Below are 72089 nucleotides of genomic sequence, written 5' to 3'. Positions count from 1 at the left end.
CTGGCTGAGATTGTGTCTCTATTGAGCAGGAAGTGAAGGTAAACAGAGAATTAATAAATATCTGCCTGAGTGTTGAAGATATACCCCTCAGGCAGAACTGATTGCATTTTTGCCAAAATTCAATTGCTCATATACACTGGGTATCTGCTTCTGGACTCTCTGTCATGTTCCATTGGTTGACAACACCATGCTCTTATGATTGCTATAGATTTATAATCTTTCTTCTTTTTCAAGGACTGTTTGTTGTTGCTGGTATATGGGTACACTTTATATTTGTATAAATTTAGAATCAGCTTTATTTTATAAAATAATTCTTTTTTATTTTTTTCAAAAGGACTGTATTGAAAATATAATTCAAATTGGAAAACTGGTAACAGTGTTTGGCATTCTGACCAATGAACAAAAAATAATCTCCATTTATACAGGTTTTAACATTTTCTTCAGCAGTGTTTTCCATTTTTCAGTGTCTAAATTATTCAAATATTTTGTCAGATTTATTAAGTATTTTAAACTTTATGCTAATTTAAATGATATTTTAAAATTTTCAGTCTCCTATTGTGCATATGTATAATTGGTTTGTGCATAGTGATCTTACACTATGCAAGTTTTTTTGTCTGTTTGTTTAGATTTTATTTATTTATTGTTTAGAGAGAGAGTTGAGAGAGAGAGAGAGACAGAAGATGGGAAGAACAGGAAGCGTCCACTCCCATTTGTGCCTTGCCCAGGCAAGCTTGCGGTATTCAACTGGCAACATCAGCGTTCCAGGTTGACACTACCACTGCACCACCACAGCTCAGGCTACACTATGCAAGTCTTGCTATATTTATATATTACTTCTAGTAGCTGTTTTTGTACATTCTATCTAGGATTTTCTACCTAGATAACGTGCCATCAAAGAATCAAAACAGTCAAACTTCTTCCTTTCCAGACTAAATGTATTTTATTTCTTTATTTTTCTTCTTTGTTTGTGCCAGCTAGAACATTCACTACAATGTCTAATAGCAGTGCTAAAGCTGGATTTCCTTGGCATTTTACTGTCTTATTGGAGAAAGTTTTAATCTTCCACCAATATACATGATGCTACTTTTTAAAAAGATTTTCTTTTCTAGGTTGAGAAAGTACAGTTTTTGTCCTAGTTTTGTTTGCTTTAGTCAAGCATCACTATTTAGTTTTGTTAAATGGATTTCTGTTTCTATGAAGAGATTCATATTTATATTTCTATACATATTTATTTATGCATTTATTATTTGTAGTCTTTTAATATGGTGAATTACATTGATTAATTTTTGAATGTTGACCCAGCTTTGCATTCTTGAAGGAAACTTGATGAGGTATAATCTTTTAGTATGTATCTGAATTTAATTTTTTAATATTTTGATGAGAATTTTGTTATCTATGTTTATGAGGAATAATTTCTATAGTTTTCTTTTCAGGTTTTGATGGTTTTGGTTATGTATAACACTAGCTGAAAAGATAAATTAGGAAGTATTATTGTACTTTCAATTTTCTGGAAAAGTTGTATAGAATTGGTATAATTTCTTCTCTCAATATTTGGTAGAATTTATTAGTAAAGTTATCTCGACCTAATGGTTTCCCTTGAGGAAGATTTATATTATCAATACAAAGACATAGGCTATGTTTGTAATTTATTATTTTTATGTGAGCTTTGGTAGTTTGGATCTTTTAAAAATTTATTTCATTTAGGTTGCTGAATTTATTTATGTAAAGTTGTTTATAATGTCCCACTTTTATCCTTATGACATTTCTCAAACAATGTTCCTCAACTTTATTTGAATCATTTTCTTAGGTAGTCATTTTAGAAAATTTTTTTTTGCTAATTGCCCCCATAAAATTTTAATTTCACTGATATACAATACATATGTTTATATATTATATATAAGCTGTGCTTTATACACAAAGAACAGTATATTTTAGCTTTCTCAAACTAAAATGATCTCCATGGAGGAACCACCCCCCTTACTGAAAATGCATGCTGTGTAGAATCTGTAGTGATTTTACTTCTTTCATTCTTGATGTGTCTTTTGCAACCTATCTCTTTCCCTTTCTCCTTATCTTCATTAGTTTGTCCAGAGATTTATCTAATTTCTCTTTGTTGTTAACAGGTACTTTTTTGTAACATTAAACTTGGGGAAACTTAATCACAAACAAATTACTTTGGTTTTCCAAGAGTAATAATAGTAATGTACATTTGCTCTTTTTAGTGCTTTATATTTAGTTTTCTCTTCTTTCCTCATATCTTAAATTTTTACTTGTCTTATTTGCAGAAAACATTCACAATTCATCAGAAAATATAAATTTAATCCCCAAAAAGAAACTATTGGAATTTTAGGGTCCCAGGACTAGAGATCTGTATATCACTATCAGAGTACTCCCAACTTCTGAATTTATTTTTCTTAATAGCATATCAATTATGGAGGTCAGACTCATGGAAAACTATACTGTTTAATAAATAAAAAATAGAGTATATTTTAAGAGATATCCACTGAAATGAGTATCATGTCTGTTAAGTATAAAAATTCTCATTTACTTAGGTGGGAAGGTATTAGTGTTATTCATTAAGAAGAAAATAAACATTTGTGTGTTGAGGATATAGTTTTGGTAAGGAAGGGACTGTAAATAAGACCAATAGAAAATTTTGCTGGTTAGAAAATCTTAGGCAAGTAACATGATTTTGGTACCCCAAATTTTTCATTCACAAAAATATGAGGCTTAAGTGAGTAAATACTACATTCACAAAATATGAGGCTTAAGTGAGTAATAATTTGCTAACAATAGTGCCTGGCCTATAGTGTTTGTAAATCAATAATTACATATTCTTTCTTAAAGCTTAGCATTTTTACAATTTGTGCATATCCTAGAAAACAAGAATTATGCATTTATCTGAAACAACTTATAAATTCATAGGTTACTAGAGGAATAATGGTTATATTCCTCTCTGGAGATAGTTTGATGGAGCTCTCTCTAAACATATGACAGGTACTGTTACAGACTAGCATAGGCCAGTTGTATTGGTAAAAATAGGCTATATATATGATGATATCAAACAACCTTCAAAGCTTTGTGCTGAAAACCACAAAGGATAATTTCTGATTTACAGTTCTTCTCTGTCATAAGTTTCCAAGGGGGATTTGCCATCATAATCACTCAGGGACCAGGTCTAATGAAGCAGCCATTTTCTCGAATATTTTTCATTGATGTACTAGAGGTAAAGAAAGCTCTAGAAAGTTTTACCCAGTCATTTAGCCAATTCATTGGCTAAAATTAGAATATCTAGGAATTCAGTCATTCATGATCCCCAAGTGAATGAGAACCAAATATTTCTGAAGAGTATTAATAAATATAATGAGTGACTGGTGGGCAAAGTGTGGGATCTGGATGAGAATAAGAAAAAGAGACACCAGTATGATTAAGTGGAAGGGCTGCTTTACTTCTGGATTTGTGCAGCATTTCTTTTCCCACTATTATACTTCTCATCTCTCCTGCCAACACACACACTAACCCAGTGGTTCTCAAAATTTTTGAAGTCAGGGTGCATTTAAAATCTTACAAATATATAGTTGTAGGCACTATATACAAATTTCTGAGAAATATGTTATAATAATTAAGTAAAATATTAAAGAAAAAAAATATAAAGTCCAAGTGTGTTTTTATGGTAATTAAATGAAATAAATACAACAGAATTAAATTTATTCTAACATTAAAAAACATTTTTATGTTACTTTTTTTGTAAAAAGGAGGGGTTAAAAATAAAAGGATGACAAAAATGTTATCTTTATATATATAAATATATTCTTAGTAAGATTTAGTAAATTCAGCACGTCCCGGCATGAATATATTATTTTCTCATTTTTGTGTTTATGAGAAACATGAGCCTGATGTGCCCTAGCAATTTCTTCAATGTTTGGGCATATACTTGAAAGGCAAACTTGTATTTCCTCATCAATACATTGAAGAATTCTTCTCTTTTTACTCTTAATTGTGTTGAGGGTAGAAAATGCTAATTCACATAAATAGGATGTTAAAAATCATACTAAAATGTTCAAAGCTTTTTTAGATATTGCCACATATTCTTCTTTTATAGAAATCCAAAAGGCTTTAAGAGACTATTCCTTAAGTTTAATCATCAATCCAAAACCCCCACCATACATATCATCTTAACTTTACACCAAACAAAGGATAGAAAAAATTTGCCTCCAGTTTTTCTGGGGAACATGGGGTGTAGTGTAAACAATCCAGCACCACATCTTAACAGCCTTTTGCAACCTAATCAGGCAAATGAGGTGGGGGGTTGGGCAAACTGTCAGCTCATAGCCAATTCTTCACACCTCTGTCCCCCCAAAAAATCTAAACTTCAAAACCCTGGTTGGTTTTTGGTCCCCAACAGGCACATATTTCTCTGGAATATCATATGGCTCACCTGGAAATCTAGGGTGCACCAGTGCACCCTGGGGCACACCTTGAGAACCACTAACCTATACTTAATGCAAGACAAGTATTCCCATTCAATTTTCTGTTGAGAGACAGAAAAAAGAAAAACGTAAGTTTTAATCTGGCATTTATTTGTGTCCCAAGATTAGCCAAAGTTTGCAGCTCTGTGGACTGGAAATGTCACAGCACTTGACATTATGGCATCATCAACTCCTTATTGATTTATCTTAAACATAAAACCTATAGTATCTTTAATTCCTAATGGGCCAAGGTGGTACTACTGGAGTGTCAAATTGCTTTTGCATTCAAGAATTCTAACATAGAAGGAGAAAAGGAGTATTATCATTAAACTGAGATTAAAACAAAAGTGTTCTATGTGTGTATCAGTCTTCATCTCCCTTGTCTTGTTCTAGCATGAGACCTCATACTTCCTCAGGACCACTGAGCACCCTGCTCACGATGTATATGGCCCTCTGCTGAAGTTGTACCTGATTCAGACAATTCTTCATACTTCATTTTGTTTTAATCTGCAAAATACTTTAAAAAGAGAGGAAGAATTTCTTGCTTGTTTAGGATTCTGAATCTACATAAGGCCAGGACCCAATTACTAACACACTTTGGGGACATAAAACAATGGATTGGTCACTATCACATAGGCACAGATGTGCTGCTTTATCTCAAATGTTGCCCTTAGTAACAAAGACATTTTCCCAAGCATCTTTCATGAAAACAGCAGAATTGGTCCTTTTTAATTAACTTTTTACTTTCAACCCTCAGGCACAAAAGAAAATAATGAAAAATCACCATGAAAGGGCTGATCTTTTTTTTTGCAATATTTCTAAACGTTTTGTTTCTATGTACAAACACTTTTTTCCTTAGCATTTTGGTTATCAGAGAAATTCAATTATATGAAAATAAAGAAAAATTGTAGAAAAGTGTTATTTCTTTATTGAATTGTCTATTGGTGTTTACATTTATGCTTCCCATTCATTCTAATTTTATTTCATTCCATTGCATATGTTTCCTATTTTTTATAACACTCAGCATTTCAAGTATTTATCAATTTTCAAGCATTTATCTTTCCTCTCTAAATAGTCATATTGTCTAATTAACATAAGGCAGCATAGTGAAGAAACTTGATGTTTTTACCTCTCTTCTTTTTTTTTAAAATAATTTTTTATTGATTTTATTTATTCATTTTTATTAGAGAGAGAGGAGAGAGAGAGGAAAGAGAGAGAGAGAACAGAGGGAGGAGCAGGAAGCATCAACTCCCATATGTGCCTTGACCAGGCAAGCCCGGGGTTTCAAACCAGTAACCTCAGCATTCCAGGTCAATGTTTTACCCAGTGCGCCACCACAGGTCAGGCTTTTACCTCTCTTCTTAACGTTACCATGGAACTTGTATCCAGTTTATTTATACTTGGCCATTTTTCATTTTATCCAATGTAATTTGAACAGAACACTGATATTCAATGAGCTGATAATGGTTTTTGAATATGCGCACATTGAAATAATATGTAATGCTTAAATTGTGTAACAATATTGACATATCAATATATAATATTACTATTAGATTTTACTTGTTTGTTAATTACACTGATACATTAATAAATTGTACAATGGTGCTGACAAAGTCCTTCTTTTTTATTTTATCTCTGCAGACTGTTTTGTGTGTTCACACTTGCTTTTTTTTGCCCTTTCTCTCTTCCCTACAGAAATTGTTATAAATAATAAGAAATGTGTATTAACACCTTGAAAAAATAAAAGCAGTTAGCCTTCTGTTGGTGTTATTATTCATTTTGAATTTGTAATTTTTGTAAAATAGAAACATTTCATAATAAGAATTTCACAGAAAACTCAAAAACTTGATGATAAATATTCCCCACATAATCTTTTGTTTGGAATTTCAAATTAGTGTCTACAAACAAGAAAACAAACTACACTTCCACTTGTTATGTTAAAGTCAAAAGACAAGAGTGATATAAAAATAAACCAATTCTTGAAAGTAAGAAGGTTGTCATGGATGTCCTGTATATCAGTGGTCCCCAACCCCCGAGCCGTGGACTGGTATCAGTCCGTGGGCCATTTGGTACTGGTCCGCAGAGAAAGAATAAATAACTTACATTATTTCCATTTTATTTATATTTAAGTCTGAATGATGTTTTATTTTTAATAAATGACCAAATTCCCTCTGTTACATCTGTCTAAGACTCACTCTTGACGCTTGTCTCGGTCATGTGATATATTGCCTCTAAAATTAAACCCATAAACTAGCAAAATGAGAAAAACAAAATCCCATCAAAAGTTTTTTTGCGAAGTGGAAAAGGGCCAGTGAGGAGACAGAAGAAGAACCTACAACCTCAAAGAAAAAGAAGGCTTCATTTAACAGATAATACCAGGAGTCCTCCTTGAAGTATGGATTTATCGCAACTGGTGATTCTCAGGTACCAAGACCGCTCTGCATAATATGTGGTGACTGACTAAGTAATGAGGCAATGAAGCCTTCAAAACTGCTTCACCCCTTGGAGACCAAGCATTCTACTTTAAAAGACAAGCCTGCTGAGTATTTCGAAAGAAAAAAGAATGAACAAGAAGGACAGAAACAATTACTGGTGGCCACTACATCAATAAATGCAAGTGCACTGAGAGCATCATACTTGGTGACTAATCATATTGCTAAGGCTAAAAAGCCATTCACCATTGGTGAAGAATTGATCCTTCCAGCCACTAAAGACATTTGTCATGAACTTCTAGGAGAGGCTGCGGTTAAAAAGATAGCACAGATGCCTCTTTCAGCTATCACCATCACATAGTGCATTGAGGAAATAGCAGAGGACATTGAATCACAATTGTTGGAAAGGATTAATAAATCACCATGGTACGCCCTCTAGGTTGAAGAATCTACAGATATTGACAACAAGGCAATGCTACTTGTTTACATGCGTTATCTTTATCAAGAGAATGTGCATGAGGATATGTTATGTGCACTATCATTGCCAACCAAAACCAAAGCCGCAGAACTATTTAAATCACTGGATGACTATATATCAGGAAAACTGAAATGGTCTTTTTGTGTCGCCATATGCACAGATGGAGCTGCTGCCATGACCGGAAGGATGTCTGGTTTAACTACTCAGATTAAGGAGGTTGCACCTGAATGCGAGTCTACGCATTGTGTCATTCACAGGGAAATGCTGGCTAGCTGAAATATACCACCAGAACTTAACAGCGTATTGAATGATGTTGTTAAAGTTATTAACCACCTCAAAGCACACGCCCTTCACTCGCACCTGTTTGAGCAGCTTTGTGAGGAAATGAACGCGGAGCACAGACACCTTCTCTTATACACAGAAATAAGATGGTTATCCCGAGGGAGGTCCCTGGCCAGAGTATTTGAATTATGAGAGCCACTGCAGAGATTTCTCTCAGAAAAAAAATCACAGCTAGCAGCACATTTCAGTGACAAAAAATGGGTCACAAAACTTGCTTATTTTGCGACATATTTAATCTCCTGAATAAACTCAATGGGTCACTTCAGGGGAAAATGACAACTATCTTCAATTTGGCAGATAAAGTAGCTACATTTAAAGCCAAATTGGATTTGTGGGGATGACACATGAACAGGGGTATTTGACATGTTTCAAACATTTGCGGGAATTTTGGAAGAGACTGAGCCCAAGCTTTCATTGTCCCAGCTGGTGCACGATCACCTGTATTTGCTTTTAAAAGAGTTTGAATGCTACTTCCCAACCACAAAAGACCCATGAATTGCCAAGGAATGGATCCACAATCCATTTGTCAACAAACCAGGTGAATCCAGTGTGTCTATGCAAGAAGAGGATCAACTACTGAAGATCGCAAATGACGGCAGCCTTAAAAATATGTTTGAGACCACAACTCTGTTGGTGTTCTGGATTAAAGTCATGGCAGAATACCCTGAGATCACCACAAAAGCACTAAAAGCCCTGTTGCCATTTCCGACATCCTATTTGTGTGAAGCGGGATTTTCTGCAGCGACAGCAACCAAAACAAAATAGGAATAGACTGGACATAAGCAACACACTTCGGGTGTCATTGTCTCCCTTTACCCCTGGATGGAACCATCTCATTGCAGAGAAACAAGCTCAGGGCTTCCACTGGTTTAGTATTATGGTTGTTAGAGATAGGCTACTATCTCTCATTCTATATAAATGTTATAATAAATAACCCTTAACTTACAATATTCATAACAATGGTCAGTTGTATTTCTCACGCATTTTATATTTGTTTTTGTGTTGTATATTATTTTTAAGGCATGTTTAAACATTACCATAGCAACTGGAAAGTATTTGGAGGCAGAGAGGATGTTACAAATGTTATGTTGTTGTTGCGATGTTAAGAGGACACTTCTAATAAAGTTGCATATGAGTACACAGTGGATTCATGTTTATTTTTATTGTTGTACGTTCATGATTGGTAGCAAGCCTGAACCTATCATATTACATATTGATGTCAAACATGAAACATTGTCAGAATAACAAATTTAAATACAGCCTGAATAATGAGGATATGCTCGTTCCTCCTTTAACTTAGCCCAATAAATATTGTAAGTTCAACAATTATATTTAAAAATACCACAGTTCTTATGCCAGTTGCACAATTTTATTTTGTGCATTTATCCATTCCACCCTAAAGGCCTGTCCATGAAAATATTTTCTGATATTAAACCGGTCTGTGGCCCAAAAACGGTTGGGGACCACTGCTGTATATGGTGACAAACTTCCACAGTTTTCCATAGATGAGAACTAAGTAATTATTTTCTTGTGTGTGTAAAAATTGGAGCAATAAGCAAGTCATTTAAGATAAGTGCACAAAGTTCCCCATAATGGCAATATAAACTGAGGGAAGAAAAATGGGGATAAAATTAAGGTGGCCACAAAGAAATCATATTAAAAGGTTCACTTAAGGCAAAAGTGGTTATTTTAGACTGGAAATATGACTTTAAGAATTGAAGTGTCAGGAGATAGGGTCAATAGTTTAGAGGGACAGTATGCATATGAAGATAATACTACCAACTATAGATACAGAATACAATTGTAATCATGATAGTAAAGAGAATATATTTTTATTACTTGAACTGAAATTGGTCTTTCTGTTTAATGTCTGCATAACCTTTTATATGCTATCCTTCTCAATAGGTTATCTTCCCTGATTTATCTATATAGGGAACTTATATTCAACCTTCAACACCAGTTTAAATTTTAACACTTTTTTGGACCTTTTCTGAACCCAGGTTAAAGTAGATTTCTTTCTACACCCTTATATCACTAAAGTACACTTACTTGTTTATATTTCTTACTTGCAAACAGTGAACTAATTGAGAGAAAGAAAATTTTCCATTTTCTTTGACTATATTACTGGTCCTGGCATATATTAGGTATGATGTAAATGTGTGCTGAGAGAATGATTCACAAAATTTAATCATGATAACTATTTTCTGGTAGGAAATAGATATCAGGACCAAATGTCTTCTTTTGTTGTTCTTGATTTTAAGATGCTAAAAGCCATTTTTAACTCTATAGATTGCTTTGGGTAGTACAGATATGCTAACAATGAAAATTATTCTTATCCATGAGCATAGTGCATGTTGCCATTTATTGAAATCCTCAATTTACTTCTTCAGTGTATAATAATTTAATGAGTATAGGTTCTTTACTTCCAATGTTAAATTGTTTTTGAGAATTTTTATAAAAATTTATTTAAACCAATCAGAGATATGCCTGAAAGCAAGATCTTAATAGACTGAGAAAAGTTCTACCCCTCCTTTGTTGAATTTATTCCTAGGTATTTTATTTTGATGCAACTGCAAATGGGATTGTTTGATCAGGTTCCTTTTCTGAGAGTTGATTATTGATATATAAAAATGCAACTGATTTCTAATAATTTCTTTTGTATCTTGCTAGTTCATTCCCCCCCCAAAGTTAGACATGGGGAGGCAGTCAGACAGACTCCCATATGAGCCCCACCGAGATCCACTCAGCATGCACACCAGGAAGCAATGCTCTTCCCATCTGAGGTGTTGCTTCATTGTGGCCAGAGCCATTCTAGTGCCTGAGGCAGAGGCCTTGGAGCCGTCCTCAGTGCCCAGGCCAATTTTTGCTCCAATGAAGCTTTGGCTGTGGGAAGGGAAGAGAGAGACAGAGAGGAACGAGAAGGGAAAGGGTGGAGAAGCAGATGGGCAATTTTTCTGAGTGCCCTGATTGGGAATTGAACCTGGGACTTCCACATGCCAGACTGATGTTCTACCGCTGAGCCAACCTGCCAGGGCCACTACTTTATTTTTTTATCAGTTGAAGCTATTGGGTTCTCTACATATACTGTCATATAATCTGAAAATAATGAGTTTCATTCTTCCTTTCCAATTTGAATGCATTTTATTTCTTATACTGGTCTGATTACTGTGCCTAGAACATTTAGTGATTTGTTGAATATGAGTGGTGAAAGCAGATATCCCTGTCTTATCTAAAGGGAAATGCTTGATGTATTGAGTATGATATTGGCTGTGGACTTTTGATATGGACTTTATTATGTTGAGGTATGTTCCCTTTATACACACTTTGCAAAGAGTTTTGATCATGAATGAAAGCTATATTTTATCAAAAGCTTTTTCTGTATCTATTTATATCATCATGTGATTTTTATACTTCATTTTGTTTAAGTGATATATCAGATCTATTGATTTGCAGATATTGTACTAACCATGTATCTCCAGAATAAATCCCACTTGACTGTGGTGTGTGCATGATCTTTTCAATGTATTGTACAATTTGAGTAGACAGTATTTTGTTGAGTATTTGAGTATCTATAAACATAGATATCAGAGATATCAAACTAAAATTTTTTTCTTTGTAGAGTCTTTATCTGGTTTTGAAAGGAGGATAAAGATAATGCTGGCTTTGCAAAGTGAGCTTTGAAGTCTTCCCTCCTCTTTAATCTTTTGGAATAGTTTGAGAAAGATAACTTTTAGTTTTTTAAATATTTGGTAAAATTCATCTGTTAAACCATCTGATACAGAATTTTTGTTTGTTCAGAGTCTTTTTTATAACTACCTTAATATCATTATTTGTAGTCAGTGTGGTTTTTATTCAGTTCTGGAAGATTTAGAGCAGGGGTCTCAAACTCGCGGCCCGCGGGCTGCATGCGGCCCGCTGAACAATTTTGTGTGGCCTGCAGACTAATCCATGAAGTTCAAAATAATTTGGATAAAATTAAGTAAGCCTAGGGGCCTACTTGTATTTTTCATTTCTCTAGCATCCTAGCTAGATATTAGCTTAGTTAACAGCAGTTGTGATGCGAACTACAGTTTCTGGTCGTTTTTTGACACTGAGTAAACTGCATGTACGATTGTGCTTGTTGTACTGATTTTTTTTTGTTTTCAACTGCAGTGAGTAAAGTGTTGCGTAACAGTTGCCTTTTGTAGACCTAGTGCGGCCCGCCGAACGGCTGTGATCTTGCTCTGCGGCCCACATGCTGAGTTGAGTTTGAGACCCCTGATTTAGAGGCAATTGTCCACCTTTTTAGATTGTCCAGCTTGTTGGTATTAGATGTTTGTAATACCTTCTTACAATCCTTTGGATTTCTGTGGTGTCAGTTGTTACTTAACCTCTTTCATTTCTGATTTTATTTACTTGAGTTGTCTTTCTTTTTCTCCTAATGGGTTTGGTTAAAAGTTTATTAATATTATGGATATTTTCAGAGAACTAGTTCTTCTTCATTTCATTGAACTTTTGTTATCTTTTTTAGACTTTATTTTATTTAATTTTGCTTTAATCTTAATTTTTTCTTCCTGCAACTCACTTTGGGCTTGTTGAATGTCCTTTTCTAAAACCTTAAGTTTAAAGTTACATTATTTATTAGAGATTTTTTAAAAATAACCCTGTAATGCTAAGAAATTATGACTCTGGACTGCCTCCACTATGTTCCATAGAATTTGAGGTGTTGCATTTTCACTTTTGTTTGTCTCAAGGCATCTTTTAGCTGATTCTTTGATCTCATTGTTTCTCCATTCATTGTTTAGTAACATGATAATTAGATGCATTGTTTCTATGTATTTTATTTGTTGTTTGTTTGTTTTCTCTAACTAACTTCTAGTTTCATACCATCATGGTCAAAGTCAATGTTTCATATGACTTCAGTCTTCTTAATTTATTGAATAAGTTCATGTCCCAACATGTGGTTACACTTATACTCCTAAATTATTAGACACTGAAGAAAGATTTTGAGAAATATATAAATAAGTGGTAGCATATACCTTGTTCATGGATAGGAAGAATTAACATCATTTAATGGTCCATATTGCTGAAAGAAATCTGTACATTCAATGTGTTTCTTATTAAAATACCAATGGTGTGTTTCACATAAGTAAAGGATATATTTCAAAAATTTATATGGAACCACAAAATATCCCAAATAACCACAACAATCAAAAGAAAAAAAATAATGTTAGAAGAATCACACTTTCTGCTATCAGATTATATTACAAAATTATAGTAATCAAAAGAACATGGTACTGGCATAAAAATAGACATAAAATCAATGGAACAGAATAGAGAACCCAGAAATAAACCCACTTGTCTTTGTTCTACTAATATTTGGCAGACATGTAAGAACATACAATAAAGTAAAGATAGTAAATTCAATAGATGGTGTTGTTAAACCTAAACAGATGCACATATAAAAAAGAAATTAGAACATCTTCTTATTTTATATACAATAATAAACTCAAATGGATTAAAGACTTAAAAGTAAGATTTAATATAATAAAAATACTAAAAGAAGCATAGGTAGTAATATCTCAAACATTTCTTGTAGTAACATTGTTTTTGATGTATCTTATTTGGAAAGGGAAGCAAAATAAAAAAATAAAAAACAGAAAAATGGGACTGCATCAAATTAAATGCTTTGCACACCATGGGTATCCATCAACAAAATGGAAAAGCAACCCACTGAATGGATAATCATATTCACTAATGATACATCTGATATAGGGTTACTGTCCAAAATTTATAAAGTACTTATATAACTCAACACTAGAAAAACAAACAATCCAATTAAAAAGGACAGAGGACCTGAATAATCACTTCTCTAAAAAAGACTTGCTGATATCCAATAGACAGAAATGCTCAACATGACTAATTATAACAAAAATGCAAATTAAGACTGCAATGAGATGTCACCTCAAGCCTGTCATAATGGCTATCATCAATAAACTAACAAACTACAAGTATCAGACAGGAGGTGGAGAAAAGCGTATCATTGTTTTCTGTTGACAGGAGGGCATATAGGTTCAGCCACTGTGAAAATCAGTTTTGAGTTTCCTCCAAAAGTTAACACAGAACTGCTTTATGCTCAGTGAATTCACTTCTGGGAATATATCCAAGGAACCTGAAACACTCATTCAAAAGAATATATGCATTCTTATGTTCATTGCAGTACTATTTACAATATTCAAGATTTGGATGCTGTTCAAGTCCCCATCAGTAGACGAGTGGATAAAAAAAGTATGGTATGGTTATATAATAAAATATTACTTGGACATAAAAAAGAAGAAAATTTTACATTTTGTGACTGCATGAATGGGCCCGGAGGATTTTATGCTAAATGAAATAAGCCAGTTAGAGAAAGACAAATATCTTATGATTTCACTTATATGTGAAATCTAGTGAACAAAGTAAACAAATGAAATAGAAACAGATACATAGATACAGAAGATAGACGGGCAGATGTCAGAGGAGAAAGTACTTGGAAGGTGGGTGAAAAAGGTGAAGGGATTAAACAAGAAACCAAAACAAAACAAAAACTCATAGACATGGACAAGAGTATGATGATTGCCAAAGGGAAAGTGGTATGCAGTAGGTAGAAGAATGTAAATGGGGGATAACTGGTGACAGATGGAGACTTGACTAAGGTATGAACACACAATACAGTATACAAATAGAATTGTACATTTTAAACCTATATAATATTATTTACCCATGTCACCCCAATATACTCAATATAGAGAAATATAAAATGAAATAAAATAAAACAATATAAATGCTATGTTTTGCATATTGTGTTGGCAGGAGGACACATATACCAGTTACTTATCAAACTTTGAACACACATGGAATAAGAAGATTGATAGTGGAGAACATATTACATGAAGTTAATAAAAGAAAGTAATGAGGAAAGAAAAAAAACCAAACAACAAAAAACAGAGCACAAACCTTTAATTGGAGATCTTCAGTTCCACATGGAAATAGTCAGGAGAATAAATTAAGAAAACAGCAGGCTTAGTAAAGTTTTGGACATCAAAGAGAAACTATTATTTTTGAAAGACCAAAGGGAACTATTATTTATCTGCTTTCTATCTTAATTCTGCAATTACTGACAAAATTGGAAAGTCTTTCTTAGAGACTTTTTCTTAGTGTTTACAAACTCTACTGACTCACCCACTATCATCACTACTCTATAGTCATCTCTCCCAGGAGACTGAGTTACTTGAAGTCAGTAACCTGGCATTTTTTATATTTCTTTTTTTCTTACTAGAGAATCATAATTTATTTGAATAAATATGTAGAATTGTGATCATTTTTAGATAAATACCTTTTTTGTATTAGCTAAGTGGAGCTTGGAACAATTTATATAAAAATCTATATAGAATATTATACTGCTAAAAAATTTTATTAGCTTCATGTTAAGGGTAACCAGTGATAACACAATAACTCGAAAAAAAACAAAAGATCTACTCACAAGCTATAACTGGGAAAGGTCTAGAAATATTAATAAAACTAATAAAACTTATTTTTGTAATCTTACAAGAACTCATCTTTGGAAATAAGTCAAATGAGAAATAAGGAACAAAGCTATGTTCTTAAAGATAATTATTAAAAATTATCTTTAATAGTGACAGTTGTAAACAAACTAAATTTCAACAAAAGGATAAACTGATCAATTATTCCAAATTAACTCAATGAGCTAGTTATATAGTCATTTGCACAATACTTATAATGATTTCACAGACACCTAGGAAAAAAATTGGTATAAAATTTAAAAGAAGAAAAGTGAATAAATAAATACAAATGCTATATAATTGCAATTATGCTAAATATATATCTATGCATTAAATTCATAAATGTATAAAATAAAATCGTGTTATAGTCATGCTTTTAGGGTGGTAAGATTATGACTGTTTTTAATTTTTTAGAATTATAGTATTTAGGACCTGAAAATGGCAGCAGAGTAGGCAGATGTACAGACTCCCAGCTCACACCACCAAACTAAATTACAAATTAATTTAGGAACAATCAGCATGAAAAACCAACTCTGGACTACAAGAACAGCTCTCAAAAACCAAGGAGCAAAGAAGAAGCCACATTGAGCCTGGTAGGGAGAGTCATAGAGCGGTGGGTATCTCCTGCTTACAGGAACAGAGCGGGGTGAGGCTGAGAGCACAGAAGGGTTCTCACTCCAAAGAAAAGAGCAGAAAATATTACTCACAGCCACTTGCCTGGGGACCTGGGAACGAGATGTGTTGAAAGGGCTGGCTAGTCTTCCAAAAGGAAAGGAGAGAGAGAGAGAGACAGATGGTAAAGGGAAGAGGAATACATGGGATGACATAAGAAGCTGACTCATCCACTGCTTGAGGCGGCCATAGCTGGGAGAGGGGTTGATTCTTCCACACAATACAAGACAAAAGTGGCTCCAGGTGACCCATCTCCAGACATTTCTCTAGCTCCAATCAGCGCAACAAGACAGAGCTGAAAACAAAGAGTGGGGAGGAGGGGCAGTAACTCAGGTCTCCATGGAGATCTAAGATACACCCTCCCCTACAGAAACTGAGAAAACACCCCAACCCCAGAAAGAGTAACTGGCAGATCAGGCCTTCATAATCTCCGGTTACACACATGGCATTCCTGGAAACAGTTTCAAATAAGCCCCCTGCTAAGATCAGTAAACAAGACTACCACTGTGTTAAGAAAACTGAGAAGAAAACAAAGAAATCAAGACTTCAGTGCAGCTCTACTAGAAAAGCCAAATCCCACAGTGGATTACAAATAACAGCTGATGCCAACCCAAGAAAACCTAGAAATAACACAACTGAAAATTGAAGGCAGACAACACCTAGCCTAGACTCAACCAGCTCTACAAATAATACACCCAAACACACAGATATAATGAGAAGACAGAGAAGTGAAATTCAAATGAAACCACAAGAGAAACCACCAGGAAATAAACTGAGTGATATAGAAATAACCAAACTTCTGGATGCAGAGTTTATTTTATTTTATTTTTTCTTTTCTTTTCTTTTTTTTCTGAAGTTGGAAATGAGGAGGCAGTCAGACAGATTCCCACATGCGCTCAATAAGGATACACCCAGCATGCCCACCAGGGGCGATGCTCTGCCCATCAGGGGCATTGCCCTGCTGTGACTGGAGTCATTCTAGCACCTGAGGCAGAGGCCACAAAGCCATCATCAGCACCCGGGCAAACTTTGCTCCAATGGAGCCTCGGCTGCAGGAGGGGAAGAGAGAGACAGAGAGGAAGGAGAGGGGGAGGGGTGGAGAAGCAGATGGGTGCTTCTCCTGTGTGCCCTGGCTGGGAATCAAACCGGGGACTCCTGCACGCCAGGCCAACACTCTACCGCTGAGCCAACCAGCCAGGGCCTGGATGCAGAGTTTAAAATAATGATTGTTAGGATGCTTACAGATCTTAGAACAAAAATGGATGGTCATTACAAACACCTAAATAAAGAAATAGCAAGTATAAAGAAGGACATTAAAATATTTAAAAAGTATCAGTCTGGGATGACAAATACAATATCAGAAATGAAGAGCCTGAACAGGCAGTGGCACAGTGGACAGAGCATCAGACTGGAATGCCGAAACCCCAGGTTCAAGATGCTGACGTCGCCAGCTTGAGCATGGGCTCATCTGATTTGAGAAAAAAGCTCACCAGTTTGAGTCCAAGCTTGCTGGCTCAAGCAAGGTGTTACTTGGTCTGCTGAAGGCCCACGGTCAAGGCATGTATGAGAAAGCAATCAATGAACAATTAAGGTGTTGCAACGTGCAACGAAAAATTAATGATTGATGCTTCTCATCTCTCCATTCCTGTCTGTCTGTCCCTGTCTATTCCTCTCTCTGACTCTCTCTCTGTAAAAAGAAAGAAAGAAAGAAAGACCACAATGGAAGGAATTTAAAACAGGATGAACGAAGCTGAGCATAGAATCACCGAGTTGGAAAACAAGTTGAACAAAGGCATGGAAGCAGAGCAGAAAAAAGAAAAGACACTCAAAAAGTCTGAGGAAACACTTAGAGAGCTCTGTGACAACATGAAGAGGAATAACATCCGTATCATAGGGGTTCCTGAAGAAGAAGAGAAAGAACAAGGGATAGAGACTTTGTTCAATCATATCATAGCTGAAAACTTCCATAAATTAATGCAGAAAAAACTCACACAAGTTCAAGAAGCACAGAGAACTCCATTAAAAAGAAACATAAAGAAATCTACATCAAGACACATCATAATTAAAATACCAAAGCTAAGTGATAAAGAGAAAATATTAAAAGCTGCTAGAGAAAAAAGGCTATCACCTACAAAGAAGCTCCCATAAGGATGACATTAGCCTTCTCAACAGAAACACTTGAAGCCAGAAGGAATTGGCAAGAAATATTCAAAGTAATTCAGAACAAGAACCTACAACCAAGACTACTTTATCCAGCAAGGCTATCATTTAAAATTAAAGGAGAAATAAAAAGCTTCCCAGACAAAAAAATAAACTCAAGAATTCATTACAACCAAACCAATGTTGCAGGAAATATTAAGGGGCCTATTGTAAACAGATCAAAGTGGGTAAAAATATAGCAAAAGAGGAATACAGCTTTAAAGAATAAAATGGCAAGGAACAACCACATATCAATAATAAACTTAAATGTAAATGGATTAAATGATCCAATCAAAAGACAAAGGTAGCTGCATGGTTAAGAAAACAGGACATGTACATATGGTATCTACAAGAGACACACCTTAAAACAAAAGATGCACATAGACTGAAGGTAAAAGGACAGAAAAAAATATTTTATGCAAATGGAAATGAAAAAAAAGCTGGGGTAGCAATATTTATATCAGACAAAATAAACTTTAAAACAAAGGCTATATAGTAAGAAATAAAGAAAGTCACTACAGGATAATAAAATGACAAATCCAACAGAAAGATAACCATTTTAAATATTTACACACCTAATATAGGAGCACTTAAATATATAAAGGAGCACTTAAATATATAAAGCATACTTTGATGGATATAAAGGTGAGATCAACAGCAATACTATAATAGTAGGGGATTCCAATACCCCAATAACTTCACTACATTGACCCTCAAGAAAGAAAATTAACAAAGAAACAGCAGACTTAAAGGACACACTAGATCAACTCGACTTAACAGATACCTTCAGAACCTTTCACCTTAAAGCAACAGAATATACATTCTTTTCAAGTGCTTATGGTACATTCTCTAGGATAGACTGCATGTTATGGCACAAAAGCAGTCTCAACAAATTTAGGAAGATTGAAATCATATCAAACATTTTCTCTGATCACAATGGCATGAAACTAGAAATCAACCAAAACAGAAAAACTCAAAAATTCTCAAACACATGGAAACTAAATAGCAGGTTGTTAAATAACAAATGGATTAAGAATGAGATCAAAGAAGAAATAAAAAAAATTCTAGAAACGAATGATAATGAGCTTACAAGAACTCAATATTTATGGGACACAGTAAAACTAGTACTGAGAGGGATGTTCATAGCACTACAGGCATACTTTAAGAAGCTAAAAAAGCTCCAATAAACAATTAACTCTGCATCTAAAAGAACTAGAGAAAGAACAGCAAGTAAAGCCCCGATGTAGTAGAAGGAAGGAAATAATAAAGATCAGAGGAGAAATAAATGACATAGCGGCTAACAAAACAATACAGAGGATCAATGAAACCAGGAGCTGGTTCTTTTTTTTTTTTTTTTTGTATTTTTCCGAAGCTGGAAACAGGGAGAGACAGTCAGACAGACTCCTGCATGCGCCTGACCGGGATCCACCCGGCACGCCCAACAGGGGCAATGCTCTGTCCACCAGGGGGCAATGCTCTGCCCCTCCGGGGCATCGCTCTGTCACGACCAGAGCCATTCTAGCACTTGGGGCAGAGGCCAAAAAGCCATCCCCAGCGCCCGGGGCATCTTTGCTCCAATGGAGCCTCGCTGTGGGAAGGGAAGAGAGAGACAGAGAGGAAGGAGAGGGGGAGGGGTGGAGAAGCAGATGGGCGCCTCTCCTGTGTGCCCTGGCCAGGAATTGAACCCATGACCCCTGCACACCAGGCCGACGCGCTACCACTGAGCCAACGGGCCAGGGCCCAGGAGCTGGTTCTTTAAAAAAGTAAACAAGATTGATGAACCTTTAACAAGACGCATCAAGAAAAAAAGAGAGAAAACTCAAATAAATAAAATTAGAAATGACAGTTGAAAAATAACAACTGTATTTCTGATACAACAGAAATACAAAATATTGTAAGAAAATACTATGAAAAACTGTATGCCACAATACTAGACAATCTAGATGAAATGGACAAATTCCTTGAAACATACAATCTTCCAAAACTCAATCTGGAAGAATGAGAAAACCTAAACAGACCAATTACAACAAATGAGATCGAAACAGTTATCAAAAAACTCCCAACAAAGAAAAGTCTTGGGCCTGATGGTTTCACAAGTTAATTCTACCAAATATTCAAAGAAGAACTAACTCCTATCCTTCTCAAGCTATTTCAAAAACTTCAAGAAGAAGAAAGACTTCCAAGCTCCTTTTGTGAGGTGAGCATAATTCTGATTTCAAAACTAGGCAAAAACAACAATAAAAAGAAAATTATAGGCCAATATCCCTTATGAATATCAATGCTGAAATTCTCAACAAAATATTAGCAAACCGGATCCAGCAATATATGAAAAAAAATCATACACCATGATCAAGTGGGACTTATTCTAGGGAGGCAAGGCTGGTACAATATTCACTAATCAATCAATGTGATTTATCACATAAACAAAGGAAGGAGAAAACCTCATGATAATTTCAATAGATCAGAAAAAATCATTTGATAAAACCTAGCACCCATTCATGATCAAAACACTCAGCAAAGTGGGAATACAGGGAAAATACCTCAGCATGATAAAGGCCATCTATGCAAACCCACAGCCAACATCATACTCAATAGGCAAAAATTAAAAGCAATCCCCTGAAGATCAGGAACAAGGCAGGGGTGCTCCATTTCACCAATCTTATTCAACATAGTTCTGGAAGTCCTAGTCACGGCAATCAGAGAAGAAGAAGAAAGAAAAGGCATCCAAATTGGAAAAGAAGAAGTAAAACTATCATTATTTTCAGATGATATGATATTGCATATAGAAAACCCTAAAGTCTCAGTCAAAAAACTACTGGACCTGATAAATGAATTCAGCAAGGTGGCAGAATACAAAATTAATACTCAGCAATCAGAGGTTTTTTATACACCAACAATGAACTGTCAGAAAGAGAAATTAAGGAAACAATCACCTTCACTATTGCAACCAAAATAATAAAGTACCTAGGAGTAAATTTAACCAAGGAAATTAAAGACCTATAATTAGAAAATAATAAAATATTGATAAAAAAAATCAAGGATGATGCAAAGAAGTGGAAGCATATACCATGTTCATGGTTAGGAATAGTAAACATCATTAAAATGTCTATATTACCTAAAGCAATTTATAAATTCAATGCAATACCAATTAAAATACCAATGACATACTTCAAAGATACAGGACACATTCCAAAAATTTATATGAAACCAAAAAAGGACACAAATAGCCTCAGCAATCTTGAAAAGAAAGAATAAAATGGGAGGTATTACACTTTCCAATATGAACTTATACTACAAGGCCATTGTACTCAAAACAGCCTGGTACTGGCATAAGAACAGGCATATAGATCAATGGAACAGAACAGAGAACCCGGAAATAAACCCATGCCTTTATGGATAACTGATATTTGAAAAAGGGGGTAAGAGCATACAATGGAGTAAAGACAGCCTCGTTAATAAATGGTGTTGGAAAAATTGGACACCTTTATGCAAAAAAAATGATACTAGACTACCAACTTACACCATTCACAAAAATAAACTCAAAATGGATAAAAGATTTAAATGTAAGCCGTGAAACCATAAGCATCTCAGAAGAAAACATAGGCAGTAAGCTCTCCGACATCTTTCGCAGCAATATATTTGCCGATTTATCTTCATGGACAAATGAAATATAAGACAGGATAAACAAATGAGACTATATCAAACTAAAAGGCTTTTGTTCAGCTAAAGACAATAAGAACAGAACGAAAAGACAAACTACACAATGGGAGAACATATTTGACAATACGTTTGATAAGGGGTTAATAACCAAAATTTATAAAGAACTTGTAAAAGTCAACACCAGGAAGACAAACAATCCAATCAAAAAATAGGCAGCCTGACCAGGCGGTGGTACAGGCAATAGAGCATCAGACTGGGATGCGGAGGACCCAGATTCAAGACCCTGAGGTCGCCAGCATGAGCACTGGCTCATCTGGTTTGAGCAAAGCTCACCAGCTTGGACCCAAGGTCGCTGGCTTGATCAAGGGGTTACTTGGTCTGCTGAAGGCCCACATGAGAAAGTCACATATGAGAAAGCAGTCAATGAACAACTAAGGTGTCGCAAAGAAAAACTGATGATTGATGCTTCTCATCTCTCTCTGTTCCTGTCTGTCTGTTCCTGTCTGTCCCTCTCTCTAACTCTCTCTCTCTCTCTGTCTCTATATAAAAAAAAATGGGAAAAACAAATGAATAGACACTTCTCCAAAGAGGACATACAGATGGCCAATAGACATATGAAAAAATGCTCAACATCACTAATCATTAGAGAAATGCAAATTAAAACCACAATGAGATATCACCTCACACCAGTCAGAATGGCACTCATCAACAAAACAACACAGAATAAGTGCTGGCGAGGATGTGGAGAAAAGGAAACCCTCCTGCTCTGTTGGTGGCAATGCAGAGTTGTGCAGCCACTGTGGAAAACAGTATGAAGATTCCTCAAAAAATTAAAAATCAAACTGCCTTTTGATCGAGGTAACCCACTTTTAGGAATATACCCTAAGAACACCATAGCATTGTTCCAAAAGGAGAAATGCACCCCATGTTTATAGCAGCATTGTTCACAATAGCAAAGATCTGGAAACAGCCCAAGTGTCCATCAGTGGATAAGTTGATTAAAAAACTTTGGTACATATATACTATGGAATACTACTCAGCCATAAGAAATAATGATATAGGATTATTTACCATAACATGGATGGACCTTGATAACATTATACTGAGTGAAAAAACTAAGAACTATATGATTCCATACATAGATGGGACATAAAAATGAGACTCAGAGACATGGACAAGAATGTGATCGTAATGGGGGGGGGTGGAGAAGAGGGAAGGGGGTAGGGGGAGGGGAGGGGCACAAAGAAAACCAGATAGAAGGTGATGGAAGACAATTTGACTTTGGGTGTGGGGTATGCAATATAATCAAATGTCAAAATAATCTGGAGATGTTTTCTCTGAACATGTGTACCCTGATTTATCAATGTCACCCCATTAGAATTAACAAAGTTAAATCAACTACTTCGGTGGGTAAATATAAATAAATAAATAAATAAATAAATAAATAAATAAATAAATATGTATACTGTGGTAGATCCAAACAAATTAAATGTAATAATGGTAATGTGTCAGAAGGTGCTTTCTCAGCATGTGATGTTCAGACCTTTTGAGGTCACCAATATCCTTTTAGGGTTTTTAAATGTTAAGATTATTTTCATAATGAATGTTACTTGTACTTTTCATATGTTGACTTTTGTACTGATTGTACTAAAGTGATGATGAATGTTTTAGCTACTGTGTAACAAATCATCCCAAAACTTAGTGGCTTAATACAATTGTTTTAGCTCTTATAATTCCATGGATCAGGAATGTAGGAGTAATCTGGCTGAGTGGTTCTGGTTACTGTCTCATAAAACCTGGTCAGATATTGGTCAGGGTTAAGTACTGTAAGGGCTTCATTATGACAGGAGGATCTTGTTTAAAAAGTGTCTCATTCATTTAGTTAACAAGATGGTGCTGGCTCTTGGAAGAGGACCCCAATTTCTTCCCACTTGGGTCTCTCCACAAGGCTGTTTCATTGTCTTTACTACATGATAGCTAGCTTTTGTCCAAGAGTACCAGCTAGAAATGTCAATGCCTTTTATAATCTAGCTCCTGAAGATGCACACCATCACTTTCACAGCACTCTATTGGTCACACACTTGAGCCCTGTTCAGTATGGAAAGGAAAGAAAATATTCAAGGTTGTAAATAGAAGTAAATGAGAAGCATGGAGGGTCATTTTGGAGGCTGGCTATCACCTTGGGCTAATCTGTTAGTCCTTAGCACAAATCCAGGCAGTGGCATCAGATAGTACTTCACCATCTCTGTGTATGTTCTTAAAATATATACTTTAGATTTGGTTGCTTTGAATATTAAATAAATGGAACATTGTAAAAAATATATATATAGTATTTAGGCCCTGGCCGGTTGGCTCAGTGGTAGAGCATTGGCCTGGTGTGCAGGAGTCCCGGGTTTGATTCCCAGTCAGGGCACACAGGAGAAGTGCCCATCTGCTTCTTCACTCTTCCCTCTCTCCTTCCTCTCTATCTCTCTCTTCCCCTCCCACAGCCAAAGCTCCATTGGAGCTAAGTTGGCCCAGGTACTGAGGATGGCTCCATGGCCTCCACCTCAGGTGCTAGAATGGCTTTGGTTGCAACATAGCAATATCTCAGATGGGCAGAGCATTGCCCCCTAGTGGGCATACCAGTTGGATCCTGGTCTGGCTCATGCAGGAGTCTGTCTCTCTGCCTCCTCGCTTCTAACTTCAGAAAAATACAATATATATATATATATATATATATATATATATATATATATATATATATATATATATATATATATATATTTTAAAATAAAGGCAGAAAAAAATGTGAAGTGGTTTTTTTTTAACATCATGAACTTAAGTGTGATGACTTTATAGGACAAAAAGCAGTTCTCTATACAAAAGAGGTTATTTTATAATTTATGTGTTCACCATTTCTTAAATATTTACTATCACTCACTGTGTCCCTTGACACATTATAATTATGTATTTTAGAATTCTAATACCTCAGCACCTCAGCTCAACATTATTCTGGGTTTCAGAATATCAGTGATATATGTAAATTGTCAATGTCCAATTGAAATAGGTTGTGGTGGCAGTCACCACATCAGGTAGTTGCTGTCATCACTGCTGATATTTTTAGCAGACGTGCAAATGATTGAAACAGCTTGGAAGATTTCAGTGCATTGGTGTCTGAATAGAGTATTGCTTAAATGATGGCTTATGGCAGGGTCAGGATTAAGTAGCAAGTTCTTGGCAGTTATAAATAGTGAACACTGACTGAGGCAATACTTAATGGATTTGTAACATTCAAAGCCAGTGAGCCTGATTGGTGGAAACACAGTGGATAGAACGTCCGCCTGGAACGCTGAGGTCCCTGTTCAAAACCCGGAGATCGCCAGCTAGAGTGTGGGCGTGCCAGCTTGAGCAATGGGTCAGGATCCCAACGTCACTGGTTAGAGCCCAAAGGTCATTGGCTAGAAGTCCAAGGTAGCTGGTTTGAGTAAGAGGTCACTGGCTTAGATTGAATCTCCCATTAAGGCATGTATGAGAGGCAACCAGTAAACAACTAAAGTGAAGCAACTACAAGTTGATACTTCTCATCTCTCTCCTCCCCTCTCTCCCTTCTTGTCTCTTCCATTCTCAAGAAAAAGAAAAAAAAATGCCAATGAAAATGACAATTTGGAATTTGGTAGAGCAGAGACTCTTGAAAACGCAGTTAAAGGACACTCACTCATCGAATAGCAGCCCCCTGGCACCAAAGACATACCTCACTTTTAAAGCCATTACAACACTAGCACTTATTCCCTGAAAAGTATCTTTTAGAAATGTCGAGAAATCTGCCAATTCTGTAAGCCAGTCAAAACTCCAAGCAAAACCCAAACTGTCTTATGTTTAAAGAATTTTAGAATCATGAAAAAATAAACGTTTAGAATATTGTATAAGGCAAAAGGAAAAGATAATTAAATGTGAAAAATTAGGTACAGTGTTTGAACTCTACCTGTAAATTGGACTCAGAGGTATTGGGAATGAGTAATTTAGTGGTCCCTATTTTATAACTCTCTGTTAAATGTACAGAAACAAGGCACGATGTGTTGTTTGGTGGTGGTGATGGTGGTGATATGTGTGTCTATCTCTGCTTTTGTGAGTGTGCCTCTAGGTCTTACCTTCAGGCTTCTGCTTTAACAGAAGAATCTGGACCTATCTAAATGGGAAAGGAGCCAGCACTACTATGTTTGCTCTTATTTTTATTTTTTATTTATTTATTTTGTATTTTTCCGAACCTGGAAACTGGGAGGCATTCAGACAGACTCCCACATGTACCCAACCGGGGTCCACCCGGCATGCCCACCAGGGGGCGATGCTCTGCCCATCTTGGGGAGTCACTCTGCTGCAATCAGAGCCATTCTAGCACCTGAGGCAGAGGCCACAGAGCCATCCTCAGCGCCCGGGCAAACTTTGCTCCAGTGGAGCCTTGGCTACAGAAGGGGAAGAGGGAGACAGAGAGGAAGGAGAGGGGGAGGGGTGGAGCAGCAGATGGGCGTGTCTCCTGTGTGCCCTGGCCAGGAATAGAACCCGGGACTCCTGCATGCCAGGCCAACACTCTACCACTGAGCTAACCAGTCAGGGCTACTATGTTTGCTTTTAAAAGCTCCAGATTCAATTTCTTAGCTGCCATGATCACATTTCTGTATATCAAATGGTCAACAATTTGGCCCCTTGTCAAACCAACCCCTCCCTTTGTAGTAATTGCTGGCACTGCCATGCCTTCCTTTACTAGATGGAAACCTGGTGTTGTGTCCAGAGAGAGGAAATAGTAAGCAATGTGGAAAAAAAGATGGAAAGATTGGAATCCTTCATGTGTCCTGGAAAGTAAGTCATTTGGAGTAACAATGTCCCTAAATCATTGTGGACATCACCTAACTGAGAAGACACTGAGGACTGGGGGCCATGGTGGTTCACCTTCTCAAGAGCAGCAGGAGCCTTTGCCTGCAAGCAGCCCTGTGTGGTCTTGCAGTTCAAAAACAAAGATGCAAAAAACCACATGTGGGAATCTGTGGAAAGATTGGGTTTAGTACTTTGACTTTGAACACTTAGAGTAAGGACAAGGACTCACGTGGCAGCCACATGTATTTCTCCTGCCTAGCTACCTCTTTGCAGCCTGACCCGAGTCTACTGTCTTAATTAGACACCTCACTCCACACAGAAAAGATGGCACAGCAGTGATGCTTCAGGTTTATATATTCTGCTCAGTTCTCTTTGTGCAGTAAGAACTGTTTTTGATACTAAAGCTGATTTGTATCTTCTTCTTTGTCTTAATCTTGATTCTACCGTTGCCTAGATGCCTGCAGCACAGTACTCCCCACACAGGAGGGACCATACCTCACTAGCCAGAGGACTCTTTACATTTACTCTACCAGAATAAAAACAATTGGGATTTAGCTCTCTCACCATAACCCTATAAAACATGACAGCCAGATAGTCAAGCATATTCATATGACTGCAGCTCAACACAAAAGGGAGAAAAGTGTATATATATGTAAAAGTGTGAGGGATACTTCCATTCAAATTTAAAATTTAGCTGGCAAAACCTCTCAAACCTGTGAAAACATTGCATGGCAAATTTTCCCCCCTTTTACAATGAGATCAACATTCATGGATACTTCTTATGTAAGAAAGTAAGGCAGTAAACTTGTTTTTGATTCATCCTTGTTCTGATCTGTAATATCTTGACAAGTACTTGACAGGTCTGGCTATCTTTGGCTTTTGGGTCACACTCTTATCTTAACCCCTATACTATTCTGTGTTTTGCAAGGAAAAGCATTTATAATTTTAGACTGCACTAGAGAATGTCAGAAAAAGCTGGTATATATACAAAGTAACATATTCCCTTTTAAGGTTTGAAGATTGCATTACTTTTTAGAGTGGAGATTGGGTTTCATGCTATTAAAGAACAAATTGTGTCAGTTTAAAGTTTTCCAAATGCTTTAATAGTGAGCCATCCTCCTTCCCGACTGGTGTTAGACATGTCATCAAGAGAAAGCTGGGAGGGCTGTAACAGCAAGTTAAGCCTCAATCATTTCTGCAAAAGCTAAATTATAATGACAGAAAACAAAAGTGCTAAATATAATGGCAGACAATGTTATATTGTATCTCTATGTGTTTCAAAACTTCATTCATCCAAAGTAATTTAGGGGGGTTGCAAGCTTTTAGAGAAAGCATAGTGCAATCCATTTCAGGTTTTGATAAAGGAGAAGAAAGCCAGTTTTTATAATAAATTTCATAGGTATTTTAAATAAATGTTTTAAAAAATGACTTGAATGTTTTAAAGTACTACATGGTGATTAGGTGTTGTGATTATGTGTTTTTTAGAGGGCTATATTTATACATTTATATCTGGTATGATGAGCTAAGAGCAAAAATAAATCAGCCCAGGTGGGAGTACTGAGATAAAAATAAATAGTTCTAGTGGGAGAGAGGAAATAGAATAGTAAATTGGTTCAATGGAAGTCCCAATGAATGAGTAGAACCACTTATCATCCTTGGCAAGGGCTGGCTATTTCAGATGCCCTGCTTTCTTTGAACTGATTTGAAGAAAGCTTCCTGCTTATGTGGGTACTCATTTATACACATGCACTGAAATAAGTTTCTATGAAACCAGGAAAAGGCCAATTTGTCTCTGGTTTTGATGGTGGTGACTCACTGACCATTAAGCTATCATATAGCTCTCTGGACCTGCCATGGTGTCATGGTGGCCAACATTCTCTAGCCTTGTTTCCAATTTGGTTTATATAAGGTGACATCATGAATGCTGGCTGTTAAAGAGAATAAAGTACAGAGGTTAAGAGTGCAAATTTGGAGCCAGACTTTTTGGTTCCAATTCTAACTCTACTAATTACTAGCTGTGTGACCTTAGGAAAATTATTTAAACTCCATTTGTCTCAGGTTTCCTCTCTTCAGAAGATTATGGTAATTGTACTCATTCAGGATTGTCAGGAGAATTAAGTGATAATTTATAAAATTAGCATATAGTAATAACCATATACCTGTTACTTTTTATTTTTCTTCAGATGACCTGGCAGACTCGAATTCCAAATTGCTGTTGGAATATATCTTGAGATCTAGGAAAGAAGCAAGATCTTGAGACAATGAATAAAGAAAGAAAAGTTGGGGTGGAGTCATGACTTCCTAGACCAAGGAAATTATTCCATTTAACTTTGTATCATGCCAACTTCATTGCAATATCGCTTTCTTCTTCAAATCATAATACATATTAATGACTGTTCTTTTTAGAAATTAAATTAAAGTCTTGAAATATAGTGTTTATTTTACTTATAGAAAGGGAAAGATCAAATTTTGTATGCCTAAATAAAATTTATATTTCAATTTAAATAAGGTATTAGTACGTATGTTTACACATCAAAACCAGATTTGACATTTTTAATCTGTGTCCAAAAATTATTTGGAAAGTTAGGTGGGTATAAGTGAGGAGCAAAGATAGTAAGTCATATTTTTTTACACCAGAAATCTAATTTTTTTTGTAGAAAATATTTCAGAGCTTTGAAAATATCTCTTGAGGTACACTTACTGCAAGATTTTTAAAAGTTCAGTGCTAGCAGTAAATGTCTTAGAACCATAACCAAATTAATTTTTCAAGCAACGGAGCACATACAGATATGTGGGAAGTCTACTATCTCTTAAAAGAAAGAAGTTGGAATAATTTTAAGTAGTAAGACAATCAATCAAAGCAACTGGCCATTTGCTGTGACATCTGATGCCTATGGTGAAAACTTAGTTAAAAATATTAAATAAAATTATATGAAAGTAGAAAGTGGAAATCTGAGACTTGGCAAGAAAAGAACAAAACAACAACAACAAACCATGAGGAAGCAAAAGAAAATTGAAAAACTAAAACACCTGTGATAATCCAGGATCCCACTTTAAGGTGTTTTAGTCCACAGGTAAGCTTCAAGTTTTGCTCACATTCAGAAATGAAGCTTTCAAATAGAGAATCTCATGTTCAATGCACATTCTACAATTACATAGATTGTTAACTGAGATAATAGCTAATGTGACCAAAATGAATATAAACAAATGCCTTGGGGAAAAATATTGTTGACTTTGCATTATGGAAACAATGTATATGGATATTGGTTGAGTCTTGACCATTATTTCAAAATACAAGTATAAAATACAGAGTGTGCCCATCACTTGTGGGTTTGCTTTCAAACCCACTCTTCACCTTTCCAGTGCTCTTCTTTGTATTGCAGGGGCTGGAATTTCTCCTCCCCTTCATGTGTCCTCTAGTTTCCCAATGAAGATCTGCAGGAGCAGGAGCAGGAGCAGGAGCAGGAGCAGGAGCAGGTGCAGGAGCAGGAGCAGGAGCAGGAGCAGGAGCAGGAGCAGGAATGAATAGCTTTCCATTTTTCTTTCTCCAGCTCTCTTTTCAGAAAACAGTAGCTTCTTTACTCTTCAATGATTTCAGTAGGTGTACCACAAATATTTGAGAAAGAGAAAAGGGGGAAAATATGCAATATAAATGTTCTAAAAGGAGAAACATCAAATTTTGTCTGGAAATATTCTTTCTAAAAATGGGAATTCACAGACAAAAGATAGTTAATTTTCTATTCATTATCTAATAATCCAAACTAACTACAGATTCCCTCCTAAAAGATAAAATTTATGGCAGCAAAATTAAACTTTAAGCTTGTTAGTCACTGATTTGCCAGTTAAGGCATGTGAGAACCTTCCTTTCTTTCTTCCCTCCCTCCCTCCCTCCCTCCCTCCCTCCCTCCCTCCCTCCCTCCCTCCCTCTCTCCCTCCCTCTCTCCCTCCTTCCCCTCCTCTCTCCTTTCCTTCCTCCCTTCCTCCTTCCCTTCCTTCTTTCCTTCCTCCTTCTCTTTTCTTCTTTCAAAGCGTGGAAGAAAATATTTCATAAAAAAACCCCAACATTATTAGGTAGCCTGTGAGTTTTCAGAACCTACAACAACTGGAAGTTCCACAAGAGCAGATGCCAAGTTTGCTTTGGCACTTTTTTTCAGGTGCAAGTTCTTAAGACTCTGAAGAAGACTAAAAATAGGTTTTTGGGGGAATTACACAGTAGGAAGCATACTTTTTTAACAACTAAAAAAATAAATGTGAAAACATAGTAGGAAATCTCAAGTCAGTTTTCTGGTTCATAAACAGTGATGTTGAATGTCAAAGTTTAAAATGGTATTCAGTTTTGTCAATCCTAAATCATTTGAAAAAATTAAAATATGAATAAAAACCTGTGCTTGAGATTCTTTGTATTGCAGTTCTCTCAGTCTAGTATACTATCCACCTCAGACTTTCCTAAGGCTGCTTATTTATTTCATTCAGGTTTCAATTGAATATTATCTCTCCCACAATCTGTTTTGACCTCACAATCTAAGGATGTATATGTACCTCATCCATTCCAAGCTCAAAGACACAGAAATTCTAATTTTCCCTGGATTTTTCTTTTTAATATTGCTCCTTAAATAATAGAATAAAGATTTTAAAAATTAGATTGGACAAAGTCACCTAATTATCTTTTATTTCACTGTAGAGATTAAGTGGGCTTGTTTTACTTTTTAATGGGCCTAAATATTTCAGAAAGGCAAAGATAAAACCAAGTAAAGAATATTAATTTCACATCACTCCTAAGTTAAAAATGAGAAATATTTGACAGAATGTAATTCCATAATATCCTGAAAAATTGCCCCTTCTTAATGTCACATCAAATAAAGGTACAAACTGAAAACCAAAATGGGAATCTGTTGACTTCATTTTGGGTGGAATGCCAAAATGTAATATATATACATGTAATATATATATTACATATTCTATGCATTGTATTTAAGAAACTCTACTATTAATAAAACTCTGCTTTAGTTATAAATGACCTGCTGTCATTTAAATATATCAGAGATAATTGTCCCTTTGCAAAGTAAATTTTTATATATTTTTATGTCAAGCAATAAAAGGTTTTTAGTTGAGATTACAGTACATTAGGTTCACTTTTAGTTAAGTGACAGGAAGCAGTGAACTTTCACTCTAATATAATGAAAGAATTTTTAAAATAGGTTGTCCATAATATTAAATTCAGGGTTTGAGAAACTACCGTGTTAAGTTTTTAATATATACTTAATGATGGAATAAATGTCCTGTGTGGAATAAATGATGTTAATTAAATCCATTTTTTCTTTACAGGATAAAATGTTGTTTCTGACAAAATTAAATTATCTCCACTGCCCACATATTAGGACAATGTGGATTTTCCAAGCTACCTTTATATATGAAATAATATAAGCTGTAATGAATGAAAGTAAGTACAGGTTATCTTAGTAGCAACTTACCAGTGTTTTGCAGAAATTTTGATGGCAGATCAGCTCTTTGTCCCTGTAAAAGTTGATGATGAACCAGTGGGTTGTTATGACATGTTCTCTCTGATGAAAGCATGAACACAGAAAACTGAAATGTGTCCAGAGAAAAAAATTTTACTTCACCTTTGTTATTTATCATACCTATAGGGACACCAAGAAATTAAGTTAGATCATTCCTTCCAAGCAAAGACCCTTGAAGAAAGTTATTATTAATGCAAATCAATCAGGGTCTAGATATAGCATTAAAAATAATTAAATAACTAACTAACTAAATAAATAAATTGTAGGACAGATCCTCAAGAACAAAACTGAATATTCATGTTTTCTCCATACTTAATTATTGTCAGTGATATATTCATTTCCTGAGAGTCTATATTTTACAAATAAGTTTACTGAGGTATATAGTATATGGAGTATAATTCAATCTTTTTGTTTTGAAACCCTGGGCTTGTCTGGTTAAAGCACATACAATAAGCAAGTGACTATAAGCCCGCTCCCCTCACCTCTGTGAAGTCAATAAATACAATTTTTTTGCATGTTCATTCTGGTTTATTTCGACATATTATTGCTGTTGTGTTACCACCACTACAACCAAGATGAAAGATATGCTCATCATCTTAAAAAGTCTTCTTTGAAGTCTATCCTTTCCATAATCTTACATAGAAATAACTACGGAGCTTGCAAGTTCCAGGTACTCTACATTTTCTTCATCATTTGATATTTTCACATTTTATTATTAATGTTATATTAGCCATTCAATAGATGTGCCTTGGTATCTCATTGTGATTTTACTTTTCACTTCCCCGATGATGTGATGATGCATGTCTTTTTTTTTTAACAAATTTATTTTTCTGTGTATGTGTTTATTTGGAGCATATGTTCAATTTTTTTTTCTTTTCCATTTTGTATTTTGTGTCTTCTCACTGATATGTAATAGTTCTTTACTTAGTCTGGATATTAGTCTTTTATGTGTTTTACAAACATTCCTCCCAGTCTGTGGTTTGTCTCTTTATTTTCTTAACAGCATCTTTTTCAAAGATCAGATGTTTTATTCTGATGCAGTCCAATTTATCATTCTTTCCTTTCATGTGTCTTTCTTTTTGTGTTACATCTAAGAAATTTTTGTCTAATCTAATGTGACAAAGACTTTCTATGCTTTCTTCTAGACATTTTATAGTCTTAAGTTTTAAATTTAGGTCTTTATTCCATTTGACTTAATTTTTTGTAAATGGTTAAAGTATAGATTATGGTTCATGTGGTCACAGGGTTTCAGGATCAAGGCCTTAACAAAGGCATGCTCCATGAAGAAAAATTATTTTAAAAATATATAAAAATACTTTGTAATGTATAAAATTCTCATCAAGTGGCTATAAATGGCAAATTTAGATAGCTGTAAATTGATAAATGAGGAATTAAACATACTTTGTTAACACAGTTTCTAATTTCTCTTTATACTTAATTTTATTATCATTTCTATTTATATTCTCATGGCAGAAGTATTTCAGGTAGAAATTCAGAATGAGATGTCAGTGAAGTGAATATATATATACTTTTGCTCAATACCTCCACTCCCTGCCAAATAGCCCTCTGCCCCTAGTTGTTTCAATCTACTTTCTATGAATGAGTTTGTCTCTATTTTGCTTGTTATTTTTGATACAATCTGTCATATAGTTGTCAAAGAAACTTAACTCATTGTTTTTCTTATTGGATTTTTAATTAAGATATCTCTTAAACACAAAATGAGGTCTAGCGTAAATTTTACTTCATTGATTGATTTATTTTTTATTTTTCCAAAGTTAGAAACTGAGAGGCAGTCAGACTTCTGCATGCACCCAACCGCGATAAGTCAGGCATGCCCACCAAGGGGGATGCTCTGCTCATCCGGGGCATTGCTCTGTTGTCGCCGGAGCCATTCTAGCGCCTGAGGCGGAGATGATGGAGCCATCTTCAGTGCCTGGGCCAACTTTGCTCCAATGGACTCTTAGCTGCACTAGGGGAAGAGAGAGATAAAGAGGAAGGAGAGAGGGAAGGGTGGATAAGCAGATGGGTGCTTCTCCTGTGTGCCCAGACAGGGAATAGAACCCCAAACTTCCACACACAAGGCCATCACTCTACCACTGAACCAACTGTCCAGGGCCTAAACTTTTATTTGATATTAATGCATTTTATTGCTTTTATAACTTACAACCTTTAGTTAATAGAACTACTATATACAAAAAACTCATGTAAAGTAAATTCACAAAGAACCTAATGTTATGATGCCCTTTAGTCCTGCATAAGTCAGATATGTGTTTTTTTCTTCTTAGTAAAAAATTGCTTTGGCCCTGGCCAGTTGGCTCAGTGGTAGAGCGTCGGCCTGGCATGCAGGAGTCCTGGGTTCGATTCCCGACCAGGGCACACAGGAGAGGCGCCCGTCTGCTTCTCCACCCCTCCTCCTCTCCTTCCTCTCTGTCTCTCTCTTCCCCTCCAGCAGCCAAGGATCCATTGGAGCAAAGTTTGTCCGGGCGCTGAGGATGGCTCTGTGGCCTCTGCCTCAGGTGCTAGACTGGCTCTGATTGCAGCAGAGCGACGCCCCAGATGGGCAGAGCATTGTCCCCTGGCGGGCATGCCGGGTGGATCCCGGTCGGGCGCATGTGGGAGTCTGTCTGACTGTCTCCCGGTTTTCAACTTAAGAAAAATGCAAAAAAAAAATTGCTTTAAGGAATGTTTGATTACTCTTCCAACACTTTCCAAGCTGCAATGTAGTTACAACTTATAGCAAAATCAAAAGCTGACATCACTTTAATAAAAATACTTTGTTTAAGATGGTCCTTTTCTTTGCTTTAGAAATAACTCTTGTGTCTTAAGTATGGTTTCATAACAGAAGGACTGGCCTTGTAGTCTGTCTGGTAAGCAGGTAGAAAATCCATGACTACATATATCTACAGTATATCAATATACAAGTTTTCAATTTATTCTGTCTACATAAGGAGACTGATATTGAGTCCATAGTAATGCAGACAGTTACTCTTCATCATGGAGCTAAAGCACTGTGTCTATGTTAGTGGAACATGACTGAATTACACATCTGGCAAGTTCAAAAAGAATTTGTTTTAATTATTTAGTCACATTTGTAAGTCATGCTCTCAAACTCAAAGAGTTTTCAGTTTTTGTATTGATATGACACTGTTGAAAAAAGATGAAATGTTACTTTAGTTCACCATCACAAGTCTGCTAATAATATCTTCACTTTGTTTTCTTTTAAAAGTCTAATTAAAACAAAAATTTCTGATAGTAGGGTATAATGTTACTTGTTTGTTTAATAAAAACAAAGGCATATTTGTATAGACACAAAAAATATACAGTGTGTCCGTAAAGTCATGGCGCACTTTTGACTGGTCACAGGAAAGCAACAAAAGACGATAGAAATGTGAAATCTTCACCAAATAAAAGGAAAACTCTCCCAGTTTCATACCTATTCAGTGCAGTTCAATGTGGGCTCACGCACAGATTTTTGAGGGTTCCTTAGGTAGCTATCCCGTATAGCATCTACAGATTCGTCACTGACTGATGGCCTACCAGAACGGAGTTTCTCCACCAAACTGTCGCTTTTCTTGAACTGCTTATCCCATCGAGTAATGTTATTTCTATGTGGTGGTGCTTTGTTATAAATGTGCCGATATTCACGTTGCACTTTGGTCACAGATTTGAATTTAGCGAGCCACAGAACACACTGAACTTTCCTCTGTACCATCCACATCTCGACTGCCATGGCCATGGGTTGCTCCACTGTATACATGGTGTTATGCCATCATCTGCACATGCGCACATGCTGCCACATCATCATACAGAAACTGGGAGGTGTTTCCTTTTATTTGGTGCATATTTCACATTTCTATCATCTTTTGTTGCTTTTCTGTGACTGTTCAAAAGTGCACCATGACTTTATGGACACACTGTATATGATATAAAAAATCATTGCAAAATTGCAATATGTGTTATAAAATTACAGTATGGGTAAATTGTGGGCTACAGTGAAGTAAGGTATCTATAGAACAGTTTGGAATTGATAAGAGAAAATTTCTGAGCTGTCTTAAATTAAAGCAGCTAGGAGAAAGGGGGCATAGAAGGGAGGTTAATAAGTTATAAGTTTTGTGGGTTTCAAACCAACAAAAGACTGCTCACCTTTCTGAATGTGTGTTGAAATGAATCAACTTCCAGGTGGCTATTTCAGTTCTTATCCTGGGGAGAATAGCCAATCACCACGTGTGACTGCATCCTGCTTATACATGAACTATGGGACTATTGCCCACAACTAATTGGAAAGGTGCAAATACTTCTTCCACACAGACTATACACCTATCCCAGAACTTCCTCTGCTCCATCTTCTCCTATCCCCTTCATATATAGCCAATGTGAATTCTTTCCAAATAACTTACATTTTCTTCTCCAAACGCATTGTATAACAGAGCTCTGTCAATCTCAGAATGTCATATATGTTCATCTTTTTCCTTTAGTTCTTCTGCTGGTGGTTTAAATGCATATCCCAGAAACTGATCCTTTTGCTGCTAATATATAGCTCAGTGAACTTTTTCTTTCAGAAAATATTTGGCCTTGAAGGATTTTGTGAAGTAGAATCAACAACTTTTAAAATCACTTAAAATGCTTTTTTTCCTCAATTATAGATATTTTGAAAATATTTTAAGTGAATATATTTGTCTTCTGACTCATTATAAAACAATAGTCTTTTTTGACTACTAAATTCTGATTTGTTAAGCTTTCAAAGTAGTTGGTATTAACACTGCAGTTGTCAGGAAAAAATATAACAGAGTTATGAGATGCAAAAAAGTATCCAATTATGTCCTTAATTTTACATAAGTTTACCAATAGGATACTTTTCATAAGTTGTTTGAATAACGTGATAAAAGTATATAAAAGTTTTAGATTAGAGATGACTACTTTATTCAGGAACCCAGTGAAATCTTTTAAAATCAGAGTATTCAAATAAATTCTTTTAGTAAGAATTATATTTTGTAACTTATATAAATATTAATTATATAAATAGTAATACTTTTACTATCACTGTCTGTAAGTCATCATTTTTATGAAAGTGAGAGTGAATATGGGCTGTCCCTACCTGTGGTTAGTTTATAAGAAGACCTGAATTAAGATTAAAAAATAAAAAGGCCATTTCTTTAGTTAGAGTTTTTATGAAGAGCACCATAACAGATGAAAGGGCTGTAGCCGTGGGTAGGCTGACTGGATGAGGCAGGGAAAAAGATATCAGTTGTGCTTTGTAGATTGGGGTCTATGGGTGAATTCATTCATTTGGGTAAGTTTTCCATATATTTACCCATCATTATTTATACCTATAAAAATATGTTTGGTGCTAGAAATTCAGAGATAAAGAAAACACAGCTCGAGCCTTGAGAAGCAGTTCGTAGTACTCACAATGTAGTTTGGGATACAACAAGCCTTGATAAAAAGGAGACAACTCGTGAAAGCATGGGAATGTGAGTCTCCATTCGTGTCATGTATATCAGACCTTTAAGGTGACCCTTGTTTTAATAGAAAACTTGTTTCTATTCCCGTACATATGCAAGTCTTATTATTACTTACAAAGGAGTACCTACTGCTTTTAATTTTTATATATTTTTGAATATTGAGGATATAGTTTTCAAGCCACAGCACTCCATGTGCCTACAGGTAGGAAGATCCATTCAGGGATTAGGATATGTACTAGTAAAAAAGAAAAATAAAAGGAGTAAACAAGATTAAAAACCATAGGAATCTAGAAAATGGTAAGGAAAATGAACAATTACAACCTAAAAATTTAGGCAATGTACTAGGTAATTTCACAAAAAAGTTTTGCATATCTTAAGAATAGTAACTACACTTTATTTTCTAGAAACTATATATGTTAACTATAAAAATTTTAAGCAATACCAAAATAAATTTTAAATATTATAACCCTTCAAATGTAATATTTGATGATAATCTTCCTAGGTAATTAGGGTATTTCTTTCTCTTTGCATGTGTTTAGAGTAATTTAATAATAGTGATAGAGATGGTTTTAAAGAGTAAAATTATATTAAAATTGACATTTTTTAAGTAAAATATTTAAATGCATTTTAAAAGTACTCCAACAAGAAAAAAATACCTAAGACGACCTAGACTTACGCTTATGAATAGAAATATTAATTACTGAATAATTAGAGAAATTATAATTAGAAAATATTTTCTTCTTTAAAATGAAGAAACTATTATTTTTAAAAAGTAAGAATTTTTCTTCTACTTTTAACTACATCTTTTTGAACTAGACAATTTCTATTTTCTGTTCTAAATTACATTAAAATACCTACTTATTTTCTAAATTTCACTGTCATTAGAATTCCAAATTTTATTATTATCTGACTGACTTTACAACATTATACATTACAATATTTACATTCAGTTTTTAATTATCAGGCTGATAACTTGAGATAGATTTATTAGAAACTTTTATATGGAATTAGTAGATATTTAAGGATATACACTCTACTAACTTGAAAAAAATTTTGGCTAGGTATAAAATCACAGTGTTTACATTAGAACACTGCATATTATTTCTTACTAAATTTTGATAATTCTACTGTAAACAAATTTGAGTTTTTCTTTTCTTAAAAATGAATTTTTGAAAATCTATCTCTTCCCATTAATGAAATGTATTAATTATATTAATGTAAGTTTTAGTGTAAACTTTAGCTTGTGTTTATTTACTTGTCCTTTTTTATGTCAAGAAAGTCTTCTTCCAGGAATACTTTAGCATTTTTTTTTCTTTTTTTTCATTCAGATACAATTCTATAAATCTTGGATTTCTTCTTCTTCTTCTTCTTCTTCTTCTTCTTCTTCTTCTTCTTCTTCTTCTTCTTCTTCTTCTTCTTCTTCTTCTTCTTCCACACTTATTATAGTCTTTGTAATAAATTGCTTATATTTACTTTCCTATTTGTTTTGAGTGATTTTCATAAGTACATTCATCTTTCTTTTGAGGTGTATGTGTGTGTGTGTGTGCATGTGGTATTTGGGAGAAAGAGTATGAACTATTTGGAGATTTTTTTTTTACTTTAAGGATACATCTCTCAATTGGGATTTATTGCTAAAAATAATTGACAATCTGTGTTGTGATATTGCCAATGCTTTATCTTCTCTGTCTTCTACCCTACTTCACCTCTATCATCACCATTGGCTGAAAGGCCAGGTCCTCAATGGTAGAAATGAGTAACTCTCATAGCTATTTCCTTAACTCCCTTTTTTGCTCTTCTGTTGTTCATTTGTATCCCTTCCAAGTCAATATCTACCTCATAAAAGGTAGTTCTGATTACTTCAATATACCTTATTTTATTCTCAGTTCAATGCAATCTGACTTTTCTCACCCTTTCATTGAAAGTGTTTTCTTCGATTATAATTACAGATTTAAAATCTAGTAGGTAGTCTTTAATCTGACTCATTTGACCTGGTGTACCTCTTGATAAGTAAATGAAACAAAAGAAAACAAATACATCTCTATTTTACATTTCTGTCAATAAATAGACTATCTTTAAATCATCAACTAAAAGCAAATGTGTATGCAGACCAAGCAAATGTGCCTGCATGCCCTTGAATGCACAGATATACCTACACATACACACATACACACACACACAGAGCAAACTTTAAGGTTAATCAGTAAGCCTAAAATTTTGCAGTCAGAATACCTAGAAAGAAATGTAAAATTTAGCACAAATATAGGTTTTGTACTTTAAAGTTGAGAATGAGTTGCTTTGTTTCTTCTGTGTAGGGAGCGGATGATTCATCGTGATCTTTTCAATGCTTAAAGTCTCTGAAGGTGTAAATTTAAGCTGTTTTTCCTAATCCCAATCAAAAATGTCTTAGTTCTTCTACAGTTTTCACCTGGAAAGTTCTAGCAGAATTAGTTCTATTTCAGTTATTGTCCAGATGGCTTCCAGAGTCCATAATTATAGTACAGATATATATGATCTTATTTTGCTGATGTTTAAAACCTTTTAATCTCATTCAAGGTCAAATTAAAAAAAATAACACATTATTTAAATTTTTCTTATTTGACCTTTGTCAATTTATTCTGCCTTATTTGCATATTTTCTATGCCCCTTCCAATCAAACTCTACAGTTCTTTAAAGTGCCCTTCTTGTTCTCACCTTCTACTTTTGTAAAAATTTCCTCTATTTGGAATGTGTTTGCAATATTTTGTGTTCCTAGAAAATCTTCAAATCTCCCAACATTCAATATTTTCAAATTCTTGATTTTGAAATTTTTAAATTTCATTTACCCACATATGCAAAATAGGAGCTTTTCAAGTTCTTTGAAATCAGAGGTATTTTGTTTTCCATGGCTTTATTATGCTTTATATATTTATTTTATGTTGCATATTGGTTTCCTATTGCTGCTGACACAAATTACTACAAAACCAATGGCTTAAGACAATACAAATTTATTCTCTTAAAGTTTTGGAGATCAGAAATCTAAAATGGGTTTCACTGCCAAAATCAAGGTGTTAGCAGGCTACAGACCTTCTGGAAGCTATAGAAGGATTATCTGCTTTCTGCTTCCTTATCTTTTCCAGCTGTTAGAAGCCACCTGTATTCTTGGCTCCTGGCTTCTTCCTCTGTCTTTAAGCCAGCAGTGTAACATCTTCAAACCACTCTCTGACCCTGACCATCAGTCATCACACCCTTCCTTTTCTGACTCTTACATTATATTATCCACTTATAAAAAACCTTTGTGGTTACACTGGGCCCACCTGGATATCCAAAATAATCTTTCTATCTCAAGATACTTAACTATCTCACACTTGCAAAACCCTTTTTGTCATGTAAAAAGACATAGAGGTTTTAGGGATTAAGATAGGAATATTTCTGGAAATCAATTACCCAGCTATCACATATAGTATTAACTGAATTGCTAATAAATGTCTTTCTCTTTCTCTCAACAGTAAAGAGTCTTCAAACAATTCTTTGTTTAATTTATTAAACAAGGAGGTCATTAGACTGATGTAGTTCTAATGCTATGTCACCCTACATAAGCAAACTAAAATATAAGCCTGGAATGCCTAAAGGTTACAAAACCAAAAAGCTCAGGACAGCTAATCACAACCAACCAAATAGACTTTAAACTATAACCAAATAGTTTCTTTGCTTCTGCACTTTCTTTGTATAAGTCTTTCCTCTGACTCCTATCAGCAGAGCACTTTGAATAGCTTCCAGTTTGTCATTGCCTGGTTTGAGTTGATTTTGGTTCAAATAAATTCTTGTAAAAATGTAAATATGCAACATGGATGAACCTTGATAACATTATATTGAGCGAAATAAGTAAATCAGAAAAAACTAAGAACTATATGATTCTATACATAGGTGGGGCATAAAAATGAGACTCAGAGACATGGACAAGAGTGTGAGAGTGTGGGGATTACAGGATGCAGGGGAGGAGAGGTAGGGGGATGGGGGAGGGGAGGGGCACAAAGAAAACCAGTTAGAAGGTGACGAAAGACAATTGGACTTTGGGTGATGAGAATGCAGCATAAGCAAATGGCAAAATAACCTAGAGCTGTTTTCTCTGAACATATGTACCCTGATTTATCAATGTCACCCCATTAAAATTAATCAAAAAATGTAAATATGCCTTGGTTTATCTTTTAATATCTCTGAGAGCTACATTTATAAAAAATTTGGGGGTGCTTCTAAAAGTTACAAATTCATGTGTCAAATCCCATATTTACTGAACAAAAATTCTCTAGATTTTGAGGCCAAGAAATCCCCATTTCAACAGATTCTGCAGTAATTATTTCACACATGAAAGTGTAAAGATCACTACTAGAAGTCAAACTGGTTTTTTTATTATCATTTTATCTCAAATTTCTAGCATAGTATCTGGTGCAAAGCAGACCCTGATAAATGTATGTATGATTAAATGATTGAATGAATGAATATGTTAGGTAACCTTTGAAATTATTTTCATCCAAAGATTGAATCTTTGATTATAAAGTGAAAGAGAACATTAAAAAAAAACCAAACATACATAGATTGGGCAATTTCTAAATTACTTTGCAGCTGAAATTTGCTTCTATATAAATCTTCAGGACAGTCCAATTTGATAAGAGAGATGGCAAAGCAATACTCTGAATAAGATAGTCATCTCCCAGCATTTTTACTATCCCTACTGGCAATTTTAGAACACAGTCACAGAGTAATCTCAGACTGATGCATTTACTTGCAAATACTTTGGCAACAAATAATTTTATGATAAAGTTAGAGATATGAATGTGAAAGTGACTTGAACATCTTCAAGTAATAGTTAAGTACAAAGGACTTTGATGAGAATTGAAATAAACTTTTAAGCTTGAATTACTTTTTAAATTCTCCCCCATTCAGAAAAGTACTGATATTGCTCCTTGTGATAGCTATAGAGGTGTCCTTCTCAGATCTGTTTTCAAGATAGAACTTGTTATTAAATGCAAGGAGAGCAGTAAATTAACAGCTTCTAACTATAGCATATTCAGTATCCACCACATCATTAAAGGCTCTATTATTTCCAATCAACTGTGACTTTTTGTAAAGCTAGTGGTTGTGGCCATGCAGGTTAACATTGAATTTGGGAAGATGGTAAAGAAACTGTGGAGCCGGAAAATGGTAGTCTATTCTGTTTATTAGATTCTTTCAATGGCCAACTAGAAAGGCAAGGGAAACTGTTTCTCTCTCTCTCTCTCTCAGGACTCACAAGCCAAACAGGCCGGGGTGGGGGAAAGCCCATCTTTGGCAAACAATAGCAAACAATGGCCTCCCCCAGTGGTGGCAGGCACTACACAATCTACAGCCTGCTGCCCTGAGGGCAAGCACCTGCAGCCTTACATAAACTATGAACACGTAGTGCTGCCCCAATGCTCATGCACCAATCAGGCAAAGTGCAATCGAGGAGCAAGCCTAACATACTTGTTTGCTCAACATTCCACCCCTTTAGGGCTGCTTGCTTTATAATCTACATGACAGATATCTTCTGTGATGGTCCTTGTGCGAGGAGTGGTACATTACATAAACAAAAGACTACAGCAACAGCACCAGTTATACAATTACAATAATTACATAGGCACCCTTTACAATGTCTCCCTGAGCACTCTGCCCAAGGTGCTAACTGGAGGCCCATTTTTAGACCTCTACCCCATGGTAGGTAGGAAGGCCTGTATAGTCCAGGGCTGTGTCCATGGAAACCTTAAAGTGTCTCTGGAACATCTCTGCAACTGGATGAGAGCAACTTCTCGGTGAACGAGGGCCTCCACTGTAGCTGGGCCCCCACATCACGGTCTCTTATACTGTCCAAAAGTGGCATGTCCATCCAACAAGGGAGCTAGTGCCCCTCTCTGGTTACAGTACAAGAATCCATTACACCTCTCATGATCAGTCCACAATAGACAGCCCAGCTGTCTGTGCAAATCACCAAGGTAAATGCCCATTACAGGCAACTAGGCATACAGCTCTTTTCATAAGTGCTCTGTCCATTGTCATAAGCCCCATTCAAACCCCTCATCAAGCTTACAGGGCCTGATGGGGTCAAACACATTTAAAGCCTGTGCTGCCTTGACAGTTCTCTTATTTGTTGCTGCTGTTGCTGCAAAAAAAAGGCACCTATTATCTTCTAATGCCAACACCTGCTGCACATTAGAAGGTGATCAATGGATTTTCAATTTCACACGGGACCTCAGGCCTCCCTGCACATCCCTGTTAGGCAGGTCTCTCAGCCTTCTCCCTATTCAAACTAGAACAATGGGTATTAGGGAGGATCCTCCTTTCCCTCAGCTATCTCCATCATATAATCTTGTAACCGCAACACCCGCATTTTCAGTGGCTGGAACTTCTGTTTCAGCTCAAGCTGCTGCCAAAGCTCCAAAAGAACTTTATTGAACCTGCCATATAATTTCTCCCTATCTGCCCCAGCCACATTCAAATCTACCCTGTTTGGGTACTCTTTAGAGGTCCATTTTCCTTGTTAGTCAGGGGCAGGGGGCAGGAGCCCTCACTGCTTTATGATTCCATACTGCCTCCAGCTCCCCCAAATCTGCTACCATCTGCATAACTGTGCTGATAGACTGCCCCACATAAGGGTCCAAGAGAGCCACTAGTGACCTATCAAGGACAGATGGGGTGCAGCAGAGAATAATGTCCGTCATCCCTACCATAAACAATTCCTCATCTAGCCCAGAGCACCTCAGGTTGAAAGCAACATTTTTCATACCTAGTTCCCAAAGAACCTTTACTAGTTCACTATAGCAATGTCAGCTAGTCACTGCTCTTGGCAAATCTCTATCATTCTACCAGACTGTACAATGGCAACCATCACCCGTTCTAATAGGGTATGGTTTACTGGGTTGTCACAGCAGTTCTGAAGATGCTACTTTAAGAGGAGTGTATGGTAATGGTGGGAAATTTCTCCATCTCCATAAGGGTGGAGCATGATGGCAATCACCCTTATGTCCCACAACTGCAGCAGTAACCTGGCTACCAGAGTCTCAGTGGATTTCTGCCTGAATTGTGCCCCCAACTCCATTAGCTCTGCCTCAATGTAGGGCCGGATCACAGAGTGCTTCACTATCTGTGGAGGAGGCTGTGGATGCCCCTGAAGGACTCTTGGATGCTGGGTTTTTACCTTCTGGGTGACGTCTGACTGGGCTCTGAGTCTGTGGATGGCAGCTTCAGCTCTAACTTCCTGCTCCTTAGAAGAATTGGAAACATCTGCTGCCACTAGCTCAGAGCCACTCTGCCAGCTTGGATGCTTCTTCTCTGATGACTGTTTCAACTCTAGCAGCTTCCTGCTCTCAGCTTAAAGTTCAGATTCCAGCTCTTGAACCCATACTTGTGTCTTCATCTACTGTCAGTGCCACTGTTCTACTTCCAGGGAAAACTGGAGCTCATGAACCTGTAACTTCTTCTCTATAGATCACTCCAGGTCCAGGTGCCATTGGTGCTCAGTCTGCATCTCACACTGCAGCCTTCAAGAGTTGTGGACAAGTCCTGCGGGGGGTGAGGACAACGGAGACACAAAGACCTGACTCCAGAGTCCAGGTTCAGTGATGCAGATCCACTTTATTCAGGAAGTAAGCTAGTTTATATACATGGGTTCAACCAATAGGATGTTACAGTGTGTTCCTCTAAGCCAGTGGCTGAATAGATCAGGGAGCTGTGTGGTTGGCACTAAGACACTTCCTTATAGTGGGCGAGCTCCCTTCCTGAGTATGCCGAGGAGGGTTCTGGGAGCTGGTATATTCTCACAGCATTGCATCAGCCGCAGCTGCTATGAATGTGCTCTGCATTCCACCCACATCTCCCCCTTCTCTTTTAATTAAGGCTAATTGGACTTGATGAATGACAGCTTGCTGCTGTTGTAGCTTCTGAATACTACGCATTATGCAACGGAACCCTAGTAGAACTAAAACAACTATAATACCTATTATATTATACTATATGCTAATAGATTAGCTGGATTAAACAATGAGGCAAGTTTCTGTAATGTTTAACTAGTTAGGAAATAAAACAAGGGTCTTAAACAGGGGATTCCTCCTAAGGGTCGGGATGTCATTTCCCTCCCATTATGTTACAGAGAACTTCTAGGTGCCATTAAACATAGTTCCATTTTGATTGTAAAAAATGGACATAGGTCCATGCACGCTCTCTTCCCACAAAGGTCTGGGTCCAAACATGAAATGGATGGCTTGCCACAGGCTGCATACTATATATGGCTGCAAGGCACATTACATAAATTACAACATGAGAAATCATACAATTTCAACAATTACAAAGGTACTTTTCACCAGTCTCTGAGCACCTTGCCAAAAGCACAAAATGTCCTCAGCCTTCTTTCTAACCATGGGAAAAGCTTCCCAGGGCTGGGGAAGGGCCTCCAGCAAAGCTGCCCCCCAAACCCCATCAGGGTATTTCATGTTGTCCAAAATCCATAAGTCCATCCAACAAAGGAGCCAGTGCTCACTCGGGTCGTAGTCCAGGAAATCAGTCCATGCACATGAGGCTTCAGCCACCCCCTTCATCCCTGCCATCCTGGCAGGTCTTACACTGTCCCAAAGAGGAGCACATGGCAATGGCAGTCAGCATTTCCATCTCTGCTCTGGAGAGCATGATGGCATTCACCCTTATGTCCCAAAATGTCAGCAAACCCACCAGCGGCTTAACAGGCACTCCTTGCCATTCCAGCAGCCACTCCGCGATGCAAGCCTGGCTTCTGTTCATCCTCCCACTGCAGCTGCCTCTGTTTACCTTCTGGAGTCTGCAAATCGCAACTCCGGCTCAATTCTCCTCATCCTCCAAAGGTGAACTGAAAACATCAGCTCACGCTGCCAGGCTCCAGCACTGGGTTGCCACCACCTGCATCTGGGAGTCAGCAGTTACATAAGCAAGAACAGAGCACCAGGGCCTGGGGGCCCGTCAGGGGCAATTCTCTGGGCCTGCCCCGCCAAACCCTCCACATCCCCCCAGGAGATGGGGGCATGCACGCCAGTCAGCAGGTCTTCTTCTGGAGCACTGAGAACCTCCTCCCCTCAGGCGTAGTTGGTGTGGAGAAGCTCAGGGCTGTGGCTTTGGACGGGTGAAGACTGAACCACTTAGTTGGTGCCCAAGAAACCCTGTCAAGGAGGTTGGGGGGTTCCTGGGATCCAAATCACTTGAAAAATATAAGCACAACTTCTCCCTTGCATTAGAAGAGGATGTGATCCCTGTTACTGTGCCATGGCTGGGTTCTTCCAGTGTCATTTCAAAGAGAGGGGTGGGGGAGAGAAAGAGCGAGAGATACAGAAAAATAGACAAGACAGACAGACAGAAAGAAAAAAGACACATGGGGTGTATAGGCTGGCCCATGGGTCTGCAGCAGGAACACGTGCTGGAGAAAATGGCATCTGAGAGGCTGGGGTGGGGCATTGAGCCCTGGCAGGGAATGCGGAATTAGCGTCTTCTGCTTTTCCAGGTGGCAGAGCTGATTGCGCAGTTAGCAATTTGGTTAGTTTCATTTCTGCGCGCTCAGTTGCAAACTCGGAGGCTAAACTACTTTCCTCTCAGTGGACGGGGGTGAATAGGGAGGTAGGGGCTCCTCTGAAAGAGGAGTAGCCTGTAGGACCTTAGGGACCAGTGGAGGGTCCCCAGCAGGAGCACCGGTCAAGCAGGCGCATATTGCCAATAAGGCAGGAGTGAGGCCGAGAAGGAAGGCCCGTCCCTCATGTTCCTCGGCTGAACTAATGTGTCAGAGAGCTTGGGCCCAAGTATCCGGGTCCCAGAGCAGTGTGTCCTCAGTCCAGGGATTGAGACCAGAGAGAATCTCCCAGTAAGTACAGAGATCCTTTTCACAAACTTTAACTCGCCTACTCTGCAATAAGGCGTGCAGGGCTCGAGCCCGTGGGGCTTGATAGTGGGGGAGAAGGTTTCCCATGCAGAGGGTCACTCACCCATTTCTTGGATGCTGGTTAGGTCCCTATCCCACGTTGGGTGCCAGTTGTGGACAAGTCCTGCCAGGGGTGAGGACGACGGAGACGCAAAGACCTGACTCCGGGGACCAGGTTCAGTGACGCAGATCCACTTTATTCAGGAAGTAAGCTAGTTTATATACATGGGTTCAGCCAATAGGATGTTACAGCATGTTCCTCAAAGCCAAAGGCTGAAAAGATCAGGGAGCTGTGTGGTTGGCACTAAGTCACTTCCTTATAGCGGGCGAGCTTCCTTCCTGGGTATGCCAAGGAGGGTTCTGGGAGATGGTGTATTCTCACAGCATTGCATCAGCCACAATTGCTAGGAATGCGCTCTTTGCTCCACCCACATCGAGTGATTAGCCTCCTTCTTCAGTGCTCGCTCCAGTTCAAGCCATCGCTGATTCTCAGCCTGTAGCCTGACCTGCAGCTTTCTCTCCAGTGACTGCCCCTGCTCATGCCATTGTTGCCATTCTGTCTGTAGTTCACCCTAAAGCTTTCAACCTTGGAAGCCTCTTGCACAGAACTCCTGGTTTCCTCTTGAAGGGTTGCCAAAAACACCCAGCCCACAGTCCCCAAAAGGAGAGCCATAGGGAACCATACACTGGAGAATAATAACCACTTTTCTACCCCACCCCTCAAGGGATACAGTGGCTCAATACAAATCTGATCCGAATCCTGCCAGCTGCACCAGATGTAAGGCTTATGGTTGAGCCATGCAAGTTTGTATTGAATTCAGGCAGACAATAAAGGAACTGTGGAATGGAAAATGGTGGCCTGTCCCATTTATTAGAGTCTGCCAAAGGAGGATGAGCAAGCAGGCAGGGAAAATTGCTTCTTTTTCTCAGGACTCAAGCCAAATAGGCCAGGAGAAAAACTCCTCTGGCAAACAAAAGCAAACAATGTCTCTTCCCAAAGGTGGCAGGCAATACTAATTTACAATCTGCTGCCCTGAGGGCAAGTACCTGCAGCCTGACATAAACTATATGCACATAGTGCTGCCCCATGCTCATGCACCAATCAGGCAAAGTACAAGTGAGCAAGCTTAACACACTTGTTTCCCCAACATCTCTCTAATCGGCAACATGCTTTGGAATCCTCTTTCAGTTTGCGGAGACTTTGTCAGATCTGAATAACAGTCTGAGACTCCTCTTGCCCAATTTTTTTTTTCTATTCTCTTTCTTTCCACAGATGTCAGATTTTCTTCACAATCTGAAGATTTTCTTCACAATCTCAACCTTGCTTCCTTTAACTTTATTATTCATAGGCATTATCTCCTCCTCTCCTTCCTAAAATAAAAAAACCAAAACAAAACATCTCCACGCCTAACTTTTTTTCAAGGTCTACTTCCTGAGGGACCCAAACTGACACACGTTTCTACCGGAAATGTCTTATTTCTCTTTCTACTCTAGTTTATCAAGACTTATTGTAATTTTTGAATTCTGCTCAATGTTGGGCCTGCTTAATGTCTGTGTGACATGTGCAGTTGCATAGGACCTTTAATCAGAAGGGTCCATGCTTGGTTTAATGCTCTTCTATTGCCTTCTTGAAGTTCTTAATACTTTTTAAACAGGGGACTCCACATTATGGTTTTCTACTGGGCCCAACTATGTATCCAGTCCTTTATGCATTAAAAACTTTTTTATAATATTAAAAACAGTGTTTACCACTTTTTCATGAATACTTTAGTTCTTGGAAACATTTGTGTCCTGTTGGTTTCTGATAGCAACACTTCCTTTGTATTCAGGCCTTCTTTCCATTTTGTACTCGAATTTGGACAGGGGAGTGTATGCATGTCTCTTCCTTAACTAGAATGTAACCTCTGAGGTCACACTTGAGCCTCCTTTTCTGTTGCACACAAAAGTGTCAAGTAAACATATAGAAATTTTTGTAAATAATTTCTGGATAATTGACATGAAGTCCACTTAATGTGAAAGGGGAGGGTACAAATTTAAGAGGAGCAAGCTTAGATGTGTGCATGAAGTAAAATTTGATGCTTTAGAACTCTTCTGTCCTTTCTCTATACCTCACGTGTGGGGAAAATTTGTTTTCCAACTATAAGTCAGTTTCTATTAATTTAAACATTCTCATTTTTGTTAAAACAACTCATTTGATATAAATTCTCAGTCATTGGAAGTTCTTTCATTGGAAGTTCTTTGTCTCCCCTCTGAGAGAATTTACTTTGTCTTTCTGAAGGTTAAAAAAAAAAAACAGCCCTAATAAACCTAAATAAAAACAACAGCACACATTTCTATGAGCCAGGTCGTATATTGATCATTTTACATTTAAAATCTCATTCTTCATGAAAAGCCCATGAAGGTGTTACTATTGCTAATCTCTCAAAGGAATGAATTTTGGTTTGGAAATGTTAAACCATTAGCAAATAGAGCTGGGGTACTGCAACCTGAATCTAATTGCCCCAAGACCCAAGGTATTAACTAGTACATCTTTATCTTAGACATACATGTTTACCTGGTTTTTGTTTGTTTGTTTTTTGGAAAAATGTACAGCTTTTTTCACAGATGTGTTTCTTTCCCCTAACTGGGGAAAAAAATCTTGAAGCTGCCCATTGGAATACACAAAGGTAAGAACATAAGATGCACCTCGATTAAGAAATTTAAAGAAAAGGCATTAATTAATTGGGCAAGAGCTATTTTCTGCTTTCAGACCATCAAAAGCATGACATTTTCTTTTTGTGCCTCAAATTACCTGAGAGACTTACTTAGTGAAGGCAGACTTAATCTATACAAATGACCAAAGTCCCGAGAGCTTCCAAAGCAGATATGCAAAGATGGCTGAAACACTAAGTAGACAGTGCAGAATGTGCTGCAGGAAGCTTTGGGAGTACAAATTAACTCATTTATTATGCCTGTAATAATCAAAGGAGACTGTTTAGGCTTATATAACATTTTTCATGCTTTTCATAAACCACAGTTTAGCATCTTTTTGGAAGATTAAAACTAAAAGTCATTCCTAATACTGAGACATATTTTCGTTGAGGGGTATAACTGTTTGATTGAGACTTGCACCTTGGGAGCCGGTCTCTTCAATTGCACTTTCTAAGTAGGACAAGACTCTGAAAGAAAGCAAACCCTTCATCTCAAATCCTGCAATGGGATTGGATATGCTGTGGTATCTCACAGAGGCACATTTCCTGAATCAAAAGTATTTTTTTGCAGATGGTTACTTTTGGTCATTTAGTGCTACCAACAAATGTTTACATTCTCTTTTCTGGTTCCTATAGGCCAGCTATCTAAAATTGAGTTAGAATATGCACATTTTTTTGTGAGGAGAACAAACTTGATTTAAATAGACCATGATAACTAATCAATTCTACGTAAAAACATGCTGTGGTATGCACAGACTCAGTGAAACCTCAGCAAAGGTATTTCCAGTGTCATGATTTTTCATTTCATTGTTATGTAAAAAGTCCCCAGACTGATTGTTTCTTTTTTTATACAGTAGAGGAACAAAGTAGTTCTCCTTTTCTTAGGTTATAAAACATCTTCTTTTATTATACTAAAGCAACACTTTTCTATTTTGAGTAGATGTAGGTTGTTTCTGCTTTTGCTTTTCTACACCTTCTGAGCTAGAATCAAAGATAATTTCTATATTCATACTTAATTATATCCAGTATGTGGAGTATAACATTGACTATGTTGCAGCTTAAAATTTGTTAAATATCAGCAATGTCACATGCTTCAACCTACTAGATTTAATTCCTCCCAAACAACACAGTCCACAAATGAGCAGACTTTTGAATTAGTTTGGGTGTCAAAGATCCAGGAGCTGATGCTTATTGGATGAGCTATGTGCAAATATATGATCAACAAATCAGTCTTTCCTCATCGGGGTGTCATATTCTCCAGTAATTTTGAATTTCAATTTTTTCAAATTCTTCACTATGCCTTTTAGTTCTTTCCTTGATTGTCTCTCTTACATTTTAAACAATATAGCAGAACTCATGCATTAGCTAGTGACCCACAAGTGTCCCAAAATATATTTGCCAAAAATAATAAATATGAGAATTTTTATAAAGTGGGTGACCAGTTTTTTTATGACAGCCCCTTGACCTACAACTTGGATATAGAATAAAGCTTGGTATTCTTCACTAATTTGTATAATTCTATTAAAAATCAAATAAAAAGCAACAATAAGTTTGAAACAGGCACTGTATTCAATACATTACACAGAGTCAGTTGATTCTGTTTTTCTACAATGTCACCTTTTCTTTCTAGTATGCAGTCATTATCTTAACATGTTCTTTGAAGTATACATCCCTGAGAAAAAAGTCCACTAGATAATTGAAATAACTTTCATAAAGTTGTTAAAACTTCTTAACAATGAAAGGGAAAGAACAAATGAGTCTTATACACAAGTTGTCCTTATCCTTACATCTTCCAGTCATACAATTTTAGAGTCTGACAACATTTTAAGCTTTAGAGGAAAAAATTAAAAGATGTGCTACTTTTTTTTTGTCCCAAGTTCAATAGTTTTGATCACTTACATATTCTGTCTTTTTTATTCTTTGTTTCATTCAACTTTTTCCTTCTCATTTTACTCCATACTCTCCCCTCTTCTTGCTCAATGTACTTCTTATGTCTTCCTTCCTTTAGTTTTAATGGCTAGTGTCAAAAAAAAGGTAAAAGCGTTGGGAAGGACTGATAAACTGATAACATAACATTTCTGAGTTACAAGCATGCTGAAAATTTATTTAAATTTTTTTTATAGTATTGGTCATGAAGTAAAATGAGATACATCCAACTCTTTTAAAAATTATTTTAAGAAAAAATAGCCTAACTTTCATGGGCAAAATTTTATTCCAATGTTTGTTCTTGAAAAGTTTTCTCAAAGTTCAGAACCACAGTCTGCTTCTGATTCTGCCCCAGAGTGATAGTAGATAGTTTGTGTAAAGAACATGGATCTGAGTATAAATCCTGAGTCTTTTTCTTTCTAGCTGATTAACTTGGGCATGTGATCTTCTCTGATGGATGGTATAGGCCTGGCAACATTCTAATGAGTACTAAATGAGATGACACAAATACAGTTCGACATAACCTAGGTGCTGAATACATACATGTTCATTTCCCTCACCTCTATGTAATAAACTTGTTTGAATTAGTGATACTGATAGGGTTGTAAAAATTAAAGATGAAATTAGAGCTAATGATTTATTTATTTACTATTTGTATGAATTGTATAACTTTGACTTTATTATTGCAGGTATAAATTTGATTACCTGGATATTGCATTAGACCCCTCAAACTCATTTTACATATCATAGCTTTCATTTTGTTTAAATGGAACTACAAAGTTCAGAAGGTAAAAATTATTATGATTTATTAATGTAGAGAGTGGAGTCAAAGTAGTTACATGTTACAGCTCACTGAATCCAAAAGCCAGGTCTCTTAACTTTATTCAAATTCTGTTTCTACTGTATTGTACATAATTAAAAATTAGCAAAAATGTTTATCATGATATATGGTAGATGGCATTGTTTTACGATTGTCAGCATAACATAAAAGAGTTTATACTAAAAGTAAGACACTGGCCCTGGCCGGTTGGCTCAGTGGTAGAGCATTGGCCTGGCGTGCAGGTGTCCTGGGTTTGATTCCCGGCCAGGGCACACAGGAGAAGCACCCATCTGCTTCTCCACCCCTCCCCCTCTCCTTCCTCTCTGTCTCTCTCTTCCCTTCCCACAGCCGAGGCTCCATTGGAGCAAAGTTGGCCCGGGTGCTAAGGATGGCTCTATGACCTCTGCCTCAGGCGCTAGAATGGCTCTGGTCACAACAGAGCAATGCCTCAGATAGGCAGAGCATCCCCCCTTGGTGAGCATGCTGGGTGGATCCCGGTCAGGCGCATGCAGGAGTCTATTTGCCTCCCTGTTTCCAACTTCAGAAAAATACAAAAAAAAAAAACCCCAAAAATAAAAACAAAAAAAAAATAAAAATAAGACACTAAAGAGTTCAACTTTTAATATGAACTCTAGATTTAGAGTGTGATAGTTCTACTTTAGCCATTTACTGATTGAGTAAACTTAGATAATTAATTTTTGTTTTTGTTAGAAAGAATTATAGTAAGAGAAAATCTAATAGTTAATAGTGAAATTCTATTACATATGAACTATAATCAGATATTTCATTTTTATTTAATTCTCTAAGTGATGGATATATATAAGGTATTAGCCACATCTCACAGATGAGAAAATTTATGCTCAAATAGTAAAAAAAAAATCTATTCAAGTTAATGAAACTAATACATATTATAAAAAGTTTAACTGCAAATAAGTCTTCAAAGCCTATGTGTTTTCCACTACATGATGTCACTTGGACTTAATCTAATATTTTAATATTCCCATGAGTAACCTAGGTCCAGGGAGAACACCCATGAGTCCTAGAAATGATGTTTAGTTAAAGGCCTAACTAAGACCTATGATTCCTAAATCAGAGTTCAGTTCTTACACGAAACCAGGTTGTGGCCTAAATAAGTGTTTTTTGTTGTTGCTGTTTTAGTTATACATAAGTTTATGCTATTGTCACTGCTTTATTTATTCAAAATTTATTGTAGAAAATACAAAGAGAGAAAGCAATTTTTAAAATTAATGAGGCATTTGTTTCTATATCTACAAATTCTAATAAAACGACAGGTAGACTGGTACATAATTCATGGAAGCTAACAAATTACAGTGCATTTGTAAAAATGACCTGTTCTTTCCTGCTTATTTTCTGTGTGGTACATTAATGTCGAAAATAACATAGTGGTAAATACAGACACATAGTACAATAATATTGGGTAATATATTGGTATAACCCATGCCAGAAATGCTACCAGAAAAACTAGAGAGCTCACATAATTTTTAAATAAAGTCAAAAGGTCAACCAAGCTTTTATTTCAGTAAATACTATTTTATGCTTTATATTCTTTTTAGAGAAACTATCTACAACTTTATTACTAGAACAATCAATCAGATATTCCAAACTCAATTCTTAAATCCTGATAAATGGATATTGCTTAGCTTTCAAGAATCACATGAGCCTGACCTGTGGTGGCGCAGTGGATAAAGCGTCGACCTGGACTGCTGAGGTTGCCGGTTCGAAACCCTGGGCTTGCCCGGTCAAGGCACATACGGGAGTTGATGCTTCCTGCTCCTCCCCCTTCTCTCTCTCTCTCTCTCTCTCTTTCTCTCTCTCTCCTCTAAAATGAATAAATAAATAAAGTAATTTAAACCTATAAATAAAAAAAAGAATCACATGAACATGTTAAATGTACATACTATATATCATTAAGCTACATATAAGAACTGTAAATTACTGTAACCCCAAGTGTAACTTTCAAAATGATGAATTTCCTTACTGCTCCTTGAAAAGACAGCATTAGCTATGAGAGGAAAGATTGTGAGAAAAAAAGTCTTCTCTCAAGGTTAAGTGATCTAGTTTAACTCTTATCATTGCTTTCCAGTCCTGGGATGAGTACCCAATAATGGCCTAGTTAACAAGACAGATTTTAGGTATATGACCAGAAGACTATCAGAGTCACAGCACCCCCCAAAAAAAATGTTACCAGTGAATGAAGATACCTTGATTATTGTCTTCCTAAATGAAAGAATTCAACCAAGAGATAGGTAAAGGTAGAGGCCGTGCAGAAAGTCAGAGAAAAGGGGTCCTTGAAGACAGGTTCAGAGGTTCAGCCTCGGATGAGCTGCTGCTGCCCACTGCTCCACTGGCTGCAAGTCTTTTTGTTTTGTTTTGTTTTTTTTTAATTTTATTTATTTATTGATTTTAGAAAGAGAGGATGGGAGAGGGAGAGAGAGAAGAGAGATAGGAAGATTGATCTGTTTCTATATGTGCCCTGGCCGGGGATCAAACCTGCAACCTCTGCACTTCAGGACAATGTTCTAAACAACAGATCAATACAGCCAGAGATCCTGGTTGTAGGGTCACCTAAAGCTTGGTAGAAAGATGCAATGAAAACACATCGGGGGGAAGAAAAAAGGGAGGTGATAGAGGCCAAAGGCAAGTGTGGGGAATATTCTGGAATAGAGAATATACTGGTCCTTTATCCCAAGGTCTTTTAATGATGGACATTTTAGAAGCCCCAAGGGAGGATCTCAAAATATTTATCAGTCTTCCAGGTGTGTCCTTTTAGGGTCCTGGTCTCTACTGACTATCGGTACCAGGGCAAGAGGTCACTAGTCAATGCAGTTGCTCTTGAGGTCAGCTGTGGCTTCCCTTTGTCTACTTTTGCTGCTATTCTGGCCCTGGAACTGAAACACCACTGAGGCCTAGATGTATTTGATATGAATCAAGACCTCATTGTCCTGTGGCATAAGGAAGTGATTGTGCAAGAACTTGTATGGGGATATGAGGCTATTTTCTTGCTTTGTTCTTCCTGAAGGACATCTAAAACTACATGACTAGTGATATGCTAGGAGAGGAAAAAAAGGTCAGAGGAGAGTCCAAACCACATAACCAGTGATATGAAAGTTCAGGGGGTTTAAACAGCATGACCAGCTAAGGGAGGGAAGATCACACTTGGGGCAACCTCTTTGCCCTTTACAAAGCAAAATTTTTAATAAAAACTTGTCTGATATTGATATATTTTTAACACTATTAAATGACACAGGAAAATTCTCATATAACTCTAAGTAAAATGTGGGGTGGGGGAAAGCAAAGTATAAACTACAAGTACCTGATTCTGAAAAATAATAGTGATGTAAGTGTTAGTGTAAGAAATACCCAAACCTGAGACATGAAGATAGCAGTGGAGTAGGCAGATGCACAAACTCCCAGCTTACACCACCAAACTGGATTACAAATTAATTTAAGAACAATTAGCATGAAAAACCAACTCTGGACTATAAGAACAGCACTCAAAATCCAAGGAGCAAAGAAGAAGCCACACTGAGCCTGGTAGGGAGTGCTGAGGAGTGGTGGGTCTCCCCTGCTTACAGGAACAGAAGGGGGGGTGAAGCTAAGAGCCCAGAAGGGCTCTTACTCCAAGGAAAAGAGCAGAAAATATCACTCACAGCCACTTACCTGGGGACCTGGGAATGAGGTGTGTCGAAAGTGTTGGCTTGTCTTCCAAAAGGAAAGGGGTGAGAGAGAGACAGACAGTGATGGGCAGCGGAATGCATGGGATAACCTGAGAAGCTGATTCATCCAGGCTGGAGGCAGCCATAGCTGGGGGAGGGAATGATCCTTCTACACAATACAAGACAAAAGTGGTTCCAGGTGACCCATCTCCAGACAGTTCTTCCAGTTCCAATCAGCACAACAAGACCCAGGTGAAGACAAGAACTAAGGAGGAGGGGCATTAACTCAGGTCTCCATGGAGATCTGAGATACACCTCCCCTTACTGAAACTGAGAAAACACCCTGCCTCCGGAGAGAGTAACTGGCAGATCAGGCCATCAGAGTTTCAAGTTATACCCACCTCATTCCTATATAAAGTTTTAAATTAACCCCCTTTTGAGATTAGTAAATAAGACTAACACATGTTAAGAGAACTGAGAAGAAAACAAACAAATGAAGACTTCAAAGTGGCTTTACTAGAAAAGCCAAATCCAACAGGGGATTACAAATAACAGCTGATGCCAACCCAAGAAGACCTAGAAATAACACAACTGAAAATTGGAGGCAGACAATACCAAACCTAGACTCAACTAGCTCTATAAACAACACACCCAAACACACAGACATAATGAGAAGATAGAAAAGTGCAATTCAAATGAAACCACAAGAGAAACATCCAGGTAATGAACTGAGTGATATGAAAATAACCAAACTTCCAGATGCAGCATTTAAAATAATGATTGTTAGCATGCTTAGGGATTTTAGAACAACAATGGATAGTCAATACAAACACATAAATAAAGAAATAGCAAATATATAAAAGGACATTGAAATACAGTATGTTCGTAAAGTCATGGTGCACTTTTGACTGGTCACAAGAGAGCAAAAAAAGATGACAGAAATGTGAAATCTGCACCAAATAAAAGGAAACCCCTCCCAGTTTCTGTAGGATGATGTGGCAGCATGTGCGCATGTGCAGATGATGATGTAACACCGTGTATAGAGCAGAGCAGCCCACAGCCATGCCAGTCGAGATGTGCAAAGTACAGAAAAAAGCTCAGTGTGTTCTGTGGCTCGCTAAATTTGAATCCATGACCAATGTGCAACACGAATATCGGCACATTTATAACGAAGCACCACCACATAGGAATAACATTACTTGGTAGGATAAGCAGTTGAAGGAAAGCAGCAGTTTGGTGGAGAAACCTCGTTCTGGTAGGCCATCAGTCAGTTACAAGTCTGTAGAGGCTATACGGGATAGCTACCTAAGGAGCCCTAAAAAATCTGTGCATGCTTGTGCTCAACAATTACACCTAAGCAAGACTACAGTCATAAGATGTTAAAAAAAAGTCTCTGTTTTATGGGGTACAAATTGCAGCTGTTGCATGCTATCAAACTGGTGGATAGACACTCACGATGCACGTTTGCTACAGTTATGCTTCATGAGATCAACAATGATGTAAGATTTTTGCAGAAGATTGGGTTTAGCGACGAGGCGACCTTCCATATCTGTGGACATGTTCATCGCCATAACGTCCGAATATGGGCTGCTGAACATCCTCATGTCTATGTTGAGTACAAACATAACACCCTTAAATGAACGCGTGATGTGGCCTGATACATGATAAGGTGATAGGCCCATTTTTTTTTATTTTTTATGAAGCAGTCTGTGATGGCAAAGTCCTATCTTGACATGTCGAAATTGTATGCAGTGCCACAATTTCCAGAAGGTGTCATCTTTCAACAGGATGGTGCTCCTCCACAATACGCCACCATTGTTTATGAGTTTCTGGATAGAACATTCCCCCGGTGGTGAATAGGCAGTGGTTCTGTCAAGCCATGGCCACCACGATCCCTGGATCTGACGCCCTAAGACTTTTACTTTTTGGATTATGTGAAGCAACATGTGTACATTGAATGTATCAATGATTTTAATCACTTAAAACAGAGAATTACAAACGTTATTCACTCTCTTACACCAGACGTCCTTACCCATGTGTGGCAAGAACTTCACTATCGTTTGGATGTGTGTAGGGCAACAAATGGAGCCCACATCACTCTGCACTGAATAGGTATGAAACTAGGAGAATTTTCCTTGTATTTGGTGTAGATTTCACATTTCTATCGTCTTTTGTTGCTTTCCTGTGATCGGTCAAAAGTGCACCATGACTTCAAAGACACACAGTATTAAAAAAGAATCAGTCAGAGATGGCAAATTCAATATCAGAAATGAAGACCATGCCTGATTGGGTGGTGGCACAGTGGATATAGTGTCAGACTGGGTTGCAGAGAATCCAGATTTGAGACCCTGAGGTTGCCAGCTTGAGCGCAGACTCATGTAGCTTCAGAAAAAAGCTCACCAGCTTGGACCCAAGGTCACTGGCTTAAGCAAGGGGTTACTCAGTCTGCTGAAGACCCACAGTCAAGGAACATATAAGAAATCAATTAATGAACAACTATGGTGTTGTAATAAAAAACTGATAATTGATGCTTCTCATCTCTCTCCATTTCTGTCTGTCTGTCCCTATCTCTCTCTCTCTAACTCTCTCTATCTCTGTCCCTGTAAAAAAAGAGTAAAATGAAGATCAAAATGAAGTAATTAAAAACAGGATGGATGAAGCTGAGGATCAAATCAGTGAGTTGTGGGACAAGTTGAATGAAGGCATGAAAGCAGAGCAGAAAAAAAAAAGAGACTCAAAAAGTCTGAGAAAACTCTAAGGGAGCATGTGAAAACATGAAGAGAAATATCATCTGCATCATAGGAGTTACAGAAGAAAAAGACAAAGAACAAGGGATAGAGACTTTGTTCAACCATATCATAGCTAAAAACTTTCCTAATTTAATGCGGGAGAAACTCTCACAAGTTCAAGAAGTGCAGAGAACTCCATTAAAGAGAAACCCAAAGAAATCTACATCAAGACACATCATAATTAAAATACCAAAGCTAAGTGATAAAGAGAAAATACTAAAAGCTGCTAGAGAAAAAAAAGGCTGTCACTTACAAAGGAGCCCCTATAAGGATGACTTCTGACTTCTCAACAGAAACACTTGAGGCCAGAAAGGAATGGCAAGAAATATTCAAAGTAATGCAGACCAAGAACCTATAACAAAGACTATTTTATCCAGCAATGCTGGATTGAAATTGATTTCTTCTTTAAAATTGAAGGAGAAAAAAAAAAGCTTCCCAGACCAAAAAAAAACAAAAAAAAAAAAACAAAAACCTCAAGAAATTTATTACAACCAAACCAGTGCTTCAGGAAATGTTATGGGGCCTGTTGTAAACAGATCAAAGTGGGAAAAGAATATAGCAAAAGAGGAATACAGCTTTAAAGAATAAATTGGGAAGAAACAACTACATATCAATAACAACCTTAAATGTAAATGGAAAATTGATCCATTCAAAAGACATAGGGTAGCTGCATGGTTAAGAAAACAGCACTGGTACATATGCTGTCTACAAGAGACATGCCTTAAAACCAAACATGCACATAGACTGAAGGTAAAAAAATGGAAAAAAATATTTCATGCAATGGAAATGAAAAAAAAGCTGGGGTAGTAATACTTATATCAGGCAAAGTGGACTTTAAAACAAAGGTTACAGTAAGAGATAAAGAAGGTCACTACATAATGATAAAGGGAGCCATCCAATAGGAATATATAATGATTATAAATATTTACACACCTAATACAAGAGCACCTAAATATATAAATCGTACTTTCATGGATATATAGGGTGAGATTAACAGCAATACTATAATAGTAGGGGATATCAATACCTCACTAACATCACTAGATAGATCCTCAAGAAAGAAAATTAACAAAGAAACACCAGACATAAAGGACACACTAGGTGAACTGGATTTAATAGGTATCTTCAGAATCATTTACCCTAAAGCAGCAGAATATACATTCTTTTTAAATGCTCGTGGTACATTCTGTAGGATAGACCACATGTTAGGGCACAAAAGTGGTCTCAACAAATTTAAGAATATTAAAATCATATCAAGCGTTTTCTCTGATCACAATGGCATGAAACTAGAAATCAACCACAACAGAAAAACTCAAAAAATTTCAAACACATGGAAACTAAATAGTAGGTTGTTAAATAACAAATGGATTTAAGAATGAGATCAAAAAAGAAATAAAAAAATTTCTAGAAAGAGAAAAGATGGCAGTGAAGTAGGCAGACGCACAGACGTCCAGCTCTCACCACCAAACTGGAATACAAATCAATTTAGGAAAAATCAGCATGAAAAACCAACTCTGAACTACAAGAACAGCTCTCAAAAACCAAGGAGCAAAGAAAAAGCCACAACAAACCTGGTTGGGAGCGCCTGAATCTCCCCTGCTTACAGGAACGGAGGAGGGGTGAGGCTGAGAGCCCAGAGGGGATCTCACACAAGGGAAAAGAGAAGAAACTACTGCTCACAGACACTTGCCTGGTGACCAGGAAGCGAGGTGTGTTGAAAAGACCAGCTTATCTCCCAAGTGGAAAGGAAAGAGAGAGGGACAGGCTGTGAGGGGCTAAGGAATGAAGGAGATGACCTAAAAAAGCTGACTCATCCGTGCTGGAGGTGGCCATAGCTGGAGGAGGGACTGAACCTTTCAAAAAAAAGAGCAGAATTGCTTCCAGATCAGAGATCTCTGGACATCTATGCAGCTCCAATCAGCGCAACAAGACACAGCTGAAAACAAAAAGTGGGGAGGAGGGGCAGTAACTCAGGTCTCCATGGAGATCTGAGATACACCTCCCCCTACTGAAGCTGAGAAAACACTCTGCCCCCAGAGAGATTAGTTGGCTAAAGAGGCCTTCAGAGTCTCAGATTACACCCATTGCATTCCAGGATACAGTTTCAAGGAAGCCCCCTGCTGAGATCAGTAAACAAGACTATCACCTGTTAAGAAAAGAAACAAATCAAGACTTCAAAGCAGCCCAAATCCAAAAGTGGATTACAGATAACAGCTGATACCAACCCAAGAAGATCTAGAAATAACACAACTGAAAACTGGAGGCAGACAACACCAAGACTAGACTCAACCAACTCTACAAATAAAACACCCAAAAACAGACAATGAGAAGACAAAGAAGTGCAATCCAAATGAAACCACAAGAGACACCTTCAGGAGATGAACTGAGTGATATGAAAATAATCAAACTTCCAGATGCGGAGTTCAAAATAATGATTGTAAGGACGCTTACAGATCTTAGAACAACAATGGATGGTCATTATGAACACCTAAATAAAGAAATAGCAAGTATAAAAAAGATTCAGTAGGAGATGACAAATAAAATATCAGAAATAAAGACCACAATGGAAGGAATTAAAAACAGGATAGATAGAGCTGAGGATAGAATCAGTGAGTTGGAGGACAACTGGAATGAAGGCATGAAGTCAGAGAAGAAAAAATTAAAGAGACTCAAAAAGTCAGAGGAACCTCTTAGAGAGCTCTGTGACAACATGAAGAAAAATAACATCCGCATCATAGGGGTTCCTGAAGAAGAAGAAAAAAAACAAGGGATAGAGACTTTGTTCAATCGTATCATAGCTGAAAACTTTCCTAAATTAATGCAAGAGAAACTCTCACAAGTCCAAGAAACACAGAGGACTCCATTAAAGAGAAACCCAAAGAAACCTACACCAAGACACATCATAATTAAAATACCAAAGCTAAGCGATAAAGAGAAAATATTAAAAGCTGCAAGAGAAAAAAAAGTTATCACCTACAAAGGAGCCCCCATAAGGATGACATCTGACTTCTCAACAGAAACACTTGAGGCCAGAGGGGAATGGCAAGAAATATTCAAAGTAATGCAGAACAAGAACCTACAACCAAGACTACTTTATCCAGCAAGGCTATCGTTTAAAATTAAAGGAGAAATAAAAAGCTTCCCAGACAAAAAACAACTCAAGGAATTCATTACAACCAAACCAATGCTGCAGGAAATGTTAAGGGGTTTGTTGTAAACAGATCAAAGTGGGAAAAGAATATAGCAAAAGAGGAATACAGCTGTAAAGAATAAAATGGCAATAAACAACTACATATCAATAATAACCTTAAATGTAAATGGATTAAATGATCCAATCAAAAGACATAGGGTAGCTGCGTGGATAAGAAAACAGAACCCATACATATGCTGTCTACAAGAGACACACCTTAGAATAAATGATACACATAGGCCCTGGCTGGTTGGCTCAGCAGTAGAGTGTTGGCCTGGCGTGCGGGGGACCCGGGTTCGATTCCCGGCCAGGGCACATAAGAGAAGCGCCCATTTGCTTCTCCACCCCTCCTTCCTCTCTGTCTCTCTCTTCCCCTCCTGCAGCCAAGGCTCCATTGGAGCAAAGATGGCCCAGGCACTGGGGATGGCTCCTTGGCCTCTGCCCCAGGCGCTAGAGTGGCTCTGGTCGTGGCAGAGCGACGCCCCGGAGGGGCAGAGCATCGCCCCTGGTGGGCAGAGCATTGCCCCTGGTGGGCGTGTTGGATGGATCCCAGTCGGGTGCATGCGGGAGTCTGTCTGACTGTCTCTCCCTGTTTCCAGCTTCAGAAAAAAAACAAAAAGAAAACAAACAAACAAACAAACAAAAAAGATACACATAGATTGAAGGTAAAAGGATGGAAAAAAAACATTTTATGCAAATGGAAATGAAAAAAAAGCTGGGGTAGCAATACTTATATCAGACAAATTGGACTTTAAAACAAAGGATATAGTAAGAGATAAAGAAGGCCACTACATAATGAAAAAGGGAGTAATCCAACATCAAGATATAACTATTATAAATATCTATGCACCTAATATAGGAGCACACAAATATATAAAGCAGACTTTGATGGATTTAAAGGGTGAGATCAACAGCAATACTATAATAGTAGGGGATTTCAATACCCCACTAACATCAATAGATAGATCCTCAAGAAAAAAAATGAACAGAGAAACAGCAGACTTTTTGGAAACACTAGATCAACTTGATTTAATAGATATCTTCAGAACCTTACACCCTAAAGCAGCAGAATATACATTCTTTTCAAGTACTCATGGTACATTCTCTAGGATAAATCACATGTTAGGGGACAAAAGTGCTCTCAAAAAATTTAAGAAGACTCAAATCATATCAAGCACTTTCTCCGATCACAACGGCATGAAACTAAAAATGAACCACAACAGAAAAGCTCAAAAATTCTCATACACATGGAAACTAAAGAGCAGGTTGTTAAATAACAAAGGGATTGAGAATGAGATCAAAGAAAAAATAAAAAAATTCCTAAAAACGAATGATTATGAGCATACAACAACTCAAAATTTATGAAACGCAGCAAAAGCAGTACTGAGAGGGAAGGTCATAGCACTACAGGCACACTTTAAGAAGCTAGGAAAAGCTCAAATAAACAACTTAACCCTGCATCTAAAAGAACTAGAAAAAGAACAGCAAGTAAAGCCTAAATGTAGTAAAAGGAAGGAAATAATAAAGATCAGAGCAGAAATAAATGACATAGAGACTAAAGAAACAATACAGAGGATCAATGAAACTAGGAGCTGGTTTTTTGAAAAGATAAACAAGATTGATGAACTTTTAACTAGATTAACCAAGAAAAAGAAAGAGAGGACTTAAATAAATAAAATTAGAAATGAGAGGAGAGGAATAACAACTGACACAACAAAAATACAAAGGATTGTAAGAATATACTATGAAGAATTTTATGCCAAAAAAACTAGACAACCTAGATCAGGGGTCTCAAACTCGCGGCCCGTGGGCCGCATGCGGCCCGCCAAACAATTTATCCAAAGTAATTTATAAATTCAATGCAATACCAATTAAAATACCAATGACATACTTTAAAGATATAGAATACATATTCCAAAATTTCATATTGAACCAAAAGAGAACATGAATAGCCTCAGCAACCTTAAGAAAGAAGAGTAAAGGGGGAGGTATCACACATTCTGATATCAAGCTATACTACAAGGCCATTGTACTCAAAACCACCTGGTACTGGCATAAGAGCAGGCACATAGATCAATGAAAAAAAACAGAGAGCCCAGAAATAAACCCACAGCTCTATGGACCATTGATATTTGACAAAGGAGGTAAGGGCATACAATGGAGTAAAGACAGCCTTTTCAACAAATGGTGTTGGGAAAATTGGACAGCAACCTGCAAAAAAATGAAACTAGACCACCAACTTACACCATTCACAAAAATAAACTCAAAATGGATAAAAGACTTAAATGTAAGCTTATGTGAAACCATAAGCATCTTAGAAGAAAACATCTGGATATATTCTGACATCTCTTGCAGGGATATATTCACTGATTTATCTCCACTGGCAAGGGAAATAAAAGACAGGGTAAACAAATGGGACTATATCAAACTAAAAAGCTTTTGTACAGCCAAAGACAATAAGAAGAGAATAAAAAGACAAACGACACAATGGGAGAACATATTTGACAGTACATCTGATAAGGGATTAATAACCAAAATGTATAAAGAACTTGTAAATCTCAACACCAGAAAGACAAACAATCCAATCAAAGAATGAGCAAAAGAAATGAATACTTCTCTAAAGAGGATATACAGGTGGCCAATAGGCATATGAAAAAATGCTCAACATACTAATTATTAGGGAAATGCAAATTAAAACCACAATGAGATATCACCTCACACTGGTCAGAATGGTGCTCATCAACAAAACAACACAGAATAAGTTCTGGCAAGGATGTGGAGTAAAGGGAACCCTCCTACACTGCTGGTGGGAATGCAGACTGTTGCAGCCTCTGTGGAAAACAGTATGGAGATTCCTCAAAAAATTGAAAATCTAACTGCCTTTTGACCCAGCCATCCCTCTTTTAGAAATATACCCCAAGAACACCATAGAACGGTTTCAGAAGGAGAAATTCACCCCCATGTTTATAGCAGCATTGTTCACAGTAGCAAAATCTGGAAACAGCCCAAGTGTCCGTCAGATAACAGGTGGATTAAAAAGCCTGGGTATATATATACTATGGAATACTACTCAGCCATAAGAAATGATGACATCGGATCATTTACAATAACATGGATGGACCTTGATAACATTATACGGAGTGAAATAAATAAATCAGAAAAAACTAAGAACTATATAAACCCATGCATAGATGGGACATAAAAATGAGACTCAGAGACAAGGACAAGAATGTGATAACAGGGAGTAACAGGGAGTTGGGTGGAGCGGTGGGGAGGAGGCGAGGAAGGAGAGGGAGGGTGTGGGGGGAGGGGAGGGGCACAATGAAAACCAGATAGAAGGTTATGGAGAATGATTTGAGTTTTGGGTGAGGGGTATGCAGCATAATTAAAGGTCAAAGTAATCTGGACATGTTTTCTAGGAACATATGTACCCCGATTTATCAATGTCACTGCATTAAAGTTAATAAAAATAAGATAAAAAAACACACACACAAAAATTAATACTCAGAAATCAGAGGCATTTTTATACACCAACAATGAACTGTCAGAAAGAGAAATTAAGGAAACAATCACCTTCACTATTGCAATAAAAAAAATAAAGTATCTAGGAGTAAATTTAACCAAGGAGATTAAAGACTTGCACTCAGAAAATTATAAAACATTGATAAAAGAAATCAAGGAAGATACAAACAAGTGGAAGCATATACTGTGCTAATGGTTATGAAGAATAAACATCATTAAAATGTTTATATTACCCAAAGTAATTTATAAATTCAATGCAATACTAATTAAAACACCAATGATATACTTCAAAGATATAGAGAAAATATTCCAAAATTTATATGGAACCATTAAAGAACACAAATAGCCTCAGTAATCTTGAAAAGAAAGAATAAAGTGGGAGGTATCACACTTCCTGATATTAATGTATACTACAAGGCCATTGTACTCAAAAGAGCCTGGTACTGGCATAAGAATAGGCATATAGATCAATGGAACAGAACAGAGAGCCCATAAATTAACCCGCAGCTTTATGGACAACTGATATTTGACAAAGGAGGTAAGAGCATACAATGAAATAAAGACAGCCTCTTTAATAAATGGTGTTGGGAAAATTGGACATCTACCTGAAAAATAAATGAAACTAGACCACCAACTTACACCATTCACAAAAGTAAACTCAAAATGGTTAAAAGACTTAAATGTAAGCCATAAAACCATAAGCATCTTAGAAGAAAACATAGGCAGTAAGCTCTCCGACATCTGTCACAGCAATATATTTGTCGATTTATTTCCACAGGCAAGTGGAATAAAAGGTAGGATAAACAAATGGGACTATATCAAACTAAAAAGCTTTTGTACAGCTAAAGACAATAAGAACAGAATGAAAAGAAAAACTACACAAAGGGAGAACATATTTGACAGTACGTCTAATAAGGGGTTAATAACCAAAATTTATATAAAGAACTTGTAAAACTCAACACCAGGAAGACAAAAAATCCAATCAAAAAATGGGCAAAAGAAATGAATAGACACTTCTCCAAAGAGGATATACAGATGGCCAATAGGCATATAAAAAAATGCTCAACATCACTAATCATTAGAGAAGTGCAAATTAAAGCCACAATGAGATATCACCTCACACTAGTCAGAATGGTGCTCATCAACAAAACAACACAGAATAAGTGCTGGTGAGGATGGAGAGAAAATAGAACCCTCCTGCACTGCTGGTGGGAATGCAGAATGGTGCAGCCACTGTGAAAAACAGTATAGAGATTCCTCAAAAAATTAAAAATCCAACTTCCTTTTGACTGAGGTAACCCACTTTTAGGAATATACCCTAAGAACACCATAGCACTGTTCCAAAAGGAGAAATGCACCCCCATGTTTATGGCAGCATTGATCACAATAATGAAGATTTGGAAACAACCCAAGTGTCCATCAGTGGATGAGTAGATTAAAAAGCTTTGGTACATATATACTATGGAATACTACTCAGCCATGAGAAATGATGACATCACATCATTTACAACAACATAGATGGATCTTGATAACATTATACTGAGTGAAATAAGTAAATAAGAAAAAACTAAGAACCATATGATTCCATACATAGATGCAACAAAAATGAAACTCAGAAATATGGACAAGAATGTGATGGTTACCTGGGGGGTTGAGGGGGGGAGCAAGGAGAGGGTGGGAGTGGGGGAGGGGAAGGGCACAAGAAAAAACAGATAGAAAGTGACAGAAGACAATCTGACTTTGGGTGAGGGGTATGCAACATAATCAAATGTTAAAATAACCTGGAGATATTTTCTCTGAACATATGTACCCTGATTTATCAATGTCACCTCATTAAAATTAATAAAAAAAATAAAAAAGAAAGAAATGCCCAAACCTGTAAAAATTTATGAGTTTATTTGAACCAAACTAACGACAATTACTGGGAAGAAAATCTCAACTAAATTAAAATCACAATCTCTGGGCTCTAAAGGAGAATCCATTTTCTTGTGTTTTCCAGACTCTAGTTGCTCCCTGCAATCTTGAGTCCATGGCCTCTTGCTCAGTCTTCTGGATGTGTCACTTCAACCCCTATTGTGTCATTACTGTTCTTTTCTGATTGAGACCCTCATGTCTCCCTCTAATCAAGACCTTTGAAAATACTTAGGTTTTGCCTGCATAATCCAGCACAATCTTTCTAACTTAAGATTCTTAACTTAATCACATCTGCAAATTTCTTCTTGCCATGTAAGGTATTATATTCACATGTTCCAGGGACTAGGATGTGAACATACTTAGGGGACTATTTTTCAATCCGCCACAGATTTAAACTCACACACAATGCTATAAATTTTAAGTGCCTAAATTTTGTACTACAACACTACTCAGAGGTTCTAGAAGTCATGCTTTTTGAGGGACAGTCAATTTACTAATAAACACTTCTCAGCAACTAATATATGCCTAACAAAGTGCAGTATGCTGGAGATATAAAGTTATACAAATCCAGTTCTTGTTTTTAAAGAAATCTCAGTCTAGTGTGGTTTTGAAAAACATTTTCAACCAAGATCTATTATATGAAGAACACTTAACAATACAGTTCACATACTTATCTTGTATTGTGTGCGTCAAAAATAAAATTTTATACAATAATTATCAGCTTAACAAGGAAATAGTATTTTCTATTCTAACCTCTTTATTTAAAGAAAAATGTGTTCATCACAACTCTCTAATGTGCTTTTATTCATTAAATAAACAGGTAATTAAATGTATAAAACCTCTACTCATTTTATTGATAAAACAAGCAGATACATGTATAATAGTGTAATAAAGTATTCAGGCCCTGGCTGGTTAGCTTAGTCAGTTAAGAGCATTGTGCAGAAACAACAATGTTGTGGGTTTGGTTTCCGGTCAGGGCACATATGGGAAGCAACCAATGAGTGCATGATTGAGTGGAGCAACAAATGAATGCTTCCGTTTCCCCTCCCCTCTCTCTACCTTCCTCTCTCTTTATCTTAATAAAAAAGAAAAGAAAATTAAGCTCTGGTCAGATAGCTCGGTTGGAGCATAGTTCTGAAGCACAGAGGTTGCTGGAGGTAACTGAGGAAAGTTCAGCCCTTCCATTGTTAAATTTATTCCTAGGTATTTTATTTTGATGCAATTGTAAATGGGGTTGTTTTATCAGATTCCTTTTCTGAGAGTTGATTATTGATATATAAAAATGCAATTGATTTCTGAATATTTGGTATCTTGATACTTTATTTTCTTATCAGTTCTAGAAGTTATTTTGGTTGAATCTACTCTATATACAGTACCATGTAATCTGAAAATAATTAATTTTATTTTTCCTTTCTGATTTGAATGCATTTTATTTCTTATACTTGTCTGATTACTATGCCTAGACTATCCAGTGCTATGTTGAATAAGAGTGATGAAAGAAGACACCCCTGTTGAGGGAAATGCTTGATGTATTGAATATGATGTGGACTGTGGATTTTTTATATGAACTTTATTATGTTGAGGTATGTGCCCTTTATACACACTTTACTGAAAGTTTTGATCATGAATGGGTGATGGATTTTATCAAAAGCTTTTTCTGCATTTATTTATATAATCATGTGATTTTTACACTTTATTTTGTTTAAGTGATATATCACATTTATTGATTTGCAGATATTGTACCAATGATGCATTTCCTAAATAAATCACAATTGATTGTGGTATATGTATAATCTTTTTAATGTATTGCATAATCTGGTTAGACAGTATTTTGTTGAGTATTTGAACATCTATAAACATAGATATCAGAGATATCAACCTAAAACTTTCTTTCTTGATAGTCTTTGTCTAATTTTAGAATAAGGATAATGTTGGCTTTGAGAACGAGCTTGGGAGTTTTCTCTCCTCTTCAGTCTTTTGGAATAGTTTGAGATGGATAATTTATGAGTTTTTAGACTGTTTGGTAAAATTCACCTATGAAGCCATTTGGTCTAGAACTTTTTTTTGTTGTAAGTTTTTTTATTACTACCTTATTTTAATTAGTTGTAGTCAGTTAGGATTTTATTCAGTTTTGGAAGATTTACAGAAATTCATACACCTCTTCCAGATTGTCTGGTATGTTGGGATTAGTTGTTTGTAATATTTTCTTATAATCCTTTGTGTGTCAGTTGTTACTTAACCTCTTTTATTTCTGATTTTATTTATTTGAGTTGTCTTTTTTTCCTTCATAATGAGTTTGGTTAAAGGTTTATCAATGTTGTTGACCTTTCCAAGGAACCAGTTCTTTATTTCATTGAACTTTTTTTTTTTTTTAAATATTTTATTTATTGATTTTTAGAGAGAGGGGGGAGAGAGAGAGAGAGAGAGAGAGAGAGAGAGAAAGGGGAGGAGCAGGAAGCATCAACTCCCACATGTGCCTTGACCAGGCAAGCCCAGGGTTTCGAACCGGCAACCTCAGTGTTCCAGGTTGATGCTTTATCCCACTGCGCCACCACAGGTCAGGCTCATTGAACTTTTATTGGGTTTTTTTAGACTTTATTTTATTTAATTTTTCTCTGATCTTAATTTATCCTTTCTGCAACTCACTTTGGGCTTGTTGGATGTTCTTTTCTAGAAACTTAAGTGTAAAGTTACATTGTTTATTACAGATTTTTTTAAGATAGCCTTGTAATGCTAAGAAGTTATCTTTTAGGACTGCTTTCACTGTGTCCCATAGAATTTGGGGTGTTGCATTTTCACTTTGTCTCCAGGTATCTTTTGGTTTCTTTATTTCATTGTTACCCCGTTCGTTGTATAGTACATGATATTTAGACTCATTGTTTCTGTATATTTTGTTTGTTTGTTTTCTCTAACTGATTTCTAGTTTCATACCATTGTGGTCAGAGTAGATGTTTCATATGACTTCTAACTTCCTAATTTACTGATTAATTTTGTGTCCTAACATGTGGTCAATCCGGTAAATGTTCTGTTGGGTTCTCTCATCAGGTAGTGAGGTCACTGCTCTTGTCTGAGGAGACATTTGGGGTAGGGGTCAGGAGGCAGAGCAGGCTCCTGCTACACGTGAGGTACATCTGGAGGAGCTGGCTGCACAGGCATACCTGGAAGCTGATTCAGACCTTTAGGGCGCCCAAATCCAGGGGCTGTACTCCTCCAGCAGCAACTCCAATTGCAGCTCTGGAGTCAAACTGGCCTGTGCAGCATCTCCGGACCACACTGAGGCCCCACCAACTTTGTCTCAAAAACCCTCTACAGAAAGTATCCTGGTTGTGGCCAGACAAGAGGAGCTGCCTTAGAACAACCCATCAGGACCAGCTTGAGAGCTGCTTGTTCTTCAACCAGCTGTCCCTAGCACATCAGAAGAATTTGTTTAACCACCTCTTGATAGTTTTATCTTTTTCTTTAACATTAAGTGTTTATTCTTTCCCATGGTGTGATCACGTTTTTATTATTTTAACTTTTTAATTGTTCTGCATTTTTATGTTTGGTTCTTGTTCATTTTATATACTTTATTTTTTCATAGTGTGATTCATTTTAAGTAAGAAATAAAAGTGATTCATTATATTTTACATGGTGCCATTCATGAATGTAAAGTACCTTCATGATGCTGTGTAAATATCACCACTATCTCATTGCAGAATATTCCATCACCCCAAATGGAAACCCTGTACCAAAAGGACTCAGTCCTCATTCCTCCCACCTTGGCAACCCCTCACTTGCTTTGTGTCTCTGTTCCACCTATTCTGGACTTTTTTAAAATAAGTACATTCTTATAATACGTACCTTAATGTGTCTACTGACATACTTTCATTTGTTTTTATATGAAATACCACTTCTACATATGAAAGGGAAATCCCAGGTGAAATAAAGACCAGATTTTACAAAGATATCCTTTTAGTAAGTGTGTGCATCGGGAGAGACGGCTGTGCTATGTGTGAGCTCAGAGCCAGAACCTAG

Source organism: Saccopteryx leptura, chromosome 2 (genome assembly GCF_036850995.1).
Source record: "Saccopteryx leptura isolate mSacLep1 chromosome 2, mSacLep1_pri_phased_curated, whole genome shotgun sequence".
NCBI lineage: Eukaryota > Metazoa > Chordata > Mammalia > Chiroptera > Emballonuridae > Saccopteryx > Saccopteryx leptura.
This window is presented reverse-complemented; position numbering follows the sequence as displayed.